Raw genomic sequence first — 68,605 nt, forward strand, 5'->3', positions numbered from 1 at the left:
CGGTCGTCCAGCCTGCTGGGTGGCTGGACTTCCTGCGTTTCTTGTGGCCAATCGATCTTTAATTTGGCCACCGCCCGGGTCAACACCTCAACCAGCTCCTCATGGGCGGGTGGATGAAACGTGCAGAGTCCCGCTTCATCCCCCGCCTCGATGCCCGCGCCCTCCGGCTCCTCAGAACCGGAGAGAACGAGCATCTGACCCTCCACCCCGGGGGAAGATGCCGCAGAGCGGGCTTCCACACGGGGAGGAAGATCATCGGAACTGTCAGAGGAGGATTGGGAAGGTGCCGCAGCAGTCCCAAAACCCTCTGACAAATCCCGCTGTGAGCCCCATGATCTGCGACGTCGAGCCGCCTCAGCGACAGCGGGTCCAGAACCACGGGGCTCACGAGGCTGGCCGGCCTCATCGAACACGGCCAGCCGAGAGCGGAGCAGCCTGAGTGTCAGCCGCTCGCAATGCTCACAGGCGGCTCCCTCGAGAGCCGCCCGAGCGTGCTGAGCACCCAGGCACAATGACGCCATCACGCACGCCAATCGGATTGGTCTAGTTTCTATTCAGACTTCAGAGCCGCTGATGCTTAGGGAGCATCCCCATTTCGTCGTTCCGACGCAGTGTGAAGTTCCCTCGATATAGGGAACTCCTGTAGGCTGAGCCCGGCTTTACAGGCAGGTGCTGGATCAGGGTAGGATCTCTGCAGGTAGACTATCTCCAGGATTGGGCACCCCTGCTGTATAAGATATCTGACAGTGTTGGCAAATTAAGATCTGAAAAGCAGTTTCAAATTATCATCATTATTATTATTAATCGAAATTAATGATAAATTTGCAGATTTTCATAATACAATTTGTCATGACAGAAGTATCCTTTGTACAGATGACAGGATTTTTTTTTTGTTCAATAGCACCAAACAAAGCTCCTTATAAGTCGTGACAGTTTATATAACTTGTATCTTCTCATCCACAGTCCTAACAGCTATTGTTAACACTGTTTATTGTTTTTTTTTTTTATCTTTTCCTGAAAAAAAGGCTTTGCTTTCAAGACTTCATATCAGTCTGACAGGCTCAGCGAGGGTCTTAATTTTACACTGAACGTGAGTGAGACAGCTTCACTATAGGGAAGCATGAAACATTAGTGCACATTAGCTGGCATGCTAATCGCTGTTCTGGTAGGTAGGAGGTCGAGAGTCCAGGAGATGAACCGGAGGCTTAGCTCCCCTGCTAATGCACGCTAATGCTGGCTAATGTGCTGGGGAGATGTAATTGGGCTCCAGCAGTGAGAGCTCAGTGGGCGTGTGTCCTCTCACCGAGGGTTGCAATTTAAAAGACTTGTCCACCCAACTAAAAATGTGTCTGTTTATGTCATTATGTAATATGGAATGATTAGCAGGAGACATAAGCATAAATTAGATGTAGCTCAACCTGAACTTCTGTGCATTAGCTTGTATCAAAGTGAGCCACCTGCAGGGGACGGGTGGTCAAGCTCTGATTCATGAATAGGAAAATACCATATTTTAGCCATTAGTTTATTTCAGCACTTTCTCTATCCATTCCTTCTGCAAAGCACAGAAATCCACAACTAATATATGCAAGAAATTACAAAAATTATTGCTATATTATTATAGGATCACTTTTTCCTTCGACTTAGATTATGGCTGCATTAAAAAAAAAAAAAAAATCGCATACTTTCCTTCTATATAGCTAGTAATTCCCTATAATATTAATATTCTCTATTAAAATTACGTCTGCGACATAACTGACGGTGGCAGGTCACTTGATAATGAGAGCATAGCAAATGTAGTATGTCCAGATTGCATACATAATACACACAATCATACTATAGAACATACTTTTAATGGTCGTGTAAGTAATTACTAATTCAAAATAAGTAGCTATAGAGTATGCTATTTTGTAGGCAGCCTATGATTATTCAGTTAAGCCACAGGGCATAAGTCAAACAGCAAATTAGCATTTGCATTTCTTGCTTAATGACAGTACTAACCTGCGATCCAACCTACTGACTCTCAGGTCTCAATCTTTAAGCTGCTACAGGAGCGAGACGGCTAGAATGCACTGCTATCCATTTTACTGCGTAACTTTTTTTAAATCTTGAGATAGGGCACAAATCTTTGGTCATTCTAAAACAGACTCAATAAAAAGCTTTAGAAGGGGCAGATTTATATGCGTATAAGACTTAGACGCTCCGATTTCCTCTTAAAAAGTTTCTCAGCTGTACTGTGGATAGATCAGACACTGCCATTCTCAAATCTCCTGTCGAGGTATTTATTTACTTAGGTGCACACTAAAATAATGCATAAATGTGTTGTTGCAATCCACTTACGCATGCTCCTCCATTGTTTTTCTATGTAAACTTGTGCTAGATGGACATTTTTGACCCTTGTATCTGACGTTGCACTTGTCATTTCTCTAGACGTTGCATTTTTTATATTTGTTTCATGTCATTTCCCTGTATTTTGCATTTTTAAACCTGCTGTCCATAACTGTTTTGTGTTCAAAAAGTATATAATGAGACTGTACAACATGAATCCATTTCCCAGACCGTGTTTTATTCGGACTATTTCAGACCGGTCTGGTAGGAGCCGCTGCGGAGGAGCACAGTCACTGCGTGACTCGCCATATACATAAACAGAGAGAAGTAGCTCCAGCAGTAATGTTCTTCCGAAACACGCATGCAGCTCTGTTTATTAACAAAAAGGACTGTGCATGGTCCCTAATCATATTTACTATTGTTCACCAAATTTTTGCATGGGTGAAATTCAGTCACTTCATTAGGAATCCACATGATTGTTTAGGATGTGTTCTCCTCACGCAGATTTTGCAATAGATTCATTCATATTGGTCATCTGAATTTGCTGCATTGACCAAAATAAAGCTGCTTGGTTTAAAAGTGACTTCTGCATGAGCCGTGCTTCATTACCATTGACAATAGACAATGGGCCTTTTTTGCCTGTGAAATCTCCTTAATGCTACCAATCCTTAAGAATGGAAAAAGTATGCCTATATCGGACACAACCTGATGCATGGGGACCATCTCATATCATAATAATTAATTTGTTACAATATTATTATTATTATTATTATTATTATTATTATTAATCAATCAGGTATTAAAGACTGTGAAGAACTTTTGCAATGAACCCAAAGTCCCTTTAAGACAAGTCATTTCACTTAGTGGCCATCTTTGGACCACCTCTCAGGCAGCTATTTCAGTCATTCAAGTGCAGCTCCTATCTCTTTAAAAGGGAAACATCAAATTCTCCAAAGCTGTACACAAAGCTTACAATTCAATTTGAAATCACCAATGAAATCTGACAATAACTGTCTCATAAATGTGGTTTATTATGTTAAGATGGCAATAAAAAAAAAGAGTATTTTCCAGGCTGCACCGCAAATGCCAACCGAAGCTTCTAACAGCAGCTGCATTGACACGTTGACTTTTTTATTTGGCATGACTTATTTATACCATTGCGCATTGCACTTTTTGTATGAGTGCTTAGATTAAGCCAGGATAAGGCCTTATTTAACCAGAGTATTTAATTAATTTCGTATATGTGCCTAAAAAAATATGTAAACAGGCACACTGGTGTGCGTCTTGAGAAAGAAACAATGGCACTAACATAACATGAAAATATGCCAGTTTGGAAACCGAATGCATCATAACAGGGTGTCCGCAGGGTTTTAAAAAGTATTAAAAAGTGATAAAAATACAAATTGTCAAATTTAAGGCCATTAAAAGTGTTTAATGTGGTCTCAGAGGTATTATTTTTTCCAAATTAGGTATTATATTAGGTATTATTATTTACTATTCTGATTGAAATTATATCTGCGTTCATGTTAGTTTGTTTAAATATGGGCTTTAGCATATCTGGGCACATAATCAAAGATCTTTCTACGCCGTCTCAACGTATGTTTGATGCTGACGTCATATTCAGTGGTCGTTCGGCATCATCTCAGAACACTGCAAGTGGCTGGTTTACTGTGAAATTATTATTTTAAAAAATATATTAAAAAAAACATTTCTTTTTTTATTGCGATTAATCACAGAAAAAAATAGTGATTTATCTAGTTAAAGTTTTGAATCGATTGACAGCACTAGTTTTTAGTATTTTGTTAAATTCAACAACTTACAGTTATAGAAATGTAATATTTGGCTCAGGTTTTGTTGTTGGAAAAAAAACACTAAATAATTTAAGTGTTGAATTACCAATTATTAATTGAAATCAAATGTGTATGCAGTAATGCTTCTCCTTAACCAACCTTTGTGCATGTTGAGATCAATTTTACTGTGTCCGAATGATAACTTGTAACAGATTTCCTCCTGCTGTCGATTCTTAATCTATTCTTTTTTTGTATGTTATATATGTCAAAATCTGTGTAAATAATATAAAGGTCGCTGCAATTCAGTGTCGTGATGGTTTTAAAAAATATTCTAAACGTAATAAAAAAGTTATTAAAAAGTAGTAAATTTAACTTAACGATTGCTGTATATACCCTGCATAAACTTAATCTCTAAAATGCTTTGAAGTACAGTGGCGCTTTTTTATTTATTGGCTTTACTTAATTTTTTTCATATATCGCATATTTTAGTAAAGGCTAATCATTATAAATGAGGTATAATTCGAAAGCTTAGAAACTCCAAATTCAATTTGAATTTGGACATTGTGTTATAAACTTGTTCATACTTTCATTTTAATCAATAATCTACTGTGTGACCATATAAGTATATATCACTATTCAAGCATTCTTGAATTACAATTTAAGTTTGGTTAGTGCATTTTCACATCTATTCTTAAAAAAACCGGGGTGAGGGTTAGTGTCCTCTAAAGATACAATCAGCTATAATTTGCCCCACTAAAATTTAAAGTGTCTAAAATAGTTGAATTAACACCTATTTGAAAAAAAAAAAAATCATTAATAGCAATGGTCACACTTTCAGCATTTGGGATTGACAAGCGTTTTGATGTAGTAGATGTTACTCTCAAACTTTCTAATTCACACAGCAATTTACAGTATTTGCATCAATACTGTATGAATGAATACATGAGTGGGCTATATCACCACAGTGACTAAAGTAAATATCACAGCGCTCATAACATAATCATAGGACACAATGCTTCTTGAAGCTTTGAAACATTAATCTTTTGTCTCAGTGCAGTGGTTTGGAGCTTGTATCACATTTGCCAAGTCATACGAGATGTGTTTTTAACTTGAAGCGGAGCTGCGCAGATTGATTGTTGTATGGCATCAAAGCACAGCAGAAGTGATTAGCACAGATTGTCTTATTATTGAGAGATACAAGGGTCTGAGGCTCTATTGGGGAAGTGCCTTGATAACAAATCACATTAGTCAATGTTTGCGAATAACTTCTCTTTTTCAGTGTAACCTCTAAAAATCAATCAATCAAAAAAATGTTTTTTAAAGAGCAGACTTAATGTTAAAGATTAGTTGTTTGGCTTTCAATTCATTAAATAAGCTGTTTTCCCACAAAAGCAGTTTATTCAGAAGCCTCTCCGCCTTTGACATTTTTTGTGCTAATCTTGTAGGCTTGCATTCAAGTGGCTTTGGTGATTAGAGAACAAATGCTCTTGAATCACTTTCACGGTACTTTGATGTCATACATAGATCTGTCTGTGCCTTGCCACTTCCAAGTTGATAACACCTATTGAACCAATTTGCAAAACGATTGGTTTCAATTGATTCAAAGTTTCAAAAAGCCTTGTTTCTCCCATCATTACAACAACACTGCAAAGTTATCACAGTTAACATGATAAAGTGCCCAACCGTGGTGTGTCCATCCGTTAAATCTAGCAGCAGTGAGCTGTCTTTTGTACCAGACCACAAAACTGAACGGTTACGTTCACACAGCAGGTATTCGCCTATAATCCGGTTGTGAGTCCTGATAATCTACAGGTCTAAATCTGAATAAAGAATCCAGTTATCACTCTTGTAAATAACTAAACTCTGTTACATGACCATAACACATTAAGCACCAAAATACAGACTTGACAACCATATTCTGCTGGATTAATGAATGAATGTAGCCACAGTTGAGGAATTCTAAACAGAAGTGGGGTAAATCATACAAAACACTGCTTACCTCTCCTTCAGCCAAATCCCTCTCATCACAGATAGTAAGCCAAAATGTTTACGTTCTCTTTCATTCAAGGATTATATTAATTGTGCAGTTCATTTGTCATTTACAATATATGTTTCCCTGAGATGTAATATTTAGAAAAATTATATTTGAACATTTAAAACGGCATTATCAACACTTAGTTCTGGTCCTCGAATTTAACTGGCTGAGCCTGTAGCACGCCCGTTGTCCAGCTGGCCACACTGCAGTAAAAGTCATATAACAGAACTAACGAGACAGTCAAAGATGTGCTGTTGTTCACAATGGAGCCGCTCTTGTAATGCTTTATCATTTAATCACAATGTTTTCAACTTTAATGAATATCTCTATTCAGTATTAAACATTCTCCAAGACCTTACATGTTTATGCCACATGAGAATGTGTTATTAAACAATGTAGACTATCATTAATTTGAGCTAGCCCCCAGGATTACAAAATAAACACTTTAATTCACAAATGTAACTAATACTTTACCAACACTGAATGAGTTGGCCTATAATAACTCTTTGATCCCTGCATATAAACAGCAGTCACACAATACATTTAAGTTTCTGCAACAAACACCATGTTTGTAAACTTGAATACAATACAATACAATATTAAAATAAAATAACATTAGTATGGGATTTCAGTTTGCTGGAGCATTTTGTGAACTTAAAGGCATACTTCACCACTGGGAAGATGAATGCGTATTTAAATTAGGTAATTTATGTAGTAGAAATGTGAAATTAATTTAGAAGTTGTTACCTTCTTGACTGAGAAAAGCCAGAGAATTTTTGGCTCGGATGAAAGACATAAACTCCCAGAATGCATTTGCTTTCTCGGCCCTAGGAGGCAACAACCAACGGTTACATCACTTGCCCACCGCAGCACCACACCACCATCATTTTGATTTTTATAGTAATAAAATCATTTAGTTCAGTTAGTGAACAGACACTACAATTAAAAACTGAACGTGTCTGCTCAATGGTTCTGGGATGTTTGCTCACATTTCTTGTGATCATTTTGACCCCATGGGGTGAGATCTTTTGTGAAGCCCCAGATTGAGGGATATTATCAGTGGACTCTCACATTTGATTTCTTCACACCAAGCTGCTTACCTATTGCAGATTCAGTCTTCCCAACCTTGTGCAGGTCTACTATTTTGATTCCGGTGTCCTTTGATAGCTCTTTGGTCTTGGCCATAGTGGAGTTTGAAGTCTGACTGTTTGAGGTTGTGGACATGTGTCTTTTATACTGATAACGAGTTCAAGCAGGTGCCATTACAACAGGTAACAACTGGAGGACAGAGGAGTTTCTTAACGAAGATGTAATGGGTCTGTGAGAGCCAGAAATCTTTGCTTCTGTAATAATAATAATAATAATAATAATAATAATAATAATAATAATAGATTTTATTTATAACACTTTTCATTCCGAAGAATCTTAAAGCCCCACTTGGCTACTTTTGCTCTCGGGGTCCCCCTACAGTTTGGAAAAAATTATGTCCTCAACTACTGTCGTAAGCGCTGTCCTCCTACAACAAGGGGTGCCATCGCGCGTGCATTTGTTGACATGACAACCCTGATAGCCCTGAACTAGTCTCGTCTCATAACCCGCGGACCCCGTATGTCTATTTAATGGTCGCGGGTGCGCGGCGTGTTGTAAAAATATATACAGTGGTGCGGGCCAAATAACTTCAAGCGTCCCGCGGGTCGGTGCGGTCGGTGCAGCACTAACAGTTCCCCTGAAAACTGCAAGAGGAGTTCTTCTGGCGTCGCGTGTGAAATGTCTTCATCCCAGGTAACGTTACTGTCAGTGGCAGATGCTTCAGCATGTCATATGAATATAATTTCATGGGTTTTGTTTTTTTTAAACGCCAAATAATCACGATGCTCACGTTTACATGCCAGCGTCATTATAGTAGTCTATTGGTTACCATTTTACAGAATCTATATGATACTTCAGTAAGTTCAATGTTTGAGTGGTAGCTCACCGTAACAAGCAGGACAGCATCGGTCGGGCACGCCTCCTTCAGCTCACGCCAACGAGCAAACCCTGGTCACATTTTGATCCTCGTCCTGCCTTTAATCCCATCATTTTTTCATTTCCTCTTATTGCTTTCCTCCAACAAAACCTTTTCTTTCTTATTTGTCTCTGCTGCTTCGGACATGACTATATTATCCGACGAACAAAGTTGGGCTCGCACGTCCGAATGTAAGGAAGTGTGTGTGTTGGTGGAAGTGACGTATATGCCGTAAAGCAGTTGAATTTTGTAGTTCTTTTCTTTTTCTCGGGTTACTACCCGAAACCCGCAGTTTAAAAGTACGATTAAAAACGATACAGACCCCATCAGGCAATGGCAGACGTGTCATTCAACCTATTGTAAGTCGATTTATCATCACAAGAGTCTTAAAAAATATATTATGAAGGTTGAAAAGTTACCTAGTGCTGCTTTAAAGTGCAATTTTGCTTTTAAATTTCTTTGCTTCTGTAGGTGACCAAATACTTATTTTCCACCATAACTTGCAAATCAATTCTTTAAAAATCAGACAATGATTTTCTGGATATTTTTTTTTCTCATTCTGTTGCTCATAGTTGAAGTGTACCTATGATGAACATTGTAGGCCTCTCTTATCTTTTCTCACCTCTCTCATCAAGTGGGAGAACTTGCACAATTGGTGGCTGACTAAATACTTTTTTGCCCCACTGTATATAACAGAAATAATGAGGTCAAAGATGTGCTGTTATTCACAATTTAGGCACTCTTGTAATGCAGTCTTTTCTCTCCGCTCACCATTACCCTTACAATCTCTCAATAGCACATTGACTACCCTTAATGTCCATTCAGGGCATTTAATTTGATCAGTCCATCATTCATATAACAATTGTTAACAAAATCAAAAACACAATAAAATACTCAAATACATATAAAAATGTATTACTGTGCATATTTTGAAAAAGTAATTACTTTGCAACTGCAAAAAAAAAAAAAAAAAAAAAAAAAAAATTTTTTTTTAAATTCGCTATGCTGTCCAGTTGTGATTCACTGCCCTTCACAAATCCTCTTCTGTGGTTTATGGTATGAACACTTTAGAATCTTGCCGGTAGTAGTAGGTCATCTGGGTATTTTTTTCTCTTTTGTGGGTACTATCAATTTGGACACATTCTGTCTTATACCGTTTTTGTTCCACAGACTGTAGTATGTGTATGTAATTGTGGATGCAGCCACTGTGATTTCTGATGCAGTGACTGTCTTCAAGAGTGAATCATTGAATTATTTACAGATTATTAACAGATTCATTCAGGAACAAAACACCACTACTGTGTTTGGACTAGCTTGGTTTGGAACTACGGTATTTTAGCAAGAATGCATTTAAGTAAATGGCAATTTTGTATCTAGAATGTAAGTTACTTAAATGGGGTGATGAATTGAGGAATCAGCATTCCCTTGAGCTTTTGATATATAAAAGGTCATGGTAATATAAGAATATCCTCTAAATTTCAGAGCTGAAAACTTCCTTGTTAGTCAAGGAACATTTTTTATAGACACCAGGCCCAGAAAACGATCTTGTGCTTCATTCTTACATCATAGCACTACGAAACACACACCTATACAGCATGTATAATTCAGTAGCCCCGCCCACCAACTCATGGCGCTGATCGTCTTGCGCTTGTCAACAACAATAAACATGCAGAGGAAGATGGAAAGATGTTGCGCTATTCCTGGTTGTGGAAGAACACAGTCACTGCATAAGCTTCCTTCGGATCCTAATATTAGGAATGAAGTTTATTTTTAATGGAGTTCCAGCTCACCTGGAGAAAACATGTTCACTTCATTCGCTGCGTGATCATTTGTAAACAAATCTCTGGTCAATGCTGGATTTGGATCCGACAGGAATGGTCCAACACACTTGGGTGAGTAAAACGTGTTTATATATGTAATAGTATTGCATTGTTTTAGACATTTTGCTTATGTGTACGTGTCTAACAGAAACATACCTTTACCACGCTGGACTCAGACACGTATGGGCCAGGGCTCGCAAAGCCCGGCAGGCAGATGAATCTCATAATATTCCATTTTTGATCTGTGCTGTTGTCTCTCTCGACTTGATATTTGAAGGGTGGTGTGTGTGCGTGCGTGCGGTTTGCGCTTTTAAATCGACCGATTGTGTGGCGGACTATGTGTAATATAAAAATAATAGTAATCAATCGCCGGTGGATGAGAAATAAATAGTGTGTGTTTGATAAAGACGCTTATGAGCCCTGTGATCGTATTCCATTTGCCGCTTTCAAAACAATATCTCCTCTCCCTCATGTGAACTGACAGGTGAGCTGAAGCTCATTAAATATGCAAATCTTATCCAATTCTAGCTGTGGGCGCTTAATTCCAAGTCTCCAGTGCAGCACGCCCACCAAAACCCAGCGTTCAGGAGAGAGCCTCAAAACCAGTGTAGAAAATAGCCTATTAGTTATGATGTTTTTGAATGTAAAAAACCACACGAACATCATTAGTTGACCTCAGATGACAGTATAAATTAAAAAAAAAAAAGCCAGTTCATGACACCTTTAACATCTGGTTTATTGAACTGTTGTATTAAAGCACTAAATATCAACATGGCTGTGGTTACCTGATTCGGACCAGCAGCACCCTTACTTAAGTGATATTGTTTAATTATGTATTTTCAAATAGATACAGGCTATATTTGTACAAGTGAAAATCACTAGATATTCACATTTTGTTCAATTAATTTTGCCTGCAACCAAAGTGCATTTCAAATAAAATTACAGTTACCACCCCACCCCAGTTTTCTTACCTAACTATGCAAATTAATTACGAATACGTTTCATTTGAAAAAAGATTCAGTCAAAAATAAGCTCCCGAAATACACTCTGTAAAATACTTTATCTACTGCAAATATGCTCTCTAAAGCACTCAGATTAACACAGATTTTTTCATGCATGTCCGTTTCCCGTCCCACATATTCCACAAATCTCTCGGTCACAATAATTCCAGGTATAGTATGTCTGTGAAAATATTGCCTATTGTCCCAAATGTAGTCTGTTGTTTGGGTTCCATAATATGTTATTCTCTTTGTAAGAATGCTCAAGATCTGCCAGCCGCTGTAAGATCACACCGACTGGCATATTTAGTTTGTTGAGGTATCAGTTGCTTGGCTAATGAGACCATATACAAGCATGGATTCTCTGGCTCCTGCTGGCTGCTCTGAGATAGATGATGTGCATTAGCTTTCCTGTGGTAAGAATAGAGAAATTTTCAGGGGGCCTGATGAAAAATTGCCCATTTGAAACTGGGGCAGACAGTCTCTGCTCAGGAGACGGCGGGTTTTTCTGAGAGAGATATTGTATGTGTGTGTGAGTGAGTGGGACTTTTCTTGTGCTGGTTAATAAATTGCATGGCAATAATCAACATATTTATATTTAGAATATGTGTGGATATGCAAGTGCGTCACTGCATGTGTGCAAGGCCTCAATTATTATTTTATTTTTTTTGTCTATATATCTCATACTCCGTCGTGTACGGTTCTAATAAGGCTGCCATTGGCTTGCAGAAACCCACAGATAAGATGGTGGAGAGTGTGTGTGTGTGTGTGTGATGGTAGCAGGTGTTTGTGTATATGAAGGTAATCAGGCTGGCTGACAGCTCTTACGCTGGGCCTGTATTAAGGCCCGCACCCTCTAGCAAGCCAATATATTTCCCAGGTGGACCAGAAGGTCAATTTCAGGCTAGTTGTGGTACAGATGATAAGAACAGAGGAGAAACCTCATTTGTCTTTCATTGTAGATTAAAAGGTAAAAACAAAGATAGATAGATAGATAGATAGATAGATAGATAGATAGATAGATAGATAGATAGATAGATAGATAGATAGATAGATAGATAGATAGATAGATAGATAGATAGATAGATAGATAGATAGATAGATAGATAGATAGATAGATAGATAGAAGTAGTACAAAACTAGATGTAAAGATTCAAAAAATAGTAAGAGGTTCAGTGACATAGAGTAGGTAGCTGTTCTGTGGAAAAAAGAATGTGATCTATTTATACATTGTCTCTAAAATCTGGGATTATGTCACATACTACTCCAATAACCTAAAGGCTCCAGTAATCCAAAGTCTGAAAGCATATGGTACTAGTTATACCTAACACATACGAATTCACTGACAGTGCTCTCCAGTGGGTCATAGCTGTCAACATGTGAACTGTGATCTGAAACCTTACAGATCATGCCATGCCATCACATCTGTATCTGGAAATACTGAGACTGACCTTCTCCAGACCCCCCTTTTTTTCTTTTGCTGCTTTGGTTCCTTTTGCAATTTCCTGTCCTTTTTCCTAAAAACAATTCTGCAAAGTTGCTGTTTATTGTGTATAGCAACAAATAACCATAAGAAAAAAATTAGTAGTATTGACTCTTCGTTTAACGACAGCAAAATACTAAGCACAATCTTACTTCTACAGCCCTGCGGAACATAAGTCACATCTCTGCCCTCTTTTAATTAGTTCTCTGAGTTCATCTGTGAACAGTTTCGGCTATAGAAGCTGTAATTACTGCAGTTATAAGCTTGAAACTCACTCAGTAGGAAGTCTGACAGAGTCACAATCGGTTCTAGCCAATCTCATCAAATCTATTGCATTTGGAGACCGCTGTAGTTTTCAGCTCCAGATTTGTGTGCTGGTTTTTTTTTTTTTTTTAGCCCAGATTGGTGTATATTTCCATCATACACAGCTACAAAGGTCTTTAGCCATGGTCAAAATCCAAGCCATGGGGATTAACAAAGATGGAAATCTGCATTCAAAGTCAAAAATCTTTCAATGAGATGATCCACACGCAGTTTTGGCATCTGGCTTTCCTGCATTTGCCAGATTGGCTCAATGCACCCCTGGAAATCTGCGGTAGGATCAAAGGAGGTGGGGGGGCTTTAATAGAGTTTGTGTTGCCGTGGGCAAGAGGCTGATAATGCCACTCTCTTCTGGATCCCTGGTGTAATTGCTGTAAAATAGCTTCTTGAGCACATTTGTGGAAATCATTTGACTCATCAAGTGGTCCCTTGAATAATAATGGCCTCTTGTCTAATAATTCACATGGTGTTAATTTGTCTAACAGTTTATTCTCCTGATCATTATAAAAATTGGTAAAATGAAATACTGATCTCCTTTGACACATTTGAAGTACTAGATCTGAGTTTATTACTATATTCTCTCCACATTGATTCTCTCTGTGAAGCAATACAATTTCTCTGTTGCTCGCTGAGCTCTTCTCGTGCACTAGTTTCAGCAGCTCTTTCCCTGTCATCCATATTCGCCATGCTAGGTGCCTCAGAAAGGACCCCTTTGATATACTCAGGCGCTTGTAGGGCAGCTCTCCAGCTGGCATTTGGGCCGGAAAAGATGAATGCCTCCCCACCTGGGCAGCACGCCTAATCCGTCTCTTTCATCCCGAAGAGAAGGAATAAGGAATCGGGGGATAGGAAAAAAGAGATGGTAAAGAATGTAGGAAAAGAAAGATGTGGAATGAGAAGAGAGAGATAATGATATTTAGTGCAAGTGTTCTCAGCTGGTTTTGTTTGAGAACTCGACTACATTACACATCAAATGGCAACCAAAATTGATTGCACAAAAGTCAACATTGAGATGGATTGATAATTTTTTTTTTTTTTTACAGCATTTGTCTTTTGTTACAGCATGTCAACAAAACATAAAGGTCCTCTCATCCATTTTTAAAACTGATAACCCATGTGTTTACTAAATACACATGATTATTATATAATTTGCCTTTATAATTTTCCCCTCTCCTGTCCATGACCCCATCACATTCACTCGCCCACCAGTAAAGCATTGATTTTGAGGGTCTGAAGATGTCGTTAAATGAGGGATAACTCATTTAAAGAGCAGGGAATTAAAAAAGACTTAAAATCATCTAAAATACCCAGAAGTTTAGAGAATAAAGTTCATTTTAAATGAACTCTCTCACTCTCTCTCTCTATCTCTGGTTGTTTGAAGGGCTCTTCTAAATGATTTTGGCCCCCTGCTTAGTTCTTATATTTCTTAAACTCCACCGATTCATCTAACACACAGTACAGTATGTTGAACTCGACCTTGATTTTCTGAATGAGTTATTATGGACTGATATTGAAAACCACTGATTTAATCATTTTAAACAATACATGCAAATGACCTAACCCAAGTTACCTATATAATGATCGTGTGGGATGTAAATCAAGGGTGTACTTTAACATTAATTCTATCAAATTAAGCGCAGCATGAAAATTGCACTTATTATATTATATTACAGTTAAATATTTAAATAGAATACATTTGAGCAATATGAAGTATTATATACATGTTTATTATATTTAACTAAAGGAAATTCTCACCGCAAGCTTAATTGCTTATGGCATAAATAAGTCTTTCTTTTGTCTCATTTCAGACAAATCTGAAATGTTATATTACACTAATAAAAGATCTAAAAGTTGGCTAGGTTATTAGCAATAGCTAGTGTCATTAGCAAAGATTAGTCTTGACTTGATTTTTATATGTAATCTGAAAGAAATGAATGGTAAAGTCATGGATTCAAACTGCTCTTTATACATATTTATATTAAATACATTCGAAATGATAAAAATGAGCAATACAGTAAATATGTGCTCAGATTTAGATCTTCTGGTTCGGCGGTTTAACATTATTAACACTGGATTGTTTGAACTGCAGTATCTAAAGCTTTTCTAAATAACTTGTATATTGACCCAATTTGAAAAACTCATATTGCTTTATTATATTTTAATCCATACATTAAACAACACGTCTTGAAAGATGAAATCTGCCATAATGCCCAATCATTACTTATTAATCTAACTATAGTTTAGCAGTATCTCTCTAAAGAAAAAGAAAAAAACAAGAACTTTGAGACTTGTCCTCATTCTTGACTATTTATATGCTTGTCATTAAAACACTCCAGAATTGGCTCAGAAATACTTTAGATGAAAGTGAGCCTAAAAAGGCACGGACATGACTGACCCAGAGCCAGTGTAATCAATCCTTAGCACTCTTTATATCAGGTTTTGATCATGATTATATTCTTATATACTCATTGAATAGAAGGCACCTACAAGGGTAGCATGGCATTCAATTTGTTAGGGAGCTAAAAAATCAATTAATCTAGAACTATGAGCAATGAGGTTAGATGAACACGTATTCTTTCCATTATCGTCTGCAGAACAGCTTATACATGACGATACAGATTTCAATTGCAATTGTTGCTTCTCAGATCGTATGATATTAGCTGGTGCAACATCAACTGTCTTTAATGTCAGACTGTATGATATGCATCTGAGACACTGATCATTATTGGCAACATTTAGCATGACATTTTGAATCACTATAGTCTGTTTTTTGTTAGTTTTTTCAGACAATCTCATACATGCTAAACGAAACGACACGCCTTAGGTGAATTTGTGGACCGCTCATTTTGAGAGCAAACTGAAGGTAATTTTGACTGTATAAATTGTACATAAGATATTTACATCAATGAACAAGGAAAATCTATTTCTCACGCACATATACGCACATCTACATGATGACACTTTGTCAGAGACTAGGATTCATCTCAAATGCAGTTAGCTTGGCATGTCACAAAGCGAGCAAAGCCTGACTGTTTCTTCCAATGAAGAAAGAAACAATTTGTTTCAGATGCCCCAGCTGTGTCCAGAAAGTGTGCAATGGGCTTTAGCTTGGACACTTGTCAATCTGTTTCCTAAAGAGAGTATTATATTATAGTTTTTTTTTCCCCTTCAAGCGTGTACCACAAGAAAAACAAAGAGAGAGGGAAAAAAATATTAAAAACGTTTCTTCATACTGTCATAAATTATCAATTTGTCATTGTGTATGGGAGATGGTTATATATTGATCTCAGTGGTTCAATAAAATAACAGGCAGCAGATAAAGGATAGCAGAGATTTGTTTTATGTCGTTCAGTGGTGGTTTCATTCAGACTTAACAACAACTGATCCAACAAAACTCAACAATCAATGGAATTTGGTGTTTTCTGGGGCAGTTTGGACCTTTTAAGCTTGAATTGTAAAGTATGCCCTGTTTTAAATATCCATTCTCAAGGAACTGCCATCAAGGAGAATATTTTTCCCTGTGATGTAGCCATAAAAGAAAAGAAAAGCTTGTAATAGAATGTGACGAGGCACAAAGTTAATAAAGAGCAATGTGCTGTACCTCTACTATGAGGTCATGACAAGACAATAAGTGCCTGCTTCAAGCATCAAGGACACCATGGCCATTTCTGTTTTCCTATGCTCTCTCGAACTCTTTTATCCCCCTTTGATTTGTATCTGTATTTAAAACGAAAGCACTTTAGGATGCACATCACCATCGACCTCACTCTGCATATATTCACTCCTCAGCACATTATAAAACTTGAAACATCCTTTGAACATCTATGGGTGCTGCAAATCTGAGGTCTACAATACCCGAAGAAAGCTAACTGTTACAATCATATTCCTCTCCATGGAAGGATGTTATTTAAATGTCAGTATTTGTTTCTAATATTACTGAAATGTTACAATTTTAAATACCAATTTCATCACTAAAAATTTGTAATGTGCTTCTGATGTTGTTTTCTAGAGCCCTGACGATTTATCGGTTTGCCTATATATACGCTGATAAAAAAAAAAAAAATTATATATATATATATATATATATATAAAATATATTTTTTTTTTTTTTTTTTTTTTTATCAGCGTATATGATCCTGTTGCAGATATATTGGCATCGGCGTTATATGCCACTGGTATGAACACGTGCAATATCCACACAAAACGATGTCAAAATACCTATCTTGTTGAGTTACATCGTAAACATAGTTAGTAATGTCTTGAGTAAACTTAAAAATTACTGAACATGCAAAATAGCAAAAGAAAGAACAGGGGCCACAGTACCATAATGATCGTTTTCTAGTTGACTAATTACATTTTTTTAAAATCTCACCTCTTGCTTTTAATTCGGTTAGAAATCAGATGCACTGTTGAACAATAACCACTGATATCTATAATATTTTCTTCCTATTTTTTATGACAATTTTATGATTGGTTTATGTAATATAAACACTTGTCCATTAAGTCCTCATGGGTTTTATACAATGTAAAACAATTTTTTTATTTCATCAGTGAAAACGATTCTGCTTTTTATTCAGTTGCTGAATAGCTGGGTGCCTTCATCCATATAATGGATTTCCTGGAACATCATAAGTTTGGAATTTCTGTGAGAGAGTGCCCTCCAAGTATGAATGTAACATACTGTACATTAAACATGAGTGTAAGTGCTCCATAATGTTTGGATATCCTTGGTTAGGATAATAATAAAAACAGATTTATTTACATTGGCCTCTACGTGAACACACTTGTCCAAACAAAAATTGACAAATTTAGACTTTATTTAAAGTGCAGGGGACATGTCCCACATCAACCGCCCCCACGTTTTCTATGCCCATGGTTTGGACCCAGAAACTGTGTAGCGTGTGATATCAGAATTTACAACTGTAGGCTATTAAATATTTAGTTGTAAAAATTGTAGTCAAGTAATTTTTAATCAACAAAACAAATACCGGTAAACAGTCAGAGCAAAGAAACACATGATTATTTCTCATGACTCATCAACAACAGCAGATGGTACACTGAATTTTATGTTAATGTCAATTTGGTACACAGAGCACCTTTGGTAAGCTCTGGCATTTTTGACTTCATGTCTTAAAACATCTCCTGCAAGCCAAGTGAAATTGTATATTGCAACCATCCATTCTTTCTTTCTCCTCCTACAGTCATGACTGTTTTCTCCTCTCTCATCCCCCTTATATTTGGGAAATGGTTGGATGAAGGAACGTGAAGGCATGTGCTCTGAAGCGTAACTGTGAGTTTCTGTGGCTTCATGCTCACACTGAGTCCCAAAGTCCCAGCCCTGTTGTTAGCCACTTAGCTTCAGCATCACACAGGAGTGCAAGAGTTCACTCTGCTGTGTCGAAAAAACATAAGCATCTTTTTCCCAGAGAGATCTCCAGCCTGATTCACACCCAGAGTCAAGTGCTTATGGAAGCATTTCTGGTCAAACAACCACGGCTGTACCACCCTCACACTTTTACACGTGACCTTGGCCATCTGTTGAGGACAACAGCTATTATTTGCCATGAGCTCCATTTTAAGTACTCATACTAATCTAGTCACAATGAAACTGAAGTTTCTTGCAACTTATATCTAGGTGTAACATTATAGAAAAATAAAAAATGTAGGATGGGGACTTGGTTCTATGCATCAGATTTTGAAAAGTGAGCGTTGCATTCAAAAGTCGAGGCAGATTGACGCAAGCTTGTCCAGAGGACAGTATGTCACAAAAGAAAGTGTTGTTCCCTTTCGGGGAACTCGAGCTGCGTCGAAACGCTGTGAGAACGCCTCTGCGTTAATGCGTCGTGAAGCGCCTGTAGAACCATTCCATCGGAAAAAAGATCGATCGTCGGCGTGATGACGTCATCGACCGGAAGCTATAAAACGTCCGTGAAAACAAACAGGAACTAGCTTCTGTGCCTTCAGTAAGCGATCTGTGTGAACCTGTCTGTCTATTTGGTGTTTTTGTCTGTCTATTGAAAGAGTTTTTCCACCCTTTGTTAAATATTCCTTATATTTTACAAAAAAGAGAAAATAAAATAGATAGAGAAATGGCGAGCGAAAGCAGTAACTTTAAGAGGTGTGTTCATCCCTGCCCACGCTACATCACGAGTGGGGATACACACTCTCTTTGTGTTGCCTGCTTGGGAGCGCAGCATGCCCAGGCAGCCCTCGAGGGGGCTGCTTGCGAGCACTGTGAGCGTATGCCACTGAGAACGCTGCGCTCCCGCCGGGCACTCTTCGAGGAGGGTGCCTCGGCTCGTGTTCCCCGCGGCTCTGGTCCCGCTGCTGCCGAGGCAGAGCGGAGGCTGCAGTCGTGGGGTTCACAATTGGATGTTGCGGAGGGGTTTGAGACGGGCGCTGCCTTATCTCTGCCCTCACCCGCTCCATCCAGCGGTTCTTCTCGGGGCTTGGAAGCACGCATTGCGGTTTCTTCCCCCCCGAGAGAGCCGCCGGTGCTCCAACTATCCAGCTCCGAGGAGGTGGACGTTGAGAGCATCGCGACTGAAGATTCGCCACTTCAGTCTCCTGCGAGTGATGAGCTCGTTGAGGTTCTAACGCGAGCCGTGGCCAGATTAAATATTGACTGGCCCGTAGAAAGATCTGAGGCAGGAAAGAGACGTTCTAGTAAATTAGACGAAAGATTCCTGCCCGCTCGCGCTTCAGAACCTCAGCGGCGGGGCCTGCCATTCTTCCATGATTTGCACACCGAGGTGGCAACATCATGGAGGAGACCGGCATCATACCGTGTGTTCAGCCCTCAGACTACGGTCTATAGTAACATCATGGGGCTGAAGCACTACGGTTATGGGGCGATGCCAAAGGTAGAAGAGACGCTTGCGAGCCATCTCTCGCCTTCCTCGGCATCGTCCCTAAAGGCCCCGACTTTGCCCACCAGACCATTGAAAACAACGTCGGCACTGGTGGGCAAAGCGTACTCGGCGGCAGGTCAGGCTGCTGCATGCCTTCACACCATGGCAATTATGCAGGCTTATCAGGCTGACCTGCTCAGGGATCTAGATGGACGCGATGAAGTGGGGGGTGACGTCATAAATGAGCTTAGAACAGCAGCCGATCTAACTCTCCGGGCCACCAAAGAGACGGCCAGATGTGTTGGCCGCTCGATGGCAGCATTGGTGGCTACGGAGAGACATTTATGGCTCAACCCCACCGAAATCAAAGAGAGGGAGAAGAGCTTTCTGCTCGACGCGCCGCTGTCTCCTGGTGGCCTCTTCGGTGACGCAGTACAAAAAAAAAAAAAAGAAAAAAAAAAAAGAAAAGAAAAAAAAAGCACTGTCACCGAGAGGTTCCAGGAGTCAAAGAAACAAGCTGCGGCGCTGAAGCAGTTTCTCCCTCTCCGAGTCCAGGTCCCTGGGGCTGCCGCTGACATCAGGCAGCCCAAGCCGAGTACGAGCTCAGCTCACAGGGCACAACAAAAGCAGAGCGTCGCCGCTCGGGCTCCCCCTCAGCGCGGGGACGAGGGGCGGCGCTCTCAGACGAGGCCTTCGAGGGGCAGGGCTGATCTGCGGACAGTCCTGATCGCCAAGAAGGCCTCGTCGAAGCGTTCCTGACGCCAGAAGCGTCAGGACGCTGAGGGTGGTTCCCCCCGTAGGGAAACGGTGTCTACCCCTGCCTACGGTACCCGTTTCCCTGCGGCACCCTCGGGGGGCCGCGCTGCCAACCCCGCCGCAATGCCGGGGCGCAGTCGGTCTCCGCGGGCCACCCGAGGGTGGTCCGCACCCCCTTCGGGGGGTCCCCGAGCAGTCAAGTCAGTCGTTCCCTGCCGGTCCGCCGCTTCAGGGCACTGCATTTGTTGCTCGAAGAACACCAGAGGCCAGCCTCGAGAGGCTGGTTCCCTTAGTAGATTTTCTAGACGAATGGAAACGTCTATCAAATATATCTCATTGGGTCCTGCAGATAGTAGAAAAGGGGTATGCCATTCAATTCAGAAGTCGGCCACCTCCTTTCTGCGGTGTCCTACCTACAGTGGTGGGCCCGGAGCAGGCTCTGGTAATGGCACAGGAAGTAGAGACACTCCTGCAAAAAGGGGCTATAGAGAGGGTTTCCCCTCCCAGCAGGGAGTCTGGCTTTTACAGCCGTTACTTCATCGTGCCGAAGAAGGATGGGGGCTTACGCCCGATATTAGATCTGCGGCTATTGAATCGCTCGGTGGCCAAGCTCAAATTCAAGATGCTTACACTCAGACAGATTGTAGCGCAGGTCAGATCGGAGGATTGGTTTGTCACCATAGACCTCAAAGATGCGTATTTTCATGTCTCCATCCTTCCACATCACAGGAAGTTCCTGAGGTTTGCCTTCGGGGGAGAGGCATACCAATATCGTGTACTTCCCTTCGGTCTAGCACTGTCACCCCGCACGTTCACCAAGTGTGTGGATGCAGCTCTGGCGCCGCTGCGTCTTCAGGGCATCCGCATACTGAACTACATCGACGACTGGCTGATTCTAGCGAATACAGAGCAGATGGCGGTTCAGCATCGAGATGCTGTTCTCGCCCATATGTCGAAGCTGGGGTTGAGGCTGAACGCCAAGAAGAGTGTGCTTTCTCCGGCTCAGAGAACCACTTTTCTAGGTGTGAACTGGGACTCGATAATTATGCGGGCGCAATTATCGCCAACACGCATAGCGTCGATCCTGGCAGCCGCCAAAGAACAGAAGCTAGGCCGAGCCGTCACTGTGAAACAGTTCCAGAAACTGTTAGGTCTCATGGCAGCAGCGTCCAACGTGATACCTCTTGGCCTACTGTACATGAGGCCACTGCAGTGGTGGCTCAAAACACAAGGGTTCTCCCCGAGGGGAAATCCGCTCCGCACGATCAAAGTCACGCGGCGAGGCCTACGTGCTCTGGTCATGTGGAAAAACCCGGGGTTTTTATCTCAGGGTCCCGTGTTGGGGGCTCATGTTCGTCGCGTAACGCTAACGACAGACGCCTCCCTCACGGGCTGGGGGGCGACCATGAGTGGTCGCTCATCCCAGGGTCTATGGCAGGAACATCAGCGGCACTGGCACATAAATCGGCTAGAGATGCTCGCAGTGTTTCTTGCATTGAAACAGTTCCTGCCCGACCTCAGGGGCCACCACGTACTAGTCAGAACAGACAACACGTCCGTGGTGGCCTATATAAATCACCAGGGGGGTCTGAGGTCTCGTCCGTTGGACAAATTGGCACATCGGATCCTCCTGTGGGCCCAAGGGAAATTGCTGTCAATCAAGGCAGTATATATCCCGGGGGCCCTAAACCAGGAAGCAGACAACCTGTCGAGACAGGGGCCGAGGCCCGGGGAATGGAGACTCCACCCAGAGGTGGTGGAGCTCCTATGGAAGGTTTATGGGAAAGCAGAGATAGACCTGTTCGCTTCGGCAGAGAACTCTCACTGCCCGCGGTGGTTTTCTCTGACCCATCCGGCTCCGCTGGGGCTGGATGCCATGGTACAGGAGTGGCCGAGGCTGCCTCTGTACGCCTTCCCCCCGATTGTTCTGCTTCCAGGAGTTCTGGAGAGGGTACGCCGGGACGGGGCCCAGGTACTCCTAGTGGCCCCGAACTGGCCGACCCGAGTATGGTTTTCGGACCTGATATCTCTCCTGGAAGGCTCTCCGATGGAGATTCCGACCAGGAGGGATCTACTCTCTCAGGCGGGCGGGAGATTCCTGCACCCACGCCCGGAGATGTGGAAACTGTGGGCCTGGCCTCTGAGGGGGCTAGGCTCATAGAGGAGGGTCTCTCGGCCGAGGTCGTAGAGACCATCCTACACTCCAGAGCTCCGTCCACGAGGAAGCTGTACGCTTTGAAATGGAGACTTTTCTCAGCTTGGTGCAGAGAACGCCAGTGGGATCCAGTTAACTGCCCGGTTGGTACAGTGCTGGAGTTCCTGCAGGAGAGGTTCTCTGCAGGGTTGACCCCCTCCACACTTAAGGTGTACGTGGCGGCCTTGGGCGCTGTCCACGTCCCTTGCAGTGGAGTGTCTTTGGGAAGACACCCTCTAATTACACGCTTCCTTCGTGGCACATTAAGGTTGAGGCCAGTTATGCACTCGAGGGTCCCGGCATGGGACTTGGCCATTGTTTTGAGGGGCTTGTCCGGACCTCCGTTCGAACCTTTGGAGGAGGTTTCGGATAAGTTCCTCACCCTGAAAACTATCTTCCTTTTGGCCATTTCATCTCTTAAAAGGATAGGAGATATTCAGTCCCTGTCAGTAGGGCCTTCATGTCTAGAGTTCGCGCCTGGGATGGTGAAAGCATTTCTGCATCCCAGGCCGGGTTATGTCCCCAAGGTTCCTACGAGCCCACGGGGCCCCATCACTCTACAAGCCTTCTGTCCTCCTCCATTCTTGACGTCAGACCAGGAAAGATTAAATCTGCTGTGTCCGGTGAGGGCACTGGATACTTATGTCCACAGAGCTGCCCTGTGGAGAAAAACTGAACAATTGTTTGTTTGCTTCGGACCCCCTAAGAAGGGGGCTCCTGTATCCAAGCAGAGGATGAGCAAGTGGGTGGCCGAGGCCATTTCACTTGCTTATGAAGCTGCCGGGCAGCCATCTCCTTTGGCTGTCCGGGCACATTCTACCAGGGGTATGGCTGCTTCTAAAGCACTTTTGTCGGGGGCTTCCCTCCATGATATATGTAACGCGGCCGGATGGTCGTCTCCTTCTACCTTCGTCAGGTTCTACGAGCTAGACCTGGCATCTACAGTAGGGGCACAGGTTCTCTCGTAACCGTGTGCGCTTCGGTTTCACACATACGAGACACTTGGTCCTATGGCGATGTGGGTATAAGCGTTCTCACAGCGTTTCGACGCAGCTCGAGTTCCCCGAAAGGGAACGTCTCAGGTTACGTATGTAACCCTAGTTCCCTGAGGGAACGAGACGCTGCGTCGCTCTGCCATACTCCCGGCGTGTCCGTGATCACTTACTTCAGGCTTTATCAGAAGTTAGTTCCTGTTTGTTTTCACGGACGTTTTATAGCTTCCGGTCGATGACGTCATCACGCCGACGATCGATCTTTTTTCCGATGGAATGGTTCTACAGGCGCTTCACGACGCATTAACGCAGAGGCGTTCTCACAGCGTTTCGACGCAGCGTCTCGTTCCCTCAGGGAACTAGGGTTACATACGTAACCTGAGACGTTTTCATTGGAAAGTCCACATATGACATTTTCGATTAAACATAAAAAAATGAAAGGCCAGATTTACTAACGGCTTGCGCCAGCGCAAACCCTCTTTTGGCGTTAAAAAAAACGACTTCTTTACTAAATACATACGCAGTGAAAAAGTTGTGCTGAAAAGGAGTGGATAGAGTTTTGCAGCTGACCTTATAGCATGCATTTGTAGGAGTTTCAGACGCAAAATTTATGGGAGGAGAATATGTAAATGCTTCATGCAAGGTGATTTACTAAGGTTTGCCCTCATCAATTTACTGGTGTTTGCGGCATTATTTTACCACCCAAAAGAAGCATATCTTAAACCAGACGCTAATGTACGCTGCTCCTGGTAGATTGTGCTGGTCATCCGGCTGCGTCTGCATAATTTCAATTTTGCACTCCCATCTGAGCTTTTTTGAAATTGCGCTCTCACGCCAATTTCTCCTGTTCTGGTCCTAAATGTGCATTAAATAATTTTCCACAAAAATAATTAGAACATGCATTTACATTTCATGGCAACTTTAAAGTTGAAGTGCATAAGTTCTTTGCCACTTACAATTGAAAAAATATCTTTTTTCAAAAGGGTTTAAAACACTCCTTCCATCAAACAGAGCACTGTTTTGTTTAGAACTTTTAACACTTGAGTCAGCATACAAGTGGCTTATAGTTGTCTCTGCATAGCAAGCTGGGATAAAAGGAATTATTTTAATACAGAAAAATTACACACTTCACATTTTAAGGATCCACTTTATAGCTGAATCAAACAGAAGAGCTGCAAGCAAGTCACCTTTCACAGGAAAAAAGGAAAATAAATGTTAAATGTTATGCAAATGTCACTTAGGAGTTCAACTTTTTACAACTTATAAATGTTGATTGCCTCTACAGCATCCTCTATAATCCTGAAGACACTTTCTCACTGCGTATTTCCCGAATACATCACAGCAGCATTTCCATGGGAACAAAAATACTTACTCTCACTTTTGGTGGCCTAAAGACCTTAATCAGGATAGACTACTTTACAATTCCATGTGCTCTGTAAAGGTTATTTTTTAACAATCTGAGCGCAATCCACTTTTGCTAGTTTAACGATGGAAAAAATGGTTGGTGCGCATGTTGTAAAAGGGTTGTACGTATCTCTCGATGAGTCATGGGTGTGTTTTGGGCGTAACCTGCAATAAACCAATCAGAGTGTCATCTTCCATTCCCTTTAAAAGGTGCTCTTGCGCCTTGTCGGATTACATGGTGGAATATATACACCCTTAACCTGATGAGTCAATTTAAAAGAACTCTATGTAAGAAATGTATTTCATTGAATAATAAAATGATTTCTTAATGTATAGTGACATATCAGGGTCATCTTAATTTTACTTATATCACTGACACCAGTAGTCCGGCCAGGATATTATAATTTAAAAGTTGTTGTTGCAGCCCTCAACTGATGTTGATGTTGACATGTTGTGTTTTGGCTTGAAGCTCCACCCTCCACCTTTCGACCAATCACGAAGTCAGTAGTGTTTTGGCATCCGGGTTGCCCGATCTGTTCTAGTTACCACAGCTGCAGCTACAAACGTTCTTGCTGGATCCTGCAGCCGATCTGGCAACCTTGAGTCAGGGGGAGGGGGAGAGGGGATACACCTGCAGTACCAGTTTTGGCCACAATCTTACATACACTTCCTTTAACCCTTTGAGCGATACAGCCCCACATATGGGATTTTTTATTTATGTGCCTCTGATGGTACTGTTCCACATATGAGATTTAGAAAGTTCAGTGACGTGACTGCCAGTCTTTTTGTGTGTGCTTTGGCTGGCGCTAAGCCAGAGATGGACGTGCTCAGCAGCACTTGTCATATGGAGTGGTTTCAGCCACATAATGTTTATTTCAAACATTTAAATACACATAAGTACTAGTAAAACAATACATTTAGAGTTTGTAAAATACAATGGTTTCTATAGAAGCAGCAATAACAATACATTTAAATATAATTTACTGACATGTTTAATTCTTATCAGATACACATAGTATAGTGTAAGTAACTTTAAAGTAATAAAGTTGACTCTATTATTCTCCCAGTTCACCGGCCACTTACTTGCATGTATTTCGGGAGAAACCAATGAATTCACGTGCTGTAAATCTGACTGACAGGACTCTCAGACAGAAATCTGTCTGAATTGTGGCACAAACAGACATGGCAGTGCCCATCTCATGATATGATGCAAGATAATTTATAAAGGGTTTTAAACTACAAAACACACAATCTGAAGGGATCTGTGGGAAGGGTATGAAAAGTCCTCACGTCCCCTGCACAGCCTGGAAAATGACATTTGTGTCCATGAGCTACAGTTTTCGCTATCCTCGTGTGACGCTTGTTTACCTGAACTACCAATGATTCAGTTCCGCCTGACAATGAACATGTTCCGACATATGCAAATGTTGTTGGCGTACATATTAATGATCCCAGCAATTGTGTCACAGTGGGCATTATGTTGATAATCACTTATTTTTCTGTGGTGTTTTTCATGCACAAGATTTAAATAAGAAGTAGAAGGCAATGGTGTTTGAGACTCACAATATTTGATGTCCATGTACTGAACTCTTATTATTTCACTATGGCAAGGTTAATTCAATTTTTCATTCTAGGGCACCTTTAAACAGTGGGTACTAGACGTGAAAATGATAACCGTGTTGGGCTGAAATTAGCAACAAAAAACAAAAAAACGTATGCTGCATTGTGCCGGGTTTATGATAGGGCCCTTTGACTGTTTGGTGGAATTTTTGTCTACTGAAAGTCTTTTGGAAAGATGTTTCATCAGCCTAACAGTAAAACTGCAGTACAATCCATTGAACACACTGCACTTCTATTCCTCCCAGCCTTCCGGAGCCTCACAGTTTCCATTCCTGTCCAAAAATGTATATGGCATTACCCTGACTATGGTCTATTACAAATTGTTCTTGTTTCATGGTTGAAATTGGCTGAAAGTTCATAATACAAATGAGTCTTGACTTCTACTTAAACTAATTCAGGCTTCTGAATAAGACAGATCTCAAGTCCCTTCATTGTGATCCATAATACAATGGGGTTATTGTGTAAATGCACCAGTATGAAATAAAGTCTGAACCGGAGAACATGCTTAATCTGTCCTGTGTCCTCTGCCAAAAGCAGAAATTCATCAGACATTTAAAAACATGTCTTTGATGTTACAGTTTATAATGCAGGGAAGGTAACGGTCCATGATGTTCCTTCATCTGTCAGTTTTATTGATGCACATGTGGTCTGAATTACTTTCTGGAGACAGGGTGCTATTTCAGCTGGGAGTACATTTACCACTGTCTAAAAAACTCTGTGTTATTATCCCTTGATGGTCTTTTTTATTCTTATAAGCTATACCATATGATAAACCAACTTCCATGGCATTTTTGACTCGCTTTTACTACTTTACTTCTCAGCACTCAAAAGCCTCTCGATGAACACCAGAGAATGAAGCTCTAACTGTATAACATTCAATAGATTACCTTAAAGCTGAAAATGAAATGGTAGAAATTCTCAAAATGAGCTGTAATAATTGATACATCACTTTAACCATGTGCTCTGAGAAGAGGGCTAGAAGACTTGAAGAAAAAAAATCTTAGGCATCAATCTTTCGCTTAGTTCATTTCTGATATGAAATGGAGAGTAATAATCAAAACAACTTGAGACCTTGTATCTTCAAGTGCCTATTCTTCTCTGTGTTCATCATGCACAAACTAATTGAGTAAGAAACAAATATATATTTCAATAAGGATAAAACAAATTATATATATATATATATATATATATATATATATATATATATATATATATATATATATATATATATATATATATATATATATATATATATAAATAAACATACTATAGTGCCAAAAGTTTTGGGACGCCTGTCTTTACATGCACATGAACTTTAACGACATTCCATTCTTAATCTGTAGTGTTTAATATGGAGTTGGCCCACACTTTGTAGCTATAACAGCTTCAACTCTGCCTTCTATAAGGTTTAGAATTGTGTTTATGGGAAAATTTTTTACCATTCTTCTAGAAGCATATTTATGAGGCCAGGCACTGATGTAGGATTAGAAGGCCTGGCCCGCAGTCTCTGTTCTAATTCATCCCAAAAGTGTTCTATCGGGTTGAGGTCAGGACTCCACACTTCCTCCAGAACTCGCTCAACCGTGTCTTTATGGACCTTGCTTTATGCACTGGTGCACAGTCATGTTGGAACAGAAAGGGGAAATTCCCAAACTGTTCACACACATTTGGGAGCATAAATTGTCCAAAATGTCTTGGTATGCTAAAGTATTAAGGGTTCATTTCACTGGAATTAAGTTAAATAATGTTTACCTCTGCAGAAAGTTGGCAACTTCTGCTCACTGTGCGCCTCAGCCTTCGCTGATCCCAGTCTGTGATTTTACGTGGCTGACTTGTTCCCCAGTTCCTCCCACTTTGTTATAATACCACTAACAAATGACCATGGAATATTTAGTAGTGAGGAAATTTCACAAATGTATATACACTCAAAAAAAATTCTCTTTAAACTTACTTAATATAATTATGGACAGTGGTTCCACACAAGCTAATTATGTTTTATTAACATTAATAGATTTTTTTGAATCTATGCAAGCTCCTTGTGTTGTGACAACACAATTGAATGAGAGAGAATCTAAGTGAAATTGTACTGTCCAACCAAATCAATGGTATTGCTTCCATGTAACTTAAACCTTTTAAGTTCAGTGAACTTGCTTTAGTTCATTTAAAACTGGCTAAATATGTTTCATTCAACCAACACAAGGAGATTTGTCTCAAATAACTCATTTAAATTATGGACAGTGGTTCCATCCAATTAGTTTTTGTTACTTTAACTCAATGTTTTCTATTTAAAGTTATGCCATTCAAATCAGCATTTTGTTTGTGTGTGTTTGTCTTCTAGAGTCATAAAAAAGTCAAGATGCGTAACAAAGAATCAAACTGTATTTGTTACAGGGTTGCAAGTACATTCAAGACACCTGTGGAAATGCATTAACATTAGCTAAATGACTTTTACAACGTCATACTGTTAAGAGTAGAGTCATTCTTCAGCAAAGTCACTGAAAGTTAAAAAATAAAAATAATAACCTCTATAAAACTTGGTAAAGGATAAATACAATTAAATTAAAGGGTTAGTTCACCCAAATATGAAAATAATGTAATTTATTACTCACCCTGATGCCGTTCCAGACCTCTAAGAACTTTGTTCCTCTTCAGACACAAATGAAAATATTAGTGTTGAAATCCGATGGCTCAGAAAGGCCTCCATTGGCCACAATGTCATTTCCTCTCTCAAGACCCATAAAAGGCACTAAATATGTCTTTACAACGCCCATATCACTACAGTGGCTCTACAATAATTTTATGAAGCAACGAGAAGAGTTTTTGTGCGCAAAAAAAACCCCTAAATAACTACGTGACGGCCGAAAACATTTCTTCCTGAAGCTTCGGAGTGTTATGAATAAGCGGATCGATTCAGCGGTTCGGATCGCGGGGTTTTAAAATCGCTGACGTCTTTAGTAACTTTTATGGGTTTTGAGAGAGGAAATGTCATTGCTTCCAGTGGAAGCCTTTCTGAGCCATTGGATTTCAACAAAAATATCTTCATTTGTGTTCAATGATGAACAGAGGTCTTACGGGTCTGGAACATCATAAGGGTAAGTAATTAAATTACATTATTTTCATTTTGGGTGAACTAACCCTTTTAATGATTTTTACAAAATTTAGACAGTTACATTAACATTTTGGCATTCCAGGAAGTCCTTACGCAAACATATCAGAGAAGAGCTTGGTCTTCAGTGTTTAACAGCTTGGTCTTCAGTGTTGCACTTTATTGGATAACTTGTTGACATCCAGCTCCAGAACTAACTTTTGCAGTACATTGAATGTGTACCTGAGTTCAGGAGGGTAGCTCAAGTTCAGTCCATATATCAGTCATGGCTGTTGCATATGGGACACTGCTAAGATCCTGAAGAAATGTTGACCCTCTAACACCACTCCCACATCTGCTGGGCTGTCTTCTATGTATTGCACCTTCAAGTCTTATTACATAAATTCCCATCACTGTCTTCTGGATCGCCTCCTCAGTGCTGGCAATGTCTGCATCCTAGAGGGGACATTTAAAAAGAATACAATACTCTTAAATTCTTGTGTATTAACTTTAACAAAGCATTTAGCATCCTGAAAAATGCAGAAAACATTTAAAAAGCACATATACTCACAATATACTCCCATATCAGACTGCTAGGGTCTTCATTCAGGTAGACACCGAGAGATTCAATTATGCATTGTCTCTTCACTTCAATGTCATCAGTCTAAAGATACAAATAAGAACATTAACAAAATATAGCCTTTACATTCAGCTCTCTACCACATGTAATTGTGTAAAACATTCGAACGATCTAATTTAGGAAAACTGATGAAACTGCATTTTGCACCAAATTTTACACACACACACACACACACACACACACACACACACACACACACACACACACACACACACACACACACACACACACACAAACACACACACACACACACAAACACACACACACCCATATATATATATATATATATATATATATATATATATATATTAACCCATTTACTGTCAAGTATCGTTGTCAAGTATGACCCCAGATGGTTAATCAACATTCACTGCTCGTTAAAACGCACTCATTAGACAGATTAAAGTAATATTTGACCACAGTTTGATAAAACTTGGTTGTAGTGAAATTAATTTCCTAATTTATGTAAGGAGTGCAAAATAATTGATCTGTAATTAACAATTTTTCTAATGCACTAATTGATACAGTCTGCTCACAGCTAATACTATATCAGTGCAATACGTACTGTAGCAGAATTCATAAAATTTAGGCTAAATACTATCATTGAGCCAAACCATAGATTGTAACAAAAGTCAGCAAAAATATTACTACTTTTTAAAAATCTTAAAAAGCAATAGAGTGCTTCACTTACCTTAGCCAAAAAACGTAGCTCTCTATCAATGAAGTAGTGACATTTCTTTATTTCACCATAGGTACGGATGAACTGGAAAAGCCATGATGAAAAACATATAAACAGATAAACAGATAAACAGATTAACCAGAAAATGAACTCTTAACATGATGTGTAACGTTAATGTTAAGTAAACTGAATGTGTTGCAATGCATTCACTAGCAGGCTTAATCTGCTTATCTGCATGTAGTACAGTTTATTAATAAGGTGTACACTAACTTCATAGTTATAAACTTCACACACACGTCCTTCGAAGTCGCTTATTTCAACGTAAATAGCTAATAACCACGACATCAGAAATGGGAATTAACGTAACATAATACATTTACGATAGCACGTGAAGGCAGCATGCATGCCACGTGAAAATGCCTGTAACTAAACGCGTTGCATTCATATTTCTATGCTTTATTTGTATGTTTTCCCGGAGTTTGATTTTTATAGTATTACAGTCTTAGTACATTAAGCCACTTTAAATGTTTTTCACTTCAAGCGTTTTTGAATGCCTGATAACTTAACTGCTCGTTTCATTAACTTAAAACTAGGTTAACTGAAAACTATTTAAGAATTTTAGTATGTTGCCCAAACATTTTTTCCACGTCCATACATAACGTTACATATATAAGTGTTATACACTAACGTTAATATACGTTACAGAGAATCACATGCACATTAAACTCACCTTTCAATCGCATGAATGAACTCCCAAAAATGGCACATTATTTCCCACAATACTTGATAGTTAAACAACAGACATCCCAGAACAGACTTAACGAAATATTAACAGAAATAAAAGACTTTGCCTTTAGATAAACTTTATATTTTCTTACCTTGCCACCTTCGTGCTGCGCGTCGTCTTCAAGTTCATCCAATACGTTGGAAATCGTCACATCCGGGTTTTTTTTTTTTTTTTTTGAATTGCGAAATGAAACCGTTTACATTACTTTAACGATTGATAATTAAGTATAGTGTAAAGTGATGCAGGTTAAGTTAATTTAACGCAATACAATAGTGTTTTGGTGGCAAAATAAATATATATGTGTTATTTTAACAAAAAATATTTGGGTAAAAGGAACAGTGCCACAAAGTCATTTTTTTGAGTGTAGGCACAGGTAGCAACTTATCACGGCACCACACTTGAATTTACTGAGCTCCTTAGAGCGACCCATTCTTTTACAAATGTTTGTAGAAGCAGTCTGCCTGCCTAGGTGCTTAATTTTATACACCTTTGGCAATTGATGTGATTGGAACACCTGAATTTAATGATTTGGAGTGGTTTCCCAATACTTTTGACAATATAGTTAATTTATAATATGTATTAATATTTGTTTAAAAAAAAGTTAAAGTACAACTTATTATACAATATAATACAATTTGGTATGTTGATTGTGAAAAATCTCTAGAAATGTAAGTATAGTAATTCTAATCATGTCTCAGAAACAAAGCCATTGAGCCTTTGGAGACCAAAGCTAAGGACTGTAACTGGCACAATGGCCTAGATAACAGTCTGAGCTCAAAATCAAAGGGACATCAAAAGGAGTTCCTCAGGGCCTAAGTGTTGATCCTGTGCTAATTTTGTGGCCTGAAATGAACACCGTTCTTTCTTTTCTAAAGATTAACACTTGTTTACCCTTGGGTTTGGCCAAATGAGATCCAAAAATCTTATTAAGAATGAAAATGAAGAAAGAAACTGCGGTGAATTGTGTTGAATGTTCTGTATCCCGATTTTCAAGGAGAAGGAACTGGATGAAATATTCGGAATAATCAATCAATCTGAATGGTGATTCAGCCTGGAATTAAACCACTTTACGTTTGTTCATCTAGCCAGATGAGATCTGGCCCTTGACCGAGCCTGGTTAACCCCACGTTTTTTTCCTGTTTTTTTTCTCAATTTAAGGTCCTGATGAATTTCGCTTACTTATTTTGCTTACTTGCCATTGTTGCCTTTTGGCTTGCTTAGTTGGATATGCTCAATATTCGCCAATCTTATTGGAAAACACCATTGAAGGCTTATTGGATGACAAGTGAACTAAGCTAGATAATGAAATTACTTTTCTCCAGAACGGCTTTATAGATTAATTGAACTCAATCCATAATTAATGAACTTTAGCTATTGAAGTACTGAATCAACTCTGAACTGATTATTCAACTGAATGTTGACTGTATACTATTATAGTTAGAATTGCAAACAGTATTGAGTTCATCTTGTGATTATTTTCTTGTCCATCATTGTAAAGCAGCTTCTGAAACAATCTGTATTGTATAAATCACTACATAACCTTGGCATTAATTAACTGGCTTATGTTAGCTTTATCAACTCTTAAAGGGAGTTTAAAAATAAGTAAAGTATGTCAAAGCAAAAAGTACAATTATGCTCGGCCTTTTTCTCCAGTTCTGATTGTGGTGACTGGGCACTGTTTATATGCTAAAAGGGTTAGTTCACCCAAAAATGAAATTTGATGTCATTAATGACCCTAATGCTGTTCCACACCTGTAAGACCTCCGTTCATCTTCAGAACACAGTTTAAGATATTCTATATTTTAGTCCCTTCGGAGTCATCATCGAAAATACATTTAGGTCCAAAAATAACAAATACTACGACTTCATTCAGAATCAATTTTCTCTTCCGCGTTTGTTTTCAAACCTCAAATAAAGATTCAAACGGCCATTAATCAGTGAATCGGTCAATGATTCGGATCGCCAATGCCACGTGATTTCAGCAGTTTGGCAGTTTGACACGTGATCCAAACTGTTGAAATCACGGGACATTGGCGATCCGAATCATTGATCGATTCACTGATTCATGGCCGTTTGAATCTTTATTTGAGGTCTGAAAACAAATGCGGAAGAGAAGACTTTCGTAGTTTTTGTTATTTTTGGACCAAAATGCATTTTCGAAGCTTCCAGGAATTCTAATCAACCAACTGATGTCACATATGGACTACTTTGATGATGTTTAATTCATTTAATTGAAATTAATTTAATGACATCAATTTCATTTTTGGGTGAACTAACCCTTTAAGGTTTCTATGTTTCTGAGAGTGAAGGAATGTGTAAACATATTGCAAAGTTTAGGGTTCCTAATATAAACTGAACTTTCATAATCTGAAATCCGATTTGATTAATTTGGATTGTGTGTGTGTGTGCGCGCGTGTTTGCGTGTAAATGTTTTCACATGTTTAACAGTTCATTTTTTAAATAATATATTTGATTCTACAAATCTTGGCTCACTCCAGTGTAAAACTACTGAACGTCTGCAACAGTTATAGGATTGTGAAAACATCTGTTGAACTATTAATATGGCTTATGATTGTTTTAGTGATTTCCAGTCTTTATCGTAATCTTAAACAGCCTGGAGTGGCTGATAGCAGATGGAAGCTCAAATGTCTCTCTGAAGCTGTTCCACCTCCCAATCCTTCAGATGTTGATTCAGATGATACACACAGACAGACTGAGACTTCTTCTTTAAGACCAGTGCTGTGTCTCTGCAGTCAGTGAGTGCGATGAGAGCTCTGTTAACTCTGTTGAAGCCTTAGGTCCAAAGACACCACTGATCGAATGTGCAGAGACAGTGTACTAACCCACTGAAAACCCCCTCTGTGGTCCAGCTGACTGAACACCAGACATGTTAAGCCATTGGTATAATGCTGTGTGTGTATGCCAGTGTTTGTTTATCTGCCAGTGAAATTGAGTAATATGACACCCCTGAGGCAACCGTAAGATGGTAATGGCTTCTCTCAGTATTTCTGAAACTCAAAGAGGGTCCCAGAGGGCACTGGATCAAGAACAGGCTAGAGTCACCACAAGTGCAGATGAGCCTTGGGTATTTTCAGTATCTATGTTTTTATAAAGTTTTTAACTAGTGCGAGTTTCTGGACGTTCAACAAATAAACCTTTCATTAGAATAAACTAGGGCTGTCAATCTATTTAAAATATTTAATCGCTTATTGTCATGAGTTAACTCGCGATTAATCGCAATTTAATCGCACATTTTTATCAGTTGTACCTTAAATGAATAGGTTTTTAATACTCTAATCAACATGGGTATGGACAAATATGCATGCTTTATCCAAATGTACGTTTATTATTAGTGAAACCATACTTCAGAGCATGAAGACTAGACATGTATCAAATGTCATAGATGTTTTTTTTCAAAGAACTTGTTCACGTTTCTTAAGCCCAAGCTTAAAAATTCAGAATAAGTAGTGATTTTTCTCATTTTAAGAATATTAATAAAGGGAGTTTTTACACTGGCAGTTTAATTCAGAACAGGGCACAGTTTGTATGAAAAATTGGTAATGTGAAAGCTATCATGCGGACCTGAGAGCGCACCAGTACCACACCATAGAGGAGGTCCATATTCCACGAGTAGGAATATAGTGTGGCCTCTTTAAGGGATGTGTGTTCCCTATTGAACTGCAGGTATTTTGTGTGTGTGCCAAACTGTGCAGCGACTCATGTGAACAGTGTGATGGACACTGACAAACCCCACACTTTTCTTTCGACCTGAAGTCTAATAAAAGTTAAGCAGAAAATATTGTAGCTTATGTAGGCTATAACTGCACTTGTTTCAAAGTAATGCTATTGTTAACCCTTTTCTTTCCCTAAGTTTGCTGCTGCATATTTTATGCCTATGACTGATCTGAATTTCTCCAACCATGGGCTACGCCATGAATCAATCAGAAAATGCTCACTGCGTTAATCACGTTAATAAAATTAGTGGTGTTAAAATAAATTTGCGTTAATGCGTTAACGTGTTAATTTTGACAGCCCTAGAATAAACATTTGGTAATATTGTATTTTTTTTAACATTTCTGAAAAATATGTTTAGTAATAATAATAATAATAATGCTCATTTTTAGCTCACGATATTAAAAATAATAATAATAATGCTCATTGTTAGCTCAAGTTAACTAATGCTAATACCTTTTTGTAAAGTGTTACCAAACATTTTACAGGAATTAAACAAAGACTTGTAATAAATGTAATATGTATTCTGTTTATTATAGACTGGGTAAACCCAGCCTGATCTGATATCAGTCTGGAAACCTGTACATTAATTTCTAATGCTTCTGTTACACTTTTGCGGGAACCAATCACAGACTGGCTTATCCGCCTGGCGCACTATTGGCGGGTTTAACACAATTGATAGTGAAGCGATGGGCCATTGCACGTTGATCCCGCCTCTTGTGGTCTAATTGGTTGAAGGACTATCCAATTGCATACAGAGTAATTTGAATAATGCTCATTTAACATGCCTCTTGTGCAGAAGAAAATACAGAGCAGACTCCCCAGACCAATGTTGGATTTTTATATTGAGCTTGCTCTGATGATAGCCAGACAATGCTTATTAAGGTATACATTTACTAATTATTTAATATTTACATATAAAAAAAAAATGACTTATCACACTAATTTGGAGGCATCCTGCAGTTCTGCATCTGTCAGGGACTGTCATGTCCCAATGCACCCCTGTCACAATTTCAGAAAATTAACTGATTCTTAATTAACCAGTGATAAGGTGTTCTGTAAGTACAAACAACCTATGATCAACCTATATTCAGCCTACACTTTGGGAATAAATGTATCCTTAATAAAAGATGTGAAAATTTGGATCTGACAGCAGGTAAATTAAATTTAGCAGTTATTTACTCACCCTCATGTTGTTCCAAACCTGCATGACTTTCCTTCTTCTGCAGAACATAAGTGCTTTTTCATGAAATAATTTCCCATTATTAAATATAAAGAGACTCTTAAGGTGTTCACAAAAAGATCCATTGTCTGTTATCAATAGTGTACTAGCAAATGTGTGTTCAAAGCAAAGCTCATGAATGTCAATTTCAAACCAAGCAGCTTGGTCAAAGCGTCAAACAAACTGTGAAATCTTTTGCCCTCTCACAAAATTCCTGATCGCATGGACTAGTCTGAATTTGACCAGTGAATCCATCAAACAATAGCAAATATGACTGCATCTTTAAGCAATATTCCACATCTTGTGAAGCTTTGCATTAGTGTGAGAAACAGACCGAAAAACTTACTTGATAACTGTTCCCTTCCAGTGAGCTATTAAACCTGCAACCAAATTGAGTCTGTGAATTGTTCTTTCAAAGGGGTATACATCACTTCTGGCAAAAGGGGCTTTCAATAAAAATTGGCTGCATATACAGTACAAAGGCGGAACAAAAAATGTATTCAGTGACTACAGAATAAACAGAGACAACAGAGAAAAAGGCAGTTGTCTTTCCTTTTGCCAAATAGGAAATGATATCTTACTATGTATAATCTTTAAACAGCATTATGGTAAAAAAGGGAACAATATATAGCACTAACAGTCTTACCTGTGTGCAACGGCATTTTGCTTCAGGGTGTTGTTGGATGGAACTGACCGGTTTTTGTAAATAATCTTTTTTTTCTTTTTTCCATTCCGTTTGGCCTAAAACACAGTGTTCATAGTCACCCAGTTTTAAATGTTGATTATAAACATGGAGGCTTTTCAGATATTCAATCTTGCCAATCTCTACAGATATTTATGATTCTTTGCAGTCTATAGCCACTGCCTTACAACAAACAGGATGCCTCAATGGAAACCGAAAGAAGCTCACTCCCGCTTAACGTCTACTCTTTGAATTCTTGCACCAGGGAACAAGTCAACACTATTATGATTAAAAGCTTGCTAAGAGTATTTCCTACTAAAGCAAGGTGGTATTTGACTCTGGTAAGCATATCCATAGCAGACTGGTGGGAGTGGACTTGGCCGCAATATTTTCAGTGCATTATGGCCATTGAAGTTTTCCTACAATTACAATAGTTGCTGGGTTAATAACCCTCTGTCGATCTGACTTTCCATGGGTGGGGATACAATAATGAAAAAGTATAATCTGTAGTCTTCATGAAAGCCCTAGAGCTGCCAAAAGTCTGCCAGATGACATAATTGTGAATCTCCATCCATGTAACACGTAGAACAAGTAAACTTGTCAATTTAGCCTTCTACAGACATAATAGACAGCAGGTTGAAAAATCAGCGAAGTCACACTTTAAATAAATTCTTTAGTAATTCACACTTACAATTTCAATTAATCAGTTGATGGTTGACAAAATCCAGACTGGTTCCCATGGTGCATAACTATATGGAAAAGAGCAATTAGTATATTCTATAATGTCTAAAATGTCTTCTTTTGTGTTCCAGGGAATAAGTCAGTCAAATGTTACACTTTTGGTAAACTATTTCTTTAACACTGAAATATACAAACATTTACAAACCAAAGAGTTTCTAAAGGTTAAAAGTTTGTCAGATAATCATGGCTGATTATTGTCATGATCACAGTATCTTGCTTTGATGATTAAACTCCAGTGTTATCTTTCTAATTTAACATGTATCACACCGTATAATTTTGTTGACGTAAACAGCAGAATCCTGGGGAATTGTCAACATCAATATCTCTGAGCTGATATTACTCATCCATGTTGCAGCACTCAGAGCATTAATTGAAGGATGTTATGTAGGCTTGCACTCCTACGGGATTGTGTTATTCACCCATGCTAAATGCTGTTACACCATCCTCGCTCATATGTGCACCATGAGTCAACACCATCACCGCCCGAATGACTCCATTAATAACGTAAAGACATCTGTTATATTTACAACATTTCAAACTAATTTGTCAAAGTAAAGCTGTTGAACACGGAGTATAACATTTAGCAGGGGACAGTATGTGTACACAGCTTAGTTTGTCAATTTAATATCTAACAACATTGCATGATTTTAATCACGGTAAATCATTTTGATCAAAAAATTATTCTTTGTTAGATGTTAAAATGATGTAAATGCAAATATAAAAACTATAGGGTGCTAGCGCATCATTTTCATGTAGTGAAATATTGAATATCTTAGGACTGCTTATAAAGAATACATAATGCAAGTATGCCTTGGCAAAAGAAAAAAAAAGAAAATCTCAACCTACAGAATGGCAGAAGCATTCCACTGATGCTACGGAAACATGCAATGAAAAGCAAGCAATCCCAGGTCCAAAGAAGGAAGAGGAAGAGCTCCAAGAATAATCACATTTGTAATGTTGCATATGATAATATTGATAAAAAAAGATATTTAAAATGGAATAAAGAAATTACCAATTTCTCTTCCTGCTCAAGGTCTTCAGTAATCACTCCACTCCTGGTATTTAGTTTCACACTCTTCATTATTCATTTCCCATAAAATTGTATTTTTGATGACTGGTTTTCCAATAATATTTTAATAATTTTATTCATTTCCCCCCATTCTAACTACTAACAGTCTATTAACACTGTACCACATGGTGAATTCTTCCTGCTGGCAGGCAGTTGCATGTGTTATGCTGGTATCAGAGTGATCTTGGAGCTAGACACATTGCAGAAGAAAAGATAAAAAAAATATCTGTTGCTCCAGGCAAATCATGCAGTTATGCTACCACTCCACACCATTCACATATCCTGCTTCCAACTGAGTAATACTGAAATAAAGACAAGAAAATGTAGCCATCCTAGATAATAATTTCTAAATTAAGCATAATTTGTGCTTCCTGAGCTTTGTCTTGGGTAGAGGATGTGATAACAGTTGTTTTGTTCCTGAAACCCTGGATTCTCAAAGGGTATGACAGACTGTATGACAGCAGCAGTCGGCAAAAAAGGACCAACATGTTAGAACTCACAGCTCTGCTTCACTATCACATTAAGTTATTCGTCACTATATCACTCTCTGAAGTTACGTCACTGGAGGAACAGTCACTGATTATCGAACGTCAAAGAGTAAAATCTGCCTGTCATTCGCACAGGCAATGAATGGTAAATCACTTCATTTGTTTGTTAATGGCACAATATGCCTGGAAAGTATAATATAAACTCAGTGTGTAGGGGAAATGGGCAACCCAGGGTGTCTTCCTGCCATCTAACATGTTCCCATATATCCTAACAAGTTGTATGTGTGTATGCCAGTTTTGGGGTGCTGTTGGAAACTCAGAAGTGAAGACCAGGAGAGCTTGGGTATATCTTTCGGGCAGGCGTTCCGCTTTTATTGAGAAACACAGTGCCGTCTGTGGCTGCAGTCGTCCAAGTCTAATTTTAAAAGTATACATTGTAATTTATCCACATTTCAGGGGGAGGGATTTACACAGTAGAGGAGGAGACAATCTAAACAAAGGAATGCAGCATAACAGTGCCAATCAGACCACCAATCCAAATCCTATCAGCATAACAGTACCAATCAGACGAATAGATGCAAATGTGATCACTCTGACAATGTTGCTTATAGATCAGGAAGTGCATAAAGACACAAGACTGATTAGCTTGATCTCCTTACAATGTCGTCAGTCTGTACCTCCAAACTGTAAAGCATTATGTACATAACAAACTGTTAGTATACTATTACATTGGAACCTTGATATAACAATTTATAAATTTGTAATCCCACAGTGCCCAGAGAGAGGTCAGTTACCTGTTCCGTATAAATTACCTCCACTTGACCATTTGAATTTGACAACCAGGTTTAGTTTGGCCCATCATTGGTGTCGGTAAAGTTTGCTTGCTATTCCAATCAGATTGACTTGAGAACCAACTGAGACACCCCTATAAGAAAACTTTAAATGGACAATTAAAGCATATAAAGTAAAAAATAAATAAATATATATATATAATGCATTGTACTTATCGGGCCCTATTTTAACGATCTGAAACGCGAGTGTCAAAGCGCGAAGCACAAGTAACTTTGTGGGCGGGTCTCGGCGCTTTTGCTATTTTCCCGGCGGGATAAATGGCTCTTGCGCCCGGCGCAAATCTAAAATCTAAAATTATTATGGCGTATTTACCAGGAGCACACCAGGAGCGGTTCACAGCCGAGGAGACTGATGTTCTTGTAAGAGCAGTGAAAGACAGAGAAGTTGTGTTGTATGGGGATGGGAGAAACCCACCCAAAATAGCGTCGGTTAAACAGTTTTTTTTCAGTTTTTCAGTCAATTTTTTTTCCTGGTTCTTGACGGACAAACCAATTTGTCAGATGTCCTTATATACATATATGTCTTGCCACTATTGGGCAAACAGGTCTGATCCTTAATTACTACAATTAGCCTGAATAATTTGTAAGCTAGATTTATGCCTATTTTTTCACATCTTCGTGGCATACCACAATGATTTCCGTCATCTCATGTGTTAATATTTTTTTAGTGCAACAATTTATGATTTGAAAAAATAACTCTTGCATCTGTGTAGATTACATGAGCAAAGTGTATGCGCATTGTGCACGCTATACATTATGGTCAAGCATGCGTCCTTAAAATAGCATAATGAACAACGCGCAACGCGCCACTGACTTTAGACTAGGTTTTTTCTGGTCAGTGGCGCAATTGTTTAATGGAACAGCAAAATAGCACCAGGGATTGTTTGCGCCGGAACACGCCTCCTTTTTTGCGCTGAACCGCCCAGGGAGCACAAGTTCAGTCACTAGTTTAGCGACGTGCTTCTGTGGAGGGAAAAGAGCGCTTTGCGCGGGTGCAAAATAGGAATGACACATGCGTCGGTGTACAAAATCAATTGCGCTGGGTGCAAGATAGGGCCCATTGTGTTCATATTGTATTGCAGAAATGTCAGTGTTTTTTTTATCCATACAATAAAAGTCAATAGCATCTGATGATTATTGGAAAATTAATTTTGCATTATGCAAAATATCTTCTTTTGCAATTAAAAGAAAGTTATACAAGCTTGACATGCCATGAGGGTTAGTAAATACCAGAATTTTTCGGAAGAACTATCCTTTTAATGTGGGTTGTGTGTGCATGTGGGTTAAAGGTCAACTTTTCATGCTGCTAAAATGAATAGACAAAGACATTTACTAAAATAAGATCCTGAGAAATCCATACTGAGAAGTACTTGCCAAGGACTGTCAGTAAACCATCCCTATAAAATGTTAGTCTAACTAACAGCTAGACCTTCATGTAAGCAATTAGCCCATCTTATTTTAATACAGCAGTACTACGGTTTAATTAGTATCTAAGGGACACATTTTAATGATTTCAAGCTTTTATGTTTTCCAAGGGCATTATTTAAGCAAGGTCTTACTGTTCTAAGATGAATGCAAAAGTTCTTGAGATGAGATTTAGTTCAATGCAACTGGACATTCGATAAATTAACCTAGGAAATAATATTTTTCTATCAAGGCCCTTGCAGAATCACCCTGCTGTGCTGAGTAATGGCAGTCAAGCAGCAACGGCACAGTGCTCTCCACCCCTGCAGCTCGTGCTCACAAACGTACCATAATCCTCATTAGGGTTTGCCTAATGACTACTTACAATTCAATGGGGATCTATTATCAGTCATTAAACACAAGGTCTTGTGCATGACTAATTGGATTAATTTCTGTGATAAATAGGGAAACAAAATTTGTAGCAATATTGTATTTCTGCGAACAACAAAAATAAGCTACAAGCACTGATTCTACAGCTGCATCTATTGCACAATTAAGTTATAAAATGCTTCGGAGAGCAGGACTGCATAAAATTATATTATGCATTCAAAAATGTATCTAAAATAGTGCCGTATTAGTCGAAACCAATATTGTGCTGGTCTCTCATGAACAAACCAATGTACACTGGATTACAAATGAAGTGTTACCCACAATCTTATTCAATTCAGTTATTTTTTCCCCCTGCTTACACATTTTTTTTATTATTTATTTTTTTATTGGTTGTTGGGAGTAAATCTTGCATGATAATTCAACTTCAAAATATAAATATTTTCATTAACACTAACACCATAGACATCATATACCTGGGCAATGAGTCACATTTTTTTAAATAGCACTCGTGCCCCTCTGTTCACCCATGGGCTGATCTAAAAACAAGGTGTGTTCAGGCACATTGTTGAAATGTTGCTATTTTCAGGCAACTTAAAATGACTGTTCCATTGACCAACAAAAAAGTCAATAGCGCAGTATTTTATTATTATTTTTTTGTTATTTAAAGGGATCCCATGGTGTTGAGACTTGTATGGCTTAATATAACATAAATGATGTCTCTTACTGAATTATGTAGTAGAAAACCCATGAAAGATCTACGTTATTTTAAAAATCGATTTTATATTTGGACCATGGGCGGCGCCATTTTGTTTGCGTTCTAGGTTGATGACGTAGAGTGGTTGAACTCCTCAATCAGCTGGCATTACCCGTAGCTATTTTTACCACAACGCAACTCGAAAATTGTTTCAGAGTTAAACAAAACCAATGAATTCCTTTGTAATTATACTTAAAACACACTCAAACATACATGTGCACACAAACTCACCTACACAAGTCACAAACAGATCGGCGGGCGCGCACACGACAGGCTCTGTCTCAATCGAGATGTTGGGCTGCTCAGTCTCCACGACAGGGGCTGAATCTGAAATCGACCCTATACCCTTAAATAGGGCATTATTTGAAGGGACGGACATTTGTAGTGTTGTCCGACACCATAGTGGACATGTTCGAGTGCAGTCATTCAGTCTCACGTTCCACCGCAATAACGAGTAAAGCCGATTTACAAACAGCTGTCCGACTTCACGCACTCAAACATACATGTGCACACAAACTCTCTCTCTCACACAGACTCACACACACCCCAACAGATCGGCGCGAACACAGCAACACACACACACACCAACAGATCGGCGCGAACACACACACAGCCCAACAGATCGGCGCGAACACACACACACACACGCACGCACTGCGCGCGCATACATAACCCTCAATCTATTCCCTGTGTATATCCTGTTCAACACATCCTGTTCCCTAGATAGACTGTTGATAGTAGATTAACTATAATGCCTAATGTGACCAGCAGAGGGAAATATCTAGGTAGGACGATGGGATAAAGTAACGTGAGGAAGAGAGGCAGGATGTTTTGGTGATGATGCATGCGATTGAGACAGAGCAGTCTGTCAGTGTGTGTGTGCGCGCCCGCCGATCTGTTTGTGACTTGTGTAGGTGAGTTTGTGTGCACATGTATGTTTGAGTGTGTTTTAAGTACAATTACAAAGCAATTCATTTGTTTTGTTTAACTCTGAAACAATTTTCGAGTTGCGTTGTGGTAAAAATAGCTACGGGTAACGCCAGCTGATTGAGGAGTTCAACCACTCTACGTCATCAACCTAGAACGCAAACAAAATGGCGCCGCCCATGGTCCAAATATAAAATCGATTTTTTAAATAACGTAGATCTTTCATGGGTTTTCTACCACATAATTCAGTAAGAGACATCATTTATGTTATATTAAGCCATACAAGTCTCAACACCATGGGATCCCTTTAAAGGGCATGTTAGTAATATTTCTAATGGATTAATCTGCTTTCAGTCTTTCGGCTCGCAAATTCCACCATGTAAATAGCGAATCCGCCATGGTGCAAGCACATCTGGCTTTTAAAGGGAATGGGAGATGAGACTATGAAAGGTTTATTGCATGTTGCGCCTAAAACACACCCATGACTTATTAAGAGAGGGGTTACAACCCCTTTTGGATCATGTGCCTGGTGCGTTTTTTCGTTGTTAAAATAGCAAAAGTGGATTCTGACATGGCCTAAGTGCACCTGCACCTTACGCTTCAGACCATGTGCTCAGATAACTAAAATAGGGCCATACATCTTAAAAGACCGCAGGGTGTAATTTCACTCAAATCATTCTGTTTTTAAAAATTACCCAGAGTAATCAGTAAGATTTAACTATGTATTAACATCAACTTAATGAAGTTATCTATTTTATAAATGCATGTTATTGATTTCTTTCTGCAAGCTTAAAAAACAAAAACAAAATCGAAAATAAAACCAAGTCCCCATGCTACATTTTTTTTCTTTCTTTCGATAACCCATTTCACTAGGATGTACGATATGGAAGAAAAGATCTCTCGCTACTTTTGTTTAATTGTGACCTTAAAGGTAAACCAAAAATTGGTTTGTGTGCTTTTGCCCGATATTGAACGCGTGATCAGGGAATGGGAATTTGTTGTCGCGTCGCGTCGCCTCTCGCGCATCTAACAGACAGGATTGCTTTTCTTTTTTAATGTGCTTGTTCGCTCGCGCCAGACAGTGAATGTTGCCTATTTATGACGGGTGGCCAATGTGTCAGAAAGACTGAAGCCCTCTGATACAGGAATAAGGGGATAAAGACTGAGGTAAAGTGATGAAATTAATGAACAGTTTATCATTATCTAAATATGAATGTTTGCTAATTAATTCCAGTTATTTTTTACCTTAAACTTTATGTAAGCAACTGTTCTGGATGATCAGAATCTGTAAAAAATCATGTCAATTGTTTATAAACATATATTATTATTTTTAATAGCCTAATGTTTTACTCAGTTGTGCAATTGTAAGGGGAGATGGCGTTTTTAAAATTTATTTTCTGAAATTAGTAATGATATTTATATACAGGTTTATCTAAAATAGCTAAACAATAAAATGCACACTAAATATAAAAAATTCTTAAAAAGTTTAATTCATGGTGAAAACATGAGCATGCATAGTTTAGTGGAGGATATACATAAATACACACATTTTTGTTTGTGTGTGTGTGTGTGTGTGTGTGTCCTTGTTTATATTACATTGTGGGGACCAAATGTCTCCAAGGATAGTAAAACCTGAGATTACCTACATTGTGGGAACCAGCCAGCGGTCCCCACTTTTCAAAAGGCTTATAAATCATACAGAATGAGTTTTTTTGATAAAGTAAAAATGGAGAATGTTTCCTGTGATGGGTAGGTTTAGGGCCTCTGTCTGTGTGTGTGTGTGTGTGTGTGTGTGTGTGTGTGTGTGTGTGTGTGTGTGTGTGTGTGTGTGTAGGTTTAGGGGCAGTGTAGGGGGATAGAAAATACAGTTTGTACGGTATAAAAACCCATTACATCTATGGAGAGTCCCCACAAAGATAGGGAACCAGACGTGTGTGTGTGTGTGTGCAGTTATTAAAAAAAAAAGATTAAAACACAACCAACATATAAAAACTTTGATACAAGGGGCACCAAGGAAAATCTTGCCTAGGGCAGCAAATTGGTCAGGGCCGGCCCTGCTAAAGGGGGTCGCACACTGCACTGAAGCTCAGCGCCGTGTCTCAGGTATCTCACACCAGTCAGACGTGAACATTATATACGCGCAAGCTCAATTTTGAATTGACTTCTGACAGAAGAGCTGCACGATGAGTGTATCTTGTAGCACAGGGTGGAATCTGTATGTACATTCACGAATGAAGAGACACATACATTTAATCACCGCGGACAGGCGTCGAATAGGTGTGTATTCTAATTATAAAGGCGCGGCGAGTCCGGTGCGAAGCTCAGTGCTTTTAAAGGGGCGATCGCTCAGCGCCATAACACTAATATTAAGCACCCCATATTACCAAAATGGCATGATCCTCGTTTCATAACAACCGCGAAGATTCGATCAGTGGTCGAATCCGGTCCTGCATATCGATGCATCGAATCTTCGACTATTAGGGGTCACCCCTAGTGTAAACTAAAGTCTAATCAATGTCCATGATCCTTCCTCTTCTATATACATCTGCCTAAATAGTAGCATTAATTATATTGCTTAGAAAGTCACAGAGAAAGCAATAATAAACAATCCTCAAGGAACGACACAGAAAATATAAGATCAAAAGTACAGCAGAGTAAAATTATAAGCAGCACAAGTGTTCAAAGGTTTAGGAATTTCTCCTTTTTTACGTCCAGGTCTTCTATTATTTTATTATTGTCCATTGTAGTAATGCAGAAGGCTTCTAAATGGGAGTCTTTTCCCCAACTCCTGCCAGATAGTAATTGGGGGCATAAGTAAACCCCATCTGAGCACAGAACGTTAATCTCCCTCTGCCAGTGTTAATTGGCCGTTTTATGACAAACCAGGCCAAAATGCAGGAGAACACATGCCTGGATTTACATGCTGTTTGCAAACAGATGTCTGAGCGGAGAGCAAATAAAAGCATATTATGTCTTCTGGAAATGCCTTTACTCAAAAAATCTCAGAAACGGTCTTTAAGATCATTGATTTGAGTGGTGGTTTGCAGTAGACATAAATAGAATAATTTTCCAGACCACTGAAAGCTTTTTCGTTTTGTATATAATTCTATATCATATGCAGTGGCGGCTGGTGCTAATATATATTTTTTTGCCAACAAACTGTGTAATGCAGGACTGAATGACACATTTTTAAATAACCATTTAACAAGTGATATAATAATGTATCATTACTGCTTAGCTCAAACATAGAAATTTGTAAGTTTTTCAGCATTTAAAGCATTCCATTGTTATATGTACAGGCAGGAAGACGAGGACAGGTAAATACAGTTCCCAAAAGTAATCTCAAAGCAGACAGACAGGCAATAGCACAACACATCTAACATAGCGGAGATCGGACAGAGACCGAAGGAACGGAGACGATATATATATATAATATATATAAAAATTGAAAGTTGCCTCTCACAGATTGATCAATATCATCTGTTTTTCCAACTATTCAGAACATGCAAGTACCGTAAGTATTATTTTGTGAATGTACGCAAATCGCCTTTGTGAATGTGCTTGTTGGCACACTGGCTACATAAAGTTACTACTGCATCTGACTGTATTCACAGAGCTCAGAGCTATGTCATTGTGTGCTTCTGAATTGTAAAGGCGGTGAGCATTTATTGGGCTAAAAATAATAAGCTCTGGTGTCTGTGAACACAGTAAGAGACAGTGGTAACTTTAGCCACATTAGCACAGTCAGAAAGGTGATTTGCAAACACACACATTATGGATCACGAAAGGATGGTATTGATCCATCTTTTGAGAAGCTACTTTTGTGCAAGTCCTGCGTTTTACTCACCCTCATTTGCAAAGCAGCCCAGTGTACATTGATTCACACAAACATAGTCTGAAAACATTCAGTAAACATGATGGGAGGACCTAAATAGGAGAAAAAACATTACATTTTAGGTTGGTCCCCTAAAGGTCCTGCAAACATTATGGAAATGTAGTGTAGAGGAAACGTCCTATAGTAATGGTCCCCTAAACATTCCCAGAATGTTCTGAATGTTCCTCAAAGGTCCTCCAAATCACATCCCCAAGCGCTTTAAAGAGCTCTACACAATGACCATCTCAGAAAATTCTAAGAGAATTACCCGGCAACGTCCTTGACACCAGTTCTGGGAGCATAATATTTCCAAATAAAATATGGTCCCCTTAACATTCCCAGAACTTCCTGAATGTTCCATGAAGGCCCTCCAAATGACATCCCCAAACCCTTTAAAGAACTCCACATCATGATTACCTTGTTATGTTCTGGGACGTCCTTGACAATAGTGGGGATATTCTGAGAACGTTCTAACTTAATTTCTAGCAAGGTAAATGTTCAAAAAAAAAAAAAAAAAGTCACATTACAATCTAAAATATGATGAAAATAAGAAAACAACAAAAGCACAGACTAATTATTAGGCATTTTATTACCCCAACAATAGCTGCTTTCCAGTTACTGCTATCATACAAAGACACTTAAAGGTTTGAATTTCTACATATGGCATATTTATGTTCACCAACAACAAATATTCAACAATATATTAGCAAAATGTATATTTTAGTAAATTAATGCACTCCTGTTCTATTGTGCTGTGTCTGTTTGGTGCACATACACACTGTTTCGTGAGTGGCGACACTCACTCACAGAAGTTTATGCTTGAGAGGGCTCAAAATGGAAATATTATCTATAGACTTTCTAACATTTACTGATGGAGAATCTGTCTGTGAAATGTAAGTTATGCACTGAGGAAATTATTGTATGTCACACAGCTTATCTATTAATAGATTATTAATAGTTATGTTTGTTCCCAACAATCAATCCATAAGTTATGTATAAAAAGCATGTTAATGCTATAGCCTTCTGGAACCCATAGAGATTGCATTGCTGTGCTTGTATGGATGTCTATAAGAACAGTCTGAGGTCTAGAATAGTGATAGCTAATGTGATTGAAAATTCCATCCCTTTTGCACTTTGGTGGCGCGTTGCCCTATTGCCATAATTAAGAAACCGCACCCTTTAACGCATGGTATAGTTGGATTTGACTAATGTTTGCAGATGGTGGCATTTATGTAGATTTACAAACTGTAGAGGTAAAACAGATGCCAATAGTCCAACTCACCCTTCTGACCACTCAAAATATGCAAAGGTCTGAGAGATAAATACCGGTAATCGCTGTTTGCAGCTCTTGGTACAGCTGTGTATACTATTTACTTAGCTAATGCAGGAAGAGTGCATTTTTCACCTAAAAAATGAAAACTAATTTATAAAAATGAAATGCCTATGCTGTTATTTTTTTTCCGAGGGACAACAAGGTTGTCACAGGTATGTCTGTATATAAATTGCACGATGCAGGAGTAACTCACATACCACCTAACATCGATGAGACAGAACAATGAACTGAATGAAGACAGGACTTATACACAGAGAAGGCTAACTAATGAGTTAGTAGGACAACAGGTGAACCGAATCATCAATCAAGGGAACAAACTGGCTCACACTAGGAAAGTGTGTTCCAACTCACAGGGTCCCTATGCAGTGTTCACTTCTCCCTACTCCTTGAGCATGGTATATATCCCCAAAAAATAAAAAACCTTACTTTCATAACGGATATGTATCTAATATATATATGGGGCGGCAGTGGCTCAGTAGTTCATGTAGATTGTCTACAAACCGAAAGGTTGGTGGTTCGATCCCTGTTTCTACCTGACCAAGTGTCGAGGTGTCCTTGAGCAAGACACCTAACCCCAGCTGCTCCCGACAAGCTGGATGGCGCCTTGCATGGCTGACATCGCCGTCGGTGTATGAATGGGTGAATGTGAGGCAAAATGTAAAGCGCTTTGGATGGCCATAGGGTCTGTTAAAAGCGCTATATAAATGCAGTCCATTTACCATTTACCATATAATCAAAATTGATATGTTTATTATATGCTTGTATGATATTTGAAGCTATACGTTAGAAATCTAGATGCACCCTAGCGGCAGCAAATCTAATCTGCAGCGTGTGTCGTCTAGCAACTCTCAATAGACTTTTGAGCTGGAAAAAACAAACTCTGGTCAGGCCAATCACATCGTGTATAGACTTGGTGGGCGGGGCTTAACATAATGATGGCAGAGTTGTTACGGTTCTGCGTGCTACTTGTAAACACAGAAGCTGGTGAACGGCGGTATTTTGAATCGTCTTTGGCCGTGACTCTGGAAGACTTGGAGTTAAAGGGGGGGTGAAATGCTGTTTCATGCATACTGAGCTTTTTACACCTTTAAAGACTTGGATTCCCATCCTAAACATAGACAAAGTTTCAAAAACTAATGTTGGACGTTTGATGGAGTATTTCTGTGTTAAAAATACTCCTTCCGGTTTCTCACAAGTTTCGGCGAGTTTTTTTCGAGTATGGGTCTAATTGACGTTAAATAGAGCGGAAGGTCCTTGTATGGGCTGTACGGGCTCTTCTCCCGGAAGGGTGCGCGCGCGCGTAACTAGAGGGAGAGAGAGGAAATGCACGCTGTAAACAGTCTCTCAGGTGCAGATCCAGTCCTCCGTGAACACTTATGTCGCGCCCCGGGAAGGCAGCGCTGCATTTGAACCGATTTGAACGCAGAAATGACGGGAAGCTTCAAGGCATCGCTTCAGTCGCGTCGCAAAGTGGATTTCCACGGTCACTGCTGTCACAGGACTTCACCAAATCATACCAAAGAAGTGTGTTTTTGACAGAGCGGTCCTGCTTTGGAAGATGCCGGTGAGTAAATCAACTTCAAATGTCTCTGCTATTGGCTACCGTCGCATGAGTAAACATCAGTAAACGATACGATCGCGTGCTTCGTCATTCAAATGCGCTAACGGTTACTCCATTGTTGTTCTGTATAACGTTACACTAGTCTGACGTGCAAAACCGTTCTGCTTGCTACTTCTAAGGTCTAGTCGCATACAATAGTTCATAAACCGAATCATGTCCTCATACACTGCGAGTAAAGACACAGAAATGTGGAGAGGCCATTAAATACAGTAACTTACATACCACAGAGACGGACGTCCTGCTGTTGCCGTTTCTCCTGTTCAATTTATTTCAGCCTCAGATTTGATTGTGGATCATTATCTGTATTAGCTGAGATAGATGGGTTTCTCCACGCTTGAGGACGTCACCGCTTTGCGCGCTTGTGATTCTTTAGCTCCGCCCACACGATACGCCTCCAGGCGCTCGGTTTTTTCCGGAAAGACTCGGTACAGCCCATATTTCTTTTATAAATATGATAAAACTAAAGACTTTTCGGAGATATGAAGGATGCAATACAACTCTATAGGTACTCAAGATTGACATGAGATTGACTGAAACTGAGTGTTTCACCCCCCCTTTAAGCTTTTCTTTGAGAAAAGAACAAAGAACGGCACTGAAGTCATTCTTAAGAAGGGAAGATGTGTTCGGAGTTTTGCCGACCGGATACAGCGAACGTTTAATCTATCAACCAGCTCTGCTTCACGTTGCTCTGGTTGGTTGTAGCGCTATCCAATCGCTATCCCCTCGGACTGAGCCCTGTCAATGGTGAGTTCCCTGACCCAACATCTTGATGTGGGTCTGGCTTGTCAGGCATGCCATATGAAAAACAATTCTGATTTGGTTAACTATGTGCATACGTGTTCTTAATCCACGGTCTTAATAACTAAACTGAACCATTCTCATCTCCTCTTTTCCATCGTTATAGACAGTTGGATGATTTTCATCTCCACTTCCTGTGAAATGATGTATCGATGTTCCTTATTCCCTGTGTGCATGCCTTTCGCTCCCTTTGGATTGGAATCTTAAGATGGCAAAATACCTGTGAAGTCCACTTTGCAGTCCACTTATGGTCGAATGGTGGAACAAACCTATAAAGTTTTGGTTTTAAAAGAACATTTTTAATTGTATGCTATCTAATAATAATGTAACTGTAATTGTTACATGTGAGTCCCAACACACTGTAAAAAAAAAAAAAAAAAAAAGGAAAATTGTACTGGTAATTTTCTTTATCCAGTAATTTTACGGAAATTTTCGCTAACCCTTAAAACAAACTAATGCAATGTGTAATTCAAAATACAGGTAAGATACCTGTAAAAAAAAAAAAAAGTATACAGAAAATTCTTTCATTTTTATATATAGGGCATTGCGCCGTATTTTTACTGACTTTTTTTACAGTGCAGTTGTCAGGATATCAAGCTTGTGAATCAAATGTGTAATGAAGGACTGAGAGGTCAGGCCATTGGCAGCAGGGTAAGCCATGTCTCAATGAAGCTGGAAGCCTGTGTAAAGACCTGAGCAGAGGTTTAACAGGACAGAATTTCCTGAGGTTTAAAAACAAGTCAAGCAGCATGCAGCATTTTGGATGAGCTCAGGGGGATGCTCTGCCGATGCTTGTAAACTAGAAAGAAGGAAGTTGCCATAGGCTGACTGTGAAATGACAGTTAGATAGGAAGTGGTGGTCAAGGAAGGGCTTTATTTTTCTTTTGTACTTTTCTTTCCTACTAATGCCAATTGCAAGGGAGGCCACCTGGGAGCTGCCTGGGGTTAAGTACCTTGCTCAAGGGCTCAATCCAGACAGGGGCTCCTGTACCTGAGCTCAAGCTATCAACCTGTATGTCAGCCCAGATAAACCGATAAATGGTTTATCACAATGTGATTTTTTTAACATTTAATTAAAGATTTAATTGATTTCTGTAATACCTAATTCACATTTTGTAATAAAAGTTTTATATTTATGTAAATGTTGTTCTTTTGCTTCTCGTGCTTCACATGACTTTAGCTAAATATTATATTATACAGTTAATTCTGGTTCTCGAATCTGATTGGCAGAGAGCCTTTTCCAGATGGGCAGTATTCCCCCAGTATCAGCAGAGGAGACCCCCAAAAAGCTAAATAACTAAAGAAGTTATTTAGACCTCAAATATGAAACTTATGTATAAGCATAGCACATACTTGATCATTTGTTTAGGCATTTTCAGAGATTGAGCTCCAGACTGTCCAGACCGTCATTTCGTATAAATGTATGAGGTGGCACCCGTGTGTGGGGTAAAAGGCCCACCAGCATGGGCAAAAGCCATGCAGTACTGATGCAAATAATGTTTTTTTAATAATGGTTAATATTTTAGCAAAGTTTGTATTATTTTCTGTTTATTTTGATAAACAAAATATTTTTTTGTACAATAAATATACTGCCATTAAAATATGTTAATATAAAAATATATTAAAAAAATACAGAACTATTTTAAAATTAAAATATCTGAAAGCATTGCAGAAAATCCCTGTCACAGACAAGCCAGGCTCCTACATCACAGAAAACACTCCCTGCGTCCCAATTTGCATATTATTCATTCTAAATAGTATTTGAAAATAGAATTAGTATGTCCCAAGTCGTAGTTTGTTGAAAAGAGTATTCCAAAGATACCCGGATGGTTTACTATTTCTGGTCCGAATTCGAAGTATGGATCGATGGGCACTCTAACGGCTGATATTGCCCTCAACCCATTGTGAGTTGGACGTGGATTCGATTAAAAAACTACAAAAATGAAGGATGTGCGAGTCCGACGGTTAAGTAGAGAAGTTTAGATAAAGGGGTTTGAGTGACCAACTATCAGTAACCTGACAAAAATATATTTATTCAGTGTTGTCCACATTATATTTCACCTGCAGCAGCATTGTGAACTTTTGTAATGACATGTTTGGCCATTAACTTTTAAATGCATCATTATATTTAACCTAAAAACACACAAAGAAAGTCTCTGCATTAAAGACCTACAAATGGCAGATCAACATGCGGCTACATTTCTCTCCGATACAGTAGGAGATTAATCTGAATGTGGAGGATTTGAACTGTGACGAATCTGACGATGATTGACAGGGCAGTTAAATGGTGAAGGGATGCAAGTAACTAAGCGACAGAGTAATAAAGATGGCGAAGTAGTATGGCTCTGTCCGAAAAGGCACCCTAAACCCTCACGGTCTTCCTCTGAGTCTGCACTTTCACGACGTAATGCTGCTTTGATTGCCGGGAAGAAGTCCTCTGCGTAGCTCACACCAGTGTGGGCTCGGAAGAAGTGCGCATCGAGGGCGCACAACGGCCGCAAAGGGGCCGCTCTCAAGCACACTTCTGAGATGTAAAATGACAAATGGGACACCCTGCGGTCTCGTGGACTCAACGGACACGCGCACGCAGCGGCCATTGTAAGTCCACAAGACTGAAAGTGAACATGAAGTGCACATGAATTAAAGTGCACATGAATTAATCTCCTAATTGGGGGCGGCAGTGGCTCAGTGGTTCATGTAGGTTGTCTACAAACCAGAAGGTTGGTGGTTCAAACCCCGGTTCCACTTGACCAAGTGTCGAAGTGTCCATGAGCAAGACACCTAACCCCAGCTGCTCCCGACGAGTTGGATGGTGCCTTACATGGCTGACATCGCTGTCGGTGTATGAATGGGTGAATGTGAGGCAGAAATGTAAAGCGCTTTGGATAAAAGCGCTATATAAATGCAGTCCATCCATTTGAAGTGTGCCAATTGGGACAGGGCCAATGTCGCGAAGCTTGCATACATTTCTGCTACACACTCAAAAGTATATACTTTGTCTTCACAAAAAGAGTACATACTTTTAGGACGTAGCCTAGTACACTGAAAACCCTAATAAGTTGATTGAACTCAATTGACTCGTTCCCTCAATTTAATTGAGTAATGGAGTCTCCCAAAACTTGTATATTTAAGTTCACTTAAAGCTACACTGTGTGATATTTTCCCCCCATCTAGTGGTGAAAAGGTATATGACCATCCAGTGAATAATAGTTTCTGTTCCTCTCAATTTCGATTTCGTTTCAACTCCTACGGTGGCCGATTTAGTCATGGCTTCCAGTTCGACCTCTTCGGTGAGTGTTGCTTCAAGTGATGAGGTTACTTTTGAAAACTATTATAATTTGCAGTTTTTTAATTTTCCAAATGATCTATGATCAAATTAATCTATGTAAAATGAATAATAGTTTTACGTTTTCCTTATTTTTTACTATTTCATTGCTAACATCAGCTATCAGGTTCCCAGACGAATGCAAGCTAATCTTAGTTAAGTAACTTTTATCAGTGCTGTCGTTATTGTGTATATTGTACGACATCACTAGCGTAAGGCAAACAAATTATAATGCAATTAAAATATTAATCTCATGTTTTAAGAACACGGATTTATGTTATAAGGTAAACAATACTTTTTTATCATTGACACGAGGGAAACTATCCTAGACGTCGTTCTAGTGTTATGCACAGCACACCATGATATAATTAGCCAAGCAACAATAAAACTTCCAATATACACAAATAGGCTGAATTAATATTACCTATCGAGAAGAAAGCAGGCCACGTCGGCGTCCTTTTTAAAATCGTTGCTCCTCATGAGCTCTTTCCATCTTGGAAAGGCCACTCCAATATTTACTTTTGTCTTGTTGATTTGCCTGTCGCGTTGCCGTCTTAATTCTCTTTTCCGCTTCCTTGGCGACTCTGATACATATCCCGCAATGTTTGGTCCCCGACCCGGGTCGAATTCGGTAATTAATTCCGGGACGTGGTTGCTTTCACACAGAAGGCGACCCGGCAATGTTCCGGGAATATTGCGGGTCCGACGTGCAGTGTGAAAGGGGCTTAAGAGTGATCCTCCATCATCATATAGCAGCCTCAAGCAATCCTCCTCTTCACATTCGACACAGTGCCATCGAGTGTAAAAACGCGAAAAGCGAAGCTTGAATTTACGGGTATGTCCCTCTTTGGCAAATGTACTTTCAAGATGGAGGAGCAACATGGCGACCGCCATCCGAACCCTCACCCGTATGTATTTTCAATGGTATATTATAAAATTAGGAGAATACATTATTACTTGAAAGAAGTAAATATACATTAATGAGCACATATATTTTTGAAAGAACTAAGTGTTTTTAGCTAAGAATAAACTAAAAAAGTTACAAAGTGTAGCTTTAACTTGGTGTACTTAAATTGTTAAGTTCACCAAACTGGGCACACCAGAAGTTCACTACACCATGCTGGGTACAACCAATCAAAACTTCAGCATGCATTGCAAATTGAATAAATTATACATCTGAATTGTGAAACATTTTCTTTGATTCTTACTATTTGCTGTTACTTTTGCTCTTTTGTTCTGATGTTTTTGTAGCTTGTTTTATGTTCAGAGTTGATCTGTTTATCAGATTAAAAAAATAAAATAATTCATTGTCACCATTGTAGAGATTCATACACGGATTCTTGATGTCTGTGCATGTCTAACTAATGCTGTAGATTTAAACATTTTGTGCACAAAAAATAAAATAATAAATTGTTCACTTACCACAAGAGTAAAGTATCTCATGGATATTTTTATTAATATTTCAAAACTGCTTTGACAACCAGAGCATTAGACTCTGCATGAGATCAGGGATTCTGCCAATACATGATGATATCATCGTCAATGATTAAACAACATCACTTGATGATATTTTCTCTTGACTTTGTGTTCCTTCACTAATGTGTCTCACAAACACAAAACAGCCAGATAAACATTAAATTAGAATATACAGTCAAGGGTACAGAGCCCAACTAAAGCAAACACTTATCTCCATCATGGTGACTTCCATCGAAACTATTATTTTCATTAAAACAGAGATAAAGTCAGTCTGGTTAGTTATAAGTTAGATCACATATAATCATTATGTTTAGTAACTTACAAATTTTTACTTAGCGATTTTAAGATTGCACACAATGAAAAATTCTCCATCTTAATTTGATTCAGCAACAGAAAAGGACCGCCTTTTGTTCCGTGTCTCCATCACAACCACCTGATCTCCACGACAACCATCTGCAAGTACACCCAGAGTATCAACCCTGAAAACCATCATCGGCAACTCTACACCTCAGCCAAGTTACTCACCTGCACTACTGTTCACTCTACTGGTTCTCACAATAATCCTGTTCACTTTCCATCCTGTCTCCGTGTACCATAACAATCCCGTAATAATTTTAATATAGATTTACACTAGTAACAAATTATATAAATTATATGATTCATATCATATTCTTAAATATGATTTTTATTTTAAGTTTGGGTATTATTTCTAAGGTGGATACCAAACTTAATATATGATATTTTTGTCAACAAAAGGAAAAGTCAGGCAGCTTTTGTTTTGTTTTGAAAGTTATTTTGCCCTGACAGCAGAAGCGCCTTTTACCCAAAATACTAGCCTGGATGCCAGCCGAACTCAGCCCCGCCCACAACATTTGAGCTCAGGCAGTTCGGTCTGGACTTGATCATAGAGGAGTAAATATGCCCGAACAGAAACTGTTTGGACCAATGAAATTGTCAGGGCGGGCTTTAGATGACGATGATGGACAGATGATAAACAGTAAAGTAATCAGTCATCAAAGGGGCTTGGATTGCATTTGGTACTTGGAGGTAAAATGTGTGTTATTTTGGCAAGGTTGCCTGCTAAAATTTGCATTCCTGGGTCTATATATCACATAATTGAGGTTGCTTCAACCATGCTGACATGGAAAACAAACCATGAAAAAAAACGGCAACGGTGCAGTTGAGTTCTGTTGGCATTTGACAACTAACGTTATGCGTTGCTTCGTTGCTCTGACTGGTTGCAGGTCTTTCCAATTGATGTCTTTCCTGGTTCGGTTGAAACACAGCCCCATAATTACAGCCCAATGGAGCAGTATCAGAATCGATTAGAATTGAGTATCACCACATCAGGCTTCCAAATACATACTTTTACAGATTCTCCCATTATTGAAGTCTTTTGCTTTAATTACCTTCAACAAAACTAAAATTATTGTGAATGGCAGTGAAGCACTGTAACTGATGATAATGTCAGCATGGTGAATGTAGTACATCTGGATTACATTCATACTACACACACTTTTATTTTTTTTGGCGGTCGTGAGGTAGGATTTTGGATGCAGCCGTTATTTTTACTTTAAACAACTCCTTAAGACTCAATTTACTAATGCACAGACTAGCATTGTCATGGCACATCTCCTTAACTGTTAAAAGGACAAGACAATGATATTCAAACTGGTTTTGTGATAATGAATATAAGATTGACCAGAAGAATATCAGCTAGATGCACCTAATGTCCTTGCTTAGTCGATCTCTCTCCCATAATACAATAAGCTTCAATTAAGTGACTCATTGTTCTTTTGTTACGAGTTCTAATGTAATGTTCTAGAATTAGTAACGGAGGCTTGGACTGAACTGTCAAACTGTCAAAAAAGATGAGATTTAAAGAAAGTAGGTCTTTTTTAAGACACTTTTATTTCTTATTTATTTACACATTGTCAAACTGTTATATGAACGCAATATCAGACTTGTAGCTGTGCGATATGGCTATATCAGCACGATGTGATTACCTATATGGCTGAATCAAAGCCGTACTAAAATACAGAGCTAAGACTGTGATATTGCTACACTGTACATTTTTTTTGGTGTTGGTTTAAAAAAAGGCAAATTTTGAACTTTTGCAGTACAATCAACTTGGATGTTTAAGTTATTTTAACTTAAATTATGTTAAACTGACTTTAAAAAATGAGTTACATCTCGTTTAACTAATAAAAAAAAGTTTAACTTTTCTTAACTTATTTTGATGAGTTAAAACAATGTAAAAAAATATGTTGTCATAACTTATTGAACATATCATTTTTTTACAGTGTAACCTGGTTGCCATAATTTTGTGGTTATTGAAATAACATTTTTTAGTTTATACAATGCAGGAAATGAGGTTGAGAAATAGAAACTCAAAATATTTTTTGTATCTGAACCACATACATTTTTTTAAGATAAATTATGAAAATAGCACAATTTGGCATGTTTCACTGCATCATCACAAATAAAGTATGCTTACAAAATCTTTTGAATAATATTTGAATAAAGGTTGTCGATTCACAAAAATGTTCATTGTAAAAATCTCTCTTTTTTTTTTTTTACAGTGCAATAGCTCATATTTTACATGTTCTTACTTAAATAATGACATACTGAGGGTGGTAAAGGTGCTGATGAAAGCAATTATATTTCTTTAATTGAGAGACATCCTGTCTTACGTGTTTCTTGCCCTCTTTGAAGTGCTCTTGAACTCTGTCTGGTTATTCATACTCATCACTTCCTCCTTTGTCCTCTGTTGCTGCCTGCATGACGATCTTTCTTCCCTCTCTCATTGTCTCTTGGTCTCAATTCCTTTTTGGTTCCCTTTTTCTGAGCAGGAACGAAAACTTCCACCCGCCCTCTGTAACAGTGAACTGACAGCTCATTATATCCACAGCGATGGAGTTCAATCCTGTGCGATCTATTAATCTATTCCAGCACTCTGGCCCCTCCATAGCCGCCCCCTCTTTCATTAGCTAGAACAAAAGCCTGCTGAGCAGAATTCATTAAGAACAATCAAACACGGCTCCTCTGGGACCATTTAATGCGACTTCCATTATTAACGTTATCATTATTATTAATACGCAATAGCAGAAGGCATCTGTTTAAGGTGTGTCACGACAATATTGAATCCTTAATCATGTGGTGGAGGTCGACTGTGGGGATGTGACTCCAGGTGGACGGTCTGTGTGGAAGTCTTCTCTGCCGAGAAAGCCATGCATTTAACAGCAGATTAAAAAGATTAATGAACACATTGGGAAGAGTACAATAAGAGAACAAGCCAAGTATGCGTAGTAAATTGCTGGATAACAGAACATTGGTAAAATAACTTCAGCTAGATGCTGTGAGTTTCAGGACATGCCAGCAGGTTTGGTTTTTCCAATGTGGGCAAAGATTTTTTGGATATGATGAACATTGTGTAAAGAAACTGTGAGAAAAATCTACCTGTGAGAAAATGAAGAAGATCATTTTTCAGCATAAATTGCTTCTCATCACACACTGTGATGAAGATTTTTGTGATATTGGTAATATGCAGAGGTGTAAAGAGTACCTGAAAACCATGTTCTAGTAAAAAGTACAGATACCTTACAGCAAAACTGACCCCATTAAAAGTTACAAGTTACCAATTCCATACGACTTGTGTAAAAATATCTGATTTTAAAAGTACTTACGTATTTGATTGATACTGAATGTAGGCTTAGAGATGCACTAGTCCTTGACACCTATAAAGAGATTCAGTGAAAAACAAAGATTTGATTTGCGAGGAAAGCAATCACACCTCAAAACTGCAGTAAATCAAGGTCAACACTCTTAACCGTCTGCAAACACTCAAGTCTCAGTTAAGCTCAAGTGCTAAAAAATGGCACAAGTAAACCAATATCCTTCAAAAACAGCTCTTAAATAGAATGGATAAATAAAATAATACTAACTATTGTTAAATACTAAACAAAATCGAAGCCTACTTGTACTGGAGGTGCTGTTTTCTGCCTTATCACCTGCTGCAGCCACGCCCTCGTCCCTTACAGGGGCAGCCCGATATGTGCCGTCCCCTTCAGGTTAGCCAGAGAAGAAGGCTACTTCAACATGTTAAAAATAAGTTAAATATATTTTGCAAAAAGCTTTATAATACCTTGTTATTAATAGCTGATCAATATTACCATTATTATAATTATTTTTATTGATATTATTATTAAAATCATTGTTACCACTACTATTATTATCACTATTAATGACTTTATCAATATCTACCATTATTAATATTATTATTACAATTACTACTATTGTTTTTATTTGTCCTCTTCCTGACCCTTTAACCTTCCCCTCATTCCGGATGAAATGAGTATATTTGTATATATGTTTGTCATTACTACTACTGATAATACTATTAATACTATTTGTCATTTCTAATTAATTGGATTTATCATTATTATTGTTATTATTATTAATATTGCTATTACTATTGCTGTTGTCACCTTCTTCATACCCCATTTTATTTCCTTATTTATACACATATATTTTTTGGTTATGTCTGTTGTACTTCCCTACATGATTCTTTATTCATACATTAACACTCCCACACCAGTTACACGCACACACACACACACACACACACACACACACACACACACACACACACACACACACACACACACACACACACACACACACACACACACACACACACACACACACACACACACACACACACACACACACACACACACACACACACACACACACACACACACACACACACACACACGCACACATCGTACTGGCATGTTATGTTTTGTTGGCCCTTGTATTTGTATTTTGCATCTTACTTCTCTTTTGTAAATATTGTACTTGTCTGTTTGCATAATAAAAAAAAAAAAAAAAAAAAAATATATATATATATATATATATATATATATATATATATATATTTTGTAAAATTATAAATAATTTAATAATTTTGCTATAATGCTATACGAAATAGCATTATTTATTTCTACTAAATAGAGAGTTATTTTTTTTTTTAAGTAAATCCGTTTTTATCTTTACCAAAATTTATTTTACAAGGCTTTTAAATGAAAAAAAGAAAAGAAAAAAAAAGATTCATGGTGCTTGGATGGAGTTTGCTTGATGTGATTTTTTTATTGTTTCCTCTGTTTGCTATTTCAAAGTCATGTTACGGAAGTGGGCAATGACAGGAGGTAAATGAAACAATGCAGTTTAACTTGAGGCAATCATCAAGTACAATGGCTCTTTCCAAATCAAATAATGAAGGCTACTATATTAAAATAGAAAAATAATATAGTGCCTCATGTTCAATTGGACATACATTTAGATTAAGGATTAAATCTGGCAACTTGAAAAATATGTTGTAAATATCAATAATGGTGTTTAAGTATTTCGGAGATTAAAATATATTGGGTAAAATATAACTTATTATATTGGGTTTAATAAACTTTAGGTTATATATATATATATATATATATATATATATATATATATATATATATATATATATATATATATATATATATATATATATATATATATATTCTTGAAATTTACTACAGGTCAATTTATTGAATTATTTTCAAGTGGACAACATTAGTATCATGGCCTTCATATCTGAATACATTAAATGGCTAATCTTTTTTTTTTTTTTTGAATGATTACAAATGTTTTAAAGGTGTCATGAACTGGATTTTTTATTTTTTTTATACTGTTGTCTGAGGTCAACTAATGACGTTCGTGTGGTTTTTACATTTACATTGAACAACACAATTCTCATCCAGCCACAATTGTTTGGACTATTATTGTTGTATTACATAGCCCGCACAATCGGTTGATATAAGCGCGAACTGCGCACCCTTCAAATGTCAAGTCAGGAGAGAGAGAACACCGCAGATCAAGAAAGGAATATTATAAGATTCATCGGTTTGCCGACAGGCTTATTTTTTGGTAGCCCTTTGTAAAAAAACATAGCTCCGGGGTGTTGAGCTTTGCGAGTCCTGGCCATACATGCCTGAGTCCAGCGTGCTAAAGGTATGTTCTGTTAGCCACGTACACATAAGCAAAACTATCTATAATGCAATAATATTACATATAAAAAACATAATTTACTCACATAAGTGTGTTGCACCATTCCTGTCAGATTCAATATAGAAGGCACAGCATTGTTTTAATTTCAAATGTCTGCAAATCCAGCTTCACCTGAGACTCCGCAGTAAAATGAAGTGAACACGCAACTAGACCTTCAGACTGACGCAGCTTGACGTTTGACTGACATGTAATACAAACCAATCACAGTGGGTTTCGTTCTGCGTCGTGTTTATGGGTGTGAAAATGTCCCTGTGTGCGTCTATAAATTAATAATTCAAGAATGTTGTAGAATTTTACTGCAACAATGGAGCCGCGAACTTAACATACTTTTGAAAATCTAACATTATAATTGATCCTGATACGCGTTCATTGTCACATTTGTAAACAAGGTGGCATTCTACTTCCATGAAGGAATTTAATGTCATGGCAATTGTTTCACGGGGACCATTAAAAAACACACACACGTCTCCCGGACATCCTGTAGAATTCAACCAATATACTGGATACTCAGATAAATTACAATAAAGCGAAAAATACACTTAAGTTCAGTGCACTAATTACATTTTAAATACTTTACACCACTGGTGATATTGTTTTCAGCTTGCTTAATCAAGCTGAATTACCAGAATTGAATATCTAATTTCTCCCAAGTAATGTTATAAATAATGTTTCTTTGCAACAAAGTCAATCATAAAAAAAAAAAAAAAAATGCCAGTCTTTCTGCAGTATCTGTAGTACAGAGTGCCCAAGGACTGTCTGACTGACAGGCAGCTTCTTTCAAATGCGCTATTCCAACACATCAGAAAAAAAGTATTAAAAAAATGGAATAAAAGCAATTCAAATCATTAGCATGCTTCAACATGCAACATAATTCTTTTTTGTTGTTGTTGTTACTATGATTATATAGTGCGCTATAAAAATTACCTCAAAGTACTCCTTTATTTAGTACACCATGATAAATCAAGACAGGCCTAACAACAGGTCTGGATGTCTGTCAGAACATTATCTCATTCCAGCACTTGAATCAACTCAAAGCAAGCGAGTCTCACTGTGTCACCGAAGATGGATTGCTCTGACACATACAGACAGGTCATTAAAATGATGGACAGCTCAGCCGGAAGTCGAACTAAAAAAGGAATGATGATGGCGATGGGTGCTCTGTGAACAGACATCTAGCACAGCTGAAATCAAATCTTACGTCTCCATAGCTGGTGAGTGCACTCTGATTCAGTTTATTAATAGATCCACTTAGCTGGCCGACATACAGCTGGTAATATATACTAATGAAAACCTTGGTTTTCACTGCATCCACTGGAAAACCCTGCCAAACACTGTGACTGATATGATCTGCTGATGGACGTTTATAAGAGGAGCAAAATTGTGCAGCACGCTTGACCTGCATCTGAACTTGGGTCCATTTCACGAAAGTTTGAGAAATTGCCTTTCCCACTCCATCTCACCTCAAATCCTGCTCATTACTGGGCTGCTCATGTTTCACCTCTGTGATCTGCAGCTTTTTGATGCCCTCAGGCTGCTTGCGAAATATATGTAAGCTATAAGACGGCGAGTTTGTGAGTGTGCAGGCTGTTTCACTCAACCCGAACACTCAACCCCAAACGTTTCTTCTCCTACCATTTTCCAGGTTTGGTGCGTAGTAGTTTAACATCCTATGGAGAACGAAAAAGCCCCAGTGTTGCACCCGTCTCGGCAGTGGAGTGTGACAACGGTATCTGAAGATCTACAGTGGTCATACTTTAGTCACAAGTGAAGGTGTTTAGTTAGTGTGCAGTTGCATGACTGCAGGGGAGAGACGCTCTCTTGACAGGTGCGGCGCAAAATTGGCTTTTATTGGAGCTGAGGAAATGTTACTCTGTGGAGAGGAGGAAAAATAATGAGAGCAGAGAGAAGACCAGAAAAGTGTGTCACTCTAATGGCCCGAGGGGAGAGGAACCAGCACTCCATCTCTCCAGATTTGTCTATCCATCTCTACCAAGAACCTTCAGGTTAAAGCTAAAACCGTTCTTGATGTCATTTACTATCATATGGAATTAATCGGAAATAATTCTACCCAGTCCCATGATTTTAATTCATCCTTTGTTTTCGCATTATAAGTACAATAACTTATGTTTAAAAAAAAAAAAATATATATATATATATATATTTTATAAATATATATATATGAAAACCCCAAATCTCAAAAAAGTAGCATATCATGAAAATGTTTTCTAAACAAGCTATTAACCTAATCATCTGAATCAACTAATTAACTCTAAACACCTGCAAAAGATTCCTGAGGCTTTTAAAAACTCCCAGTCTGGTTCATTACTCAAAACTGCAATCATGGGTAAGACTGCCGACCCGACCCTGTTCAGAAGGCCATCACTGACACCCTCAAGCGAGAGGGTAAGACATAGAGAGAAATTTCTGAACGAATAGGCTGTTCCCAGAGTGCTGTATCAAGGCACCTCAGTGGGAAGTCTGTGGGAAGGAAAAAGTGTGGCAAAAACACTGCACAACGAGAAAAGGTGACCGGACCCAGAGGTAGATTGTAGAGAAGGACCGATTCCAGACCTTGGGGGACCTGCGGAAGCAGTGGACTGAGTCTGGAGTAGAAACATCCAGAGCCACCATGCACAGGCGTTTGCAGGAAATGGGCTACAGGTGCCGCATTCCCCAGGTCAAGACACTTTTGAACCAGAAACAGTGGCAGAAGCACCTGACCTGGGCTACAGAGAAGCAGCACTGGACTGCTGCTCAAATTTTGCATATCATTCGGAAACCAAGGTGTCAGAGTCTGAAGGAAGACTGGGGTGAAGGAAATGCCAAAATGCCTGAAGTCCAGTGTCAAGTACCCACAGTCAGTGATGGTCTGGGGTGCCATGTCAGCTGCTGGTGTTGGTCCACTGTGTTTTATCAAGGGCAGGGTCAATGCAGCTAGCTATCAGGAGATTTTGGAGCACTTCATGCTTCCATCTGCTTTATGGAGATGAAGATTTTCGTTTTTCAGCACGACCTGGCACCTGCTCACAGTGCCAAAACCACTGGTAAATGGTTTACTGACCATGGTAATACTGTGCTCAATTGAACTGCCAACTCTCCTGACCTGAACCCCATAGAGAATCTGTGGGATATTGTGAAGAGAAAGTTGAGAGACAAGACCCAACACTCTAGATGAGCTTAAAGCCGCTATCGAAGCATCCTGGGCCTCCATAACACCTCAGCAGTGCCACAGGCTGATCGCCTCCATGCCACGCCGCATTGAAGCAGTCATTTCTGCAAAAGGATTCCCAACCAAGTATTGAGTGCATAACTGAACATAATTATTTGAAGGTTGACTTTTTTTGTATTAAAAATACTTTTCTTTTATTGGTCGGATGAAATATGCTAATTTTTTGAGACAGGAATTTTGGGTTTTCATGAGCTGTATGCCAAAATCATCAGTATTAAAACAATAAAGGACTTGAAATATTTCAGTTGGTGCGCAATGAATCTAAAATATATGAAAGTTTAATTTTTATCATTACATTATGGAAAATAATGAACTTTATCACAATATGCTCATTTTTTGAGAAAGACCTGTACATATTCCCGAACCATATCTCTATATCATGTGTTAAAGCTAAAACTGTTCTCTCTTAGGTTAATTCCAATCTGGAATTACAGTAATTGGGAAACAGCCCCACAATTTTCTCTTTCTTTCTTATTTCACATTAAAAATTCACGTAAATGAGTGTAAATGAGCTTGTGGATGCACTACAATGCCAAATGTATTGGGATACCCCTCTAAATCATTGAATTCAGGTGTTCCAATCCAAAGGTGTATAAAATCAAGCACCTAGGCTTGCAGACTGCTTCTACAAACATTTGTGAAAGAATGGGTCGCTCTCAGGAGCTCAGTGAATTCAAGTGTGGTACCGTGACAGGTGCCATCTGTGCAATAAGTCCATTCGTGAAATTTCCTCACTACTAAATATTCCATGGCCAACTGTTTGTGGTATTATAACAAAGTGGAAGCAATCGGGAGGCCACTTAAAATCACAGAGTGGGGTCAGCACATGATTAGGTGCACAGTGTGCAGAAGTCGCCAACTTTCTGCAAAGTCCATTGCTACAGACCTCCAAACTTTGTGTGGCCTTCAGATCAGCTCAAGAACAATGCATAAAGAGCTTCATTGAATGGGTTTTTCCATGGCCGAGCAGCTGCATCCAAGCCTTAAATCACCAAGTGCAATGAAAAGCGTCGGATACGGTAGTGTAAAGCACGCCACCACTGAACTTTGGATTGACCAATCGGGATTCTCTGTTCGGCAATCTGATGGATGAGTCTGCGTTTGGCAGTGACCAGGAGAATGGTACTTGCCTGACTGCACTGTGAAAAGTGTAAAGTTTTATGGTGTGGGTTGTTTTTTCAGGGGTTGGGCTTGGCCCCTTAGTTCCAGTGGAAGGAACTCTTAATGCTTCAGCATACAAAGACATATTGCACAATTTCATGCTCCCAAATTTGTGGGTTTGGTCTGGAAGCGAGTTTGCGAGTTTTGTCTGGAAGAACTTGACTGGCCTGCACAGAGTCCTGGCCTCAACCCGATAGAACACCTTTGGGATGAATTAGAGCAGAGACTGCGAGCCAGGCCTTCTCTTCCAACAGCAGTGCCTGACCTCACAAATGCGGCTTTAGTAGAATGGTCAAAAATTGCCATAAACACACTCATCAACCTTGTGGAAAGCCTTCCCAGAAAAGTTGAAGCTGTTATAGTGGCAAAGTGTGGGCCAACTCCATATTAAACACTACAGATTAAGAATGGGATATAATTAAAGTTAATGTGCATGTACTGTAAATGCAGGTGTCCCCTAAACTTTTTTAAATATTGAATGTACCCCAAACCATATTACATTACCTTATCATGTCTGAAATCTAAAACGGTTCTCCATATAATTCATTCATGTCCAGAATGAATCAAAAAGCGTTCAACCAGTCCCCCGATTTCGTTTCTTCTTAGTAGTAAATTAACTAAATAAATAAATAAATAGCTAAATAAGTACTGGTGAAAAATTGATTGTGATTCATTGCATCCAAAATAAACATTTGTGTTTACATAATATATGCGTGTATACTGTGTCTAATTATTATATAAACATGTACGTATTTAAGCAAAATACAGGTCCTTCTCAAATAATTAGCATATTGTGATACAGTTCATTATTTTCCATAATATAATGATAAAAATTAAACTTTCATATATTTTAGATTCATTGCACACCAACTGAAATATTTCAAGTCTTTTATTGTTTTAATACTGATGATTTTGGCATACAGCTCATGAAAACCCAAAATTCCTGTCTCAAAAAATTTGCATATTTCATTCGACCAATAAAAGAAAAGTTTTTTTAATACAAAAAAAGTCAACCTTCAAATAATTATGTTCAGTTATGCACTCAATACTTGGTCGGGAATCCTTTTGCAGAAATGACTGCTTCAATGCGGCGTGGCATGGAGGCGATCAGCCTGTGGCACTGCTGAGGTGTTATGGAGGCCCAGGATGCTTCGATAGCGGCTTTAAGCTCATCCAGAGTGTTGGGTCTTGTCTCTCAACTTTCTCTTCACAATATCCCACAGATTCTCTATGGGGTTCAGGTCAGGAGAGTTGGCAGGCCAATTGAGCACAGTAATACCATGGTCAGTAAACCATTTACCAGTGGCTTTGGCACTGTGAGCAGGTGCCAGGTCGTGCTGAAAAATGAAATCTTCATCTTCATAAAGCTTTTCAGCAGAGGGAAGTGCTCCAAAATCTCCTGATAGCTAGCTGCATTGACCCTGCCCTTGATAAAACACAGTGGACCAACACCAGCAGCTGACATGGCACCCCAGACCATCACTGACTGTGGGTACTTGACACTGGACTTCAGGTATTTTGGCATTTCCTTCTCCCGAGTCTTCCTCCAGACTCTGGCACCTTGATTTCCGAATGACATGCAAAATTTGCTTTCATCCGAAAAAAGTACTTTGGACAACTGAGCAACAGTCCAGT

The 68,605-nt window shown here is 38.9% G+C and overlaps 1 protein-coding gene across 1 annotated transcript; it reads right to left on the reverse strand.

Annotated features, from left to right (window-relative positions):
* Positions 1-29,742: 29,742 nt before the first annotated feature.
* On the reverse strand, positions 29,743-54,268 carry LOC137075867 (uncharacterized). The gene is made up of 5 exons (XM_067444817.1): positions 54,046-54,268; positions 31,877-31,902; positions 31,011-31,082; positions 30,251-30,343; positions 29,743-30,135 (listed from the first exon to the last, which is right to left on the reverse strand). The coding sequence occupies exons 1-5, from the start codon at positions 54,266-54,268 to the stop codon at positions 29,929-29,931; spliced, it is 621 nt and encodes a 206-aa protein (XP_067300918.1). The 3' UTR covers positions 29,743-29,928.
* Between the last annotated feature and the right edge of the window lie 14,337 nt (positions 54,269-68,605).

This window comes from Pseudorasbora parva, chromosome 5 (assembly GCF_024679245.1).
Source record: "Pseudorasbora parva isolate DD20220531a chromosome 5, ASM2467924v1, whole genome shotgun sequence".
Taxonomy (NCBI): domain Eukaryota; kingdom Metazoa; phylum Chordata; class Actinopteri; order Cypriniformes; family Gobionidae; genus Pseudorasbora; species Pseudorasbora parva.

What these genes read in the sequence shown, in the direction of transcription:
- LOC137075867 (XM_067444817.1), bottom strand. Translation starts at nt 54,268, where the DNA reads ATGGCCGCTGCGTGCGCGTGTCCGTTGAGTCCACGAGACCGCAGGGTG. An exon ending in CGCAGCACGAAGGTGGCAAG is followed by an intron (nt 31,083 to 31,876) that starts GTAAGAAAATAT and finishes TGGCTTTTCCAG; the next exon opens with TTCATCCGTACCTATGGTGA. An exon ending in AGCTACGTTTTTTGGCTAAG is followed by an intron (nt 30,344 to 31,010) that starts GTAAGTGAAGCA and finishes TTGTATCTTTAG; the next exon opens with ACTGATGACATTGAAGTGAA.